Source organism: Trichomycterus rosablanca, chromosome 5 (assembly GCF_030014385.1).
Source record: "Trichomycterus rosablanca isolate fTriRos1 chromosome 5, fTriRos1.hap1, whole genome shotgun sequence".
Classification (NCBI taxonomy): Eukaryota; Metazoa; Chordata; class Actinopteri; order Siluriformes; family Trichomycteridae; genus Trichomycterus; species Trichomycterus rosablanca.
The window spans coordinates 34,763,276-34,824,223 of record NC_085992.1 but is presented as its reverse complement, the minus strand read 5'-3'; the positions used below and the strand labels follow the sequence as shown (position 1 = coordinate 34,824,223).

At 36.8% G+C, this 60,948-nt stretch overlaps 2 protein-coding genes across 2 annotated transcripts; both read right to left on the bottom strand.

Annotated features, from left to right (window-relative positions):
• Positions 1-3,976: 3,976 nt before the first annotated feature.
• emx1 (empty spiracles homeobox 1) lies at positions 3,977-7,570 on the bottom strand. Its single transcript, XM_062995091.1, has 3 exons — positions 7,228-7,570; positions 5,743-5,927; positions 3,977-4,144 (listed from the first exon to the last, which is right to left on the bottom strand). The coding sequence occupies exons 1-3, from the start codon at positions 7,568-7,570 to the stop codon at positions 3,977-3,979; spliced, it is 696 nt and encodes a 231-aa protein (XP_062851161.1).
• A 28,139-nt stretch (positions 7,571-35,709) lies between these two features.
• Positions 35,710-36,672, bottom strand: noto (notochord homeobox). The gene is made up of 3 exons (XM_062995089.1): positions 36,300-36,672; positions 36,010-36,197; positions 35,710-35,904 (listed from the first exon to the last, which is right to left on the bottom strand). The coding sequence occupies exons 1-3, from the start codon at positions 36,670-36,672 to the stop codon at positions 35,710-35,712; spliced, it is 756 nt and encodes a 251-aa protein (XP_062851159.1).
• Positions 36,673-60,948: the final 24,276 nt, after the last annotated feature.

Sequence of the window (60,948 nt, the reverse complement as noted above, 5' to 3'; positions counted from 1 at the left end):
TTTTCACCTGGTTGTCACAGTGGGCCATAGCAAGAGATGGTGGGGCATGAAGCTGCATGTAGAATCATTAACCATTTAGAACAGCTTTAAGGATGCTTTGACACACATGAGCAAACACACACACACAAACACACACACACACTTTAACCCATGGCACTGAGCTTATCTAAAACTTTACTCAGATTTATTAAAACAATCTGTTTTTATTTTGCCCATTTTAGTCCATCTGTTGCTCTGTACACTTTGGCACCCTGCTCTAAAACAAGTGGACCCTCATACTCTGCTACTAAAGAATCTCTCATAGGGCCCCTCTGACCACATATTATTTGGGTGGTGGATCTTTTTTAGCACTGCAATGACAATAACATGTTAGTATGTGTTGTTCTATGTTTCAGGTGCAGCAGAGCTGTTGTGATTTTTTATATGTCAATATCACTATAAGAAAGTGTACACCGTTTTTAATATAACCACCAACTGTTTGCCAATAAAGACCGCTTAAGGTAGGTTTGACATGAAGAGAGGAAGACTTATACAGAAAGAAACTTAATTTGAACTGTTTTTCTTTACATAATGGAAGCATTATTAGGAAATTTGGCATCATAAATCTACCTAATAATTATACCAAAAAACACCAAAAAGCTAAATTTTGCCTGGGGTGCAGGGTATTCCTGGGCCTGAGGCAGGAACACCCTGGATAGGGAGCTAATCCATTGCAGGGATTTGGCCAATTCCCCCTTAGACATAGCCAATCATGTCTCTGTAGAAAACCAGCAGGCCGATAGCACTGCAGAGATTCAAACCCAGATATCAGTGATGCAGGTTAGCATAATAGACCACTGCACCACCTGTTACTTTAAAAAAAAGTTTAACTTTATGACTTTCTACCTTCTCAAAACATTTCTGGGCAGAATTTTCTTTTCATCCCCAATACCCTTCTCAGGTGTTTGGCTGGTTCATTGCTGCTTATGCTTTCACAGAGACACGGGGTCAAATGGTTGGGTGAAAGGTTACCAGCATGTTCGTTTAACATAAATTCCTTCCTCTTTTTGACAGGAGAATAATGTGGTTAGAGAAGACAGGCACATCAGAAGTAGGTGTTTTCCTGTGAGTATAAGCGCAGTGGGGGAAAAAAGTGCTAAGCCACCTTAGTTTTTATTTAATCAACAGTTCTTCCTTGAAACTGTAATTGCCAACAACAGCTTTGCAACAGATTACCTAAGTTATTAATTTGTCATGTCTTAATCTTTCCCCCCATCAAACTGATTTTTACCCATGTTTGTTCATGTTGATACGTGTTCATATGTTTCCTTATATTTAAAAGTACAACTAAAAGACATTGAACTTGATATTTGCTCTTGTTTCTCCCAACTGTGGCTGGGAGTCCACAGTTTTTTTTAAGGACAAATGTATTGTATTCACTTAATTAAACTCATAGGCAATTCGGCGCAGTAGATTTACTGGCATAATTTTGGTAATATGAGAAAACCCATGCAGTCACGGAGATTATTTCTGACCCGAGTCAAGTTTTAAACCCAGGACCCTTGCTGTTTATGTAAGCTTATTAATTTTTTTTTCTATTTTATTTATGCATTTTCTCCCATTTTGTCCAAAATTAGCATAGTCAATTTGTTTTCCACTGCTGGGGGGTCCCTGATTGCAGTCGAGGTGGGTATACTGCTGCTCACACCTCCGACGACCTGCACGCAGCTCACTGCGGAACCCCCTTTCACCCATGCACTCTGCACAGACGCCTATCTGCCAATCAGGGTCCTTACACAGCGTTTGACCCCGCCCACATAGTCCGGGCATCCCGCTTTAGCTGAACCGTGTCTGCTGCAGGCACTGCCAATTATGCCCGCTAGATGGCGCCCAGCCGACTGGTGGCAACGGCAAGTTTCAAACCGAGGAGTTCAGAATCTCTGCGCTGGTGTGATAGCGGAATATCGACCTGGGCCACGTGGGCGCCTATGTAAGCTTAATTTAAGGAAAGCACGAAAAAACACATTGTTTCTGAAACGTTTATTAATTATGTATTTTTGAAAAAAAAATCTGTACATTATACAAACAATAAAATGTCAGTTGGCAAATCTTTAGCAGGATCAGATAAGTATAGAAACTGCCACAGTGTAACTTGCATCCATCAGCCTGCATTACCATTACTGAATGACAACAGCTTTTAACACACACACACACATAAACACTAGCTCTCATTCCTATACTGAGGGTAAATCATGTCTAAACTGGCCTGTAAAACGATTCCGTGTTTCACAATTAGTTTGTTTTGCTTTCATTGACAGCTGCTACAGAAAGCCGTAATTACAATAGAAAAGGTCTAACAACTGCATTAAGCCCTGAATGGAAATTGACTGCGTTTATAAGTAAAGATGTTATTGTTTTTACCCTATTAATGTATAATATACTGCTCAAAAAATTAAGGGAAAACTTAAATCACACATCAGATCTCAATGGACAAAAGATTTACGGTAACATATTTACTGAAAAAAAAAAAGTGTTGTTTTGTTGAGAACAAAATCAACCCATTGAGGCCTGGATTCAAAATCACACCGAAAATCTGATAGAAATCACTGGCTGATCCAATTTTCCTGATTTTCTCACAGCAACTTATAAAGTGACTCTAGTGTGTGTAAGGCCCCCATCTGCCTGTGTGCATTCCCAACAGTGTCTGGGCATGCTCCTGATGAGACGCAGAGGGTGTCTTAGGGTGATCTCCTCCCAGACCTGGATCAGGGCATCAGTAAGCTTCTGGACAGTCTGTGACATCGGAAGCACTGATACATAATACCCCAGGGGTTCTCAATTGGATTCAGGTCTGTGGAGTGTGTTGGCAGGTCAATGCCATGATTAAACCCACCACTGCACCAGCATAAGGTCTGGCAATGGTTCTAAGAATTTCATCCTGGTACCTAACAGCAGTCAGGGTACTGTTGGCCATCACGTTGAGGTTTGTGCGACCCTCCAATGAGCATCACTAACCCACTTCCAAAAATGGTCATTCTGGATGATGTGGCAGCGTAACCATGGCATCTGCAGACTCACATCTTTTACATGTGCTCAGTGTAAACCTGCTGTCATCTGTAAAGAGAACAAGACGCTCATGGCGGATTTGCCAACTCATGCACAGTTTTAGGGTTTTGGCAGTACTCCTCCTGTACATCCTCTTATAAAGGAGCATATACTGGTTCTGTTGCTGGGTTGATGCTCTTCTACAGCCCTGTCCAGCTCTCCTAATGTAACGGCCCAGGATATCTCCTGGTATCTCCTCCATGCTTTAAAGTGTGTGCTTGGAGACACAGCAAACCTTCTTCCGTTTTGGTGGTTGTCTTGCTGTTGCCTCTGCAGTGCATCTGTTGTCACTTTCATTTGCAGCAAAGCAGGTGAAATTGATTCACAATCGCTTGTGCTTACTTACCGAACAGATTGATACCCTGACGTTTAATTGACTTGTTGTTATGCTATGATAATGAAAAGGACCTTTAATTTTTTGAGCAGTGTATAAACATACCTTTTACATAAAACCTACCAATGCTCTCTAAAAATGCTCATTCTATACATTCAAAGCTGTCAATTTAGTATACAGTTTACCCCCATCTATTGTGACAGAGACCCTGATAAAAAAAGAAATGAAAAAAAGAGATTTGATAATTTACCTGTGTCATGCTAGACAGTAAAATAATCTGTTATGTTAGATTCAAGTGCTGACAGTGTTGTGGAGAAAGTGAGCAAAATCATGGCTCTTTGGAGTGTATAGTCCCTGTAGTTTCTGAAGAGACAGCTGGGCTGGTTCTAGATGCTGTCCAAATTTCCTTCATTATCACTCCCTCTTTCTGACACAAGCACACGTACACACGGCTCTCAGTAGCCAGGTTTAGACTCAGACATGAACATGCCTTAGAACATAAATAAATAAGGATATTTATGGCCTTGTCTCTAAGTTAAGGCCTGGTTTAAATGGGCACTAGACATCAGATGTAACATCTATGTCTTCAGATCCGGCCTGTTTGGTGGCAATCCTCCAGCGGTTTATGTGGTGGTTCCCCTTTTTTTTCTGTGTACACTCAGGTCCCTCTTCCTCCAGCTTCTGTCGTTTGTATTTTGTCCTACGGTTCTGGAACCATACCTTCACCTTTAGAGATGAGAAAGGCAAACACAGTAAGCTGAATGCACTACACGCCAACATATGATAATGGCCATTAAGTATTATGGAATTGAATATTTTTTTATGAGAATGTTATCACAGATAGTTGTAATTGGGGGACACAAATTTGCACGTGTAGATATAGACAAAAACAATAGCTTTAGTTGATTTTGTGATGAGTGCGACTTTTTGAGTCGAATAAAATAAACAAGTAAATAACACGACGAAAGCCCTTTGCTTCTATTCCCACATTGCACGTAATGTTTGGATAGCTTCTGGGCCTGTGTGAATAATTAATGAATTAAGTGTAATACCTTTAAAATCAAAAGTTAGAGCATCATCAGTTTTATTAATCATTACGATTTCATTTTAATGCAACCGTCATGCTGTAAGTGGCAAGGTTGTAAATGCAGAATTTTCAGTATTTTGTAAATGTGTTATTTATCAAACATTTTAATAACTGACTTTTGCATTTGTTCTTTATTTTATATGCTTTATTAAGCGGCAGTGAAGAAGCAAAATATTTTAGTGTCTTGTAAAACAATCTGATTGAACAGATGATGTTAATGAACCCTATATTTGTCTCGTAGCATTTTCTTACAAAAAAGATATCTGATTCAAAACTTAAGTGTATGGTTGTTTTCTAATAATTAGAAGTTGACAAACATCAACTATAAATACAACCATATTTTTAATATCGTAATGTCTAAAACGCTCAAAGTAAAATTCAATTCTTCTATTTTAACATGCCGAATAATGTAAATACATTTTTTAGTTATTTCGTAGTATAGTTGTGCGTGTTCCCTTCGGAAATTGATTTTATAAAAGATTAAAGGTAAGTATATATATATATATATTTTATATATACCTTTATCGCATTTATTGTTTAAATGCAAACCCTTCAAAGAAGAAAAAGAAAATGCTTAATGTCTGCCTTTACGGAACTTGACAGCAAATACTGTATAAATTTGGTAATTTGCCAAACTATTTCATTAAAAAAAAGTCCCTTTTACAAAATATAAATGGAGAACAATTGCTCATAAAAGTCCTTTATTTAAATCCGCGAATTTTTTTTAATTTTTTTTTAAATAATAATAATAATAATAATAATAATAATAATAATAATATGTCCAGGTTCCGGTAAATAAAAAATTGAATGAGTGAATCCATACATTTTTATAATGTGAATCCAGAATTCTTTTAAGACTATTTTTTAATGTAAATTTGTAAATATAGTTTTTTTTAAGGTGTAACAAAAGTTTTGTTTTATAGTGATACTATTGCGTGTTTCCACCAACATTCCATATTTACTACTACTACTACTAATAATAATAATAATAATAATAATAGTAATAAACTATTGTGATAGTAAATATTTTGAAGCTTTACTGGTGAGTGAATTTTAAATGTTTTTGTCCAACCATTAGCTTTTATTCTCATTTTTCTAGCTTGTGTAAGTTACGTATACGTGTACTGCGATATTGTGTTTTAACGCGATAGTTTTGGTAGTCTATTTGTAGTTATTTAGCTGTGTATAAAGCCTGGATGATGTAGTAGTATGAATGCTTGTGGTTTTGTATGTGTACCTGAGTCTCGGACAGACTGAGGCTGTTGGCGAGCTGTTTGCGCTCCGCTCCCACAACATAGTGGTTCTTATCGAAGGCGCGCTCCAGGCGCAGCAGCTGGGAGGGAGAGAAAGCGGTGCGGATCCGCTTCGGTTTCCGGGCGAAAGGTCCGTGCAGCAACAAAGAGTCATGCGAGACTTCGTTTCCTAAAAATGATCAAAGGAAGAGAGGGACACAAATAAGGAAAAGAAACAGAGGGAGACACAAATAAGGACAAGAAACATGAGTAAAAATGAAATCAAGTGCTAGTTTAAAATGTGTGTATGGGTTGTCAAAATATACAGTATAGGCTACATACCACTTACACTTTTTATTTTCTTCTAAATATTTGTGTGCTTAAATGTGTTCACCTATAACATGTAAACTGCAAAAATCTAAAACTTTAAATGATTTAGTTTTACCCGACTTGTGCAATGACATGGTTTATGTATGTCGAGTTAGCCTGTTTGCAGTGAGATATTTTAGTCTAATTTACATTATTTACATTTATTGGCCTCATGTCAGCTATGCGGGGTTGTTGTTTAAGAGTTAATTAAACGTTGTCATCAAAAGAGTGTAGAAACATCTAAATAACATGGCTACAGCAATTAATGCTTTAGCTGAAGCTTAAAAGTATAAAATGCATTATTGTTGTTATTATTGTTATTATTTGTTATTATTATTTTAATGTAACATTAACATTGTTTATATGTCTGTTATCTGTCTTAAATTAATTTATGGACTAAATATAGCCTACAACCACACATAGCCTATATATGACAAAATAACAAACATTATTGTACAGTAGGAACAAGTTCATCTCTCAACGGATAAATGTTAGCATTTCTGCAATGACTTACATCAGGGTGTTACATCAGTTTTTAATGAAACCTAATCATTTATAATTTATTTTATAATTTATAATTTATTATTAATTATTTAACGCGATGAATTCGGTTTATACCAGAAGCCTCGAGTCTGACATGCGTCGCTAATTCCAAATTCTGCAGTAAGTCCAGTAAGGCTGTATATCCTTTACTATATATCCTTATTTTTATATTATTAATTATTATTATTATATTATTATAGTTGTTAGTAATTAGAATAATAATAAATAAATAAAATAATAATAAATTACTTAATTCAAGAACACATGCATTTTGTATAAATGACTTAATTCATTAAGATACACGCATTTTAAAAATATTGAATACCACAATGCTTTTTACCAGCGTTATTTTACAATAAACTTAACAGTCATTATTTTTTAACAATACATGCCGACATTATTTATTTATTTATTTTTGTAGTGGAAATTAATTTTTAACTTAAATAGGGAAACAAATAATGTAAATACCATCTGTAACACTGATGTAAAGATTAATATAAATAAAGCGATTTACTCATGATTGACACAAGTATTTAAATAATTTGATACAAAGTGTTGCCTCAGCTTTAGGCATTTACCTTGAAACCGATGTCCAAAGAATCGGTTCCTTAAGACCCATGGGTAGAAATTGAGCGGCTCGCGGTGCTGAGTGCTGAAGAAGTGCGGGTGCTGAAGGTGCGCGCCCCCGAGCTGGTGCGGGTGCATGCTGACGGGTGCGTGCTGGACGGATTCTGGGAAGACTACCTCTGGGTTGGGATAGAGCGCGCGACCTGCTGGGTTCTGATACGCGTTTAGAAAACTGTCTGTAGTTGCTGTGTAGCTCAGTGCAGTGGGTCGGATCGGTTCTTCCCCCATTAACGGGCTTTCTTTAGCCACCAACGATTCAATAGTAAAGCCGCGCTTCCCTGCTACTGAGAACATCTTTCCTAAACTTTCCGTCGAAGACCAGTAGATAAAGAACGTGTTTAGTTGGCGGACCCTTTGCAGTGACCTGTTTTAGTCGGCTTTCTCTTACACGGACATTGTCAAATAAAATCTGTCAGAATTATAAGCAGTTTAGCGCATCAGTGTACAGTCCATAAATCCATGAGTCTGTCATTTACAGAAGTGAACCTATACAGGCTGCGGCTTATAGACTGAGAGCGCGGGGGCACAGAGCTGTGTCACGATTGGATTGCTCTAATTGGACAAAAGCTCCTGGTGCTCGGCGCTGATTGGTGGGCTACATTCTACATTTATTTGGGCTCCATAATGAATCATTAGTTTGAAAAATTAACTTGCTGCCTCCATAAAGGTTTTTCTTTCAACAACATTAAACTCTTACTCTTTCAACAACAAAAAAAAAAATATATATATATATATATTTATTAACTAAAATATTCCAGCCTTTAGTCCTAAAATCGATGTCTTCGCATCAATGGTAACTTCACAAATATGCAAGACACGCATGCAATAGGAACCACCATACCATGATAGTTGTTGGCTTTTACAGCATTCACTGATAACAATCTAGTTGGTCCTTTTCGTATTTGTCACGGAGAAATCATTGTTTTCCAGAAAACAAGCTGAAATGGGCACTCATTTGACCACAGTACACATTACCACTGTTTTCAGTCTATCTATAGTAGTTTGAACCAAGAGAAAGCCATGGTGTTTTTGCATAGAACTGATTTCTGGCCTATTTTTTTAAAATAATATAGTTTCAGGTTGCATTTTATGATACAGTGGTAGACTGTGTTAAGTGACAACCATTTTCTGACGCACTCCCAAGCCTATGCAGCTATATGTTTTACAGTAACATGACGGTTTCTTATGCAACGTCGTCTGAGGGCTCAGTAGCTGTTTCTATTCTTTCCCTACATACAGGATGTCCCTAAATCTGGACACATATGAAATATCACTAACTATAACTATATGTTTACTAAAATACACATATATACATATTACATCAAAAATAGTGGAAAACACATAGAAGATGTTATTGATTAATATTCTAATATAATACTGAAATATTGAAACTATGCATTTTGCCAGACTATGTATGTGTCCAGACTTTAGGGACACCCTGTAGACTGTGCTTTCTTCAGGTTCCCTAAATCTTTTTTAGTGTATTGTGTAATGTAGATGGTGAAAAACCTAAATTATGTGCAATCTTGCGAAAATGAGAAATGTTCCTTTTGAATGGATTGACAATTCTCTCATGAATCAACCCATTATTGCAGACTGAGCCTTTGGTGGATCCCTCCTTTATACTCAATCATGATTCATCACCTGTTACCAAGCCACCTGCTTGATGTAGAATGTTTCAAAACTCTGTACCTTTAATATTCAGTCAAATGGATTTTTGCTCCGTCCCATTTTTTGGAGTGTGTTGCAGGAATCAAATTCTGTACGTGTTTATATATTTGCAATGATCAGTGAAAACAATGGGAATTCTTTCTTTCCACTTGCTTTATTTACATGGCACAATGTCTCAACTGGAAGAGTGGAGGTCGCACAGCAACATTGTTTTAGGTTAATTTAATGCTTTTGGTCACTGTCTGTGAGGAGTTTCACATGTTCTTCCCGTGTCTGTGTGTGCTTCCCTGGGTACTCCGGTTTCTTGAATGATTAAATAAACGTGTGTGTCCTGATGTGGACTTCCACATCCATGTTGTTGCTCTGAGTTTTCCAGTGGCGCAGTATTTGCTACACTGGCCAGGATGGACAAGTTAGCAAAAACGTAAAAATGTATACTAATAATAATACTAGGACTACTACTACTACTACTACTAATAATAATAACAATAAATAATAATAATAATAACAATAAATAACAATAATAATAATAAATACTACTACTACTACTAATAATAAATAATAATAATAATAATAATAATCATGATAAATAATAATAATAATCATGATAAATGATAACAATAATAACAATAAATAATAATAATAATAATAATAATAATAATAATTATTATTATTATTATTATTATTATTATTCAGCAGGTAGCCTACTATTAACATAAAATAATTAAAACGTTTTAGTTCATATTTTTTGTATTATAAGGTTAAACAGAACATGATCGAGTGATTTTTTTTATTAACTACAGTAGAGGTTTGGTAATTTTCTTACGCAGCTCAGTCTTTAGTGTAAGTAAATGACCTGAAAAGAAACTTTCTTCATTGTTTCGAAGTATCTTGTTTGCCTTGAAATTATTTGTGGGAAAAAATTTTAAAAATGTAAAAAGACCTCCTGAATCAGTCCAGTAGATCTACATCTCTTTATGTGCCTAATAAAAAGATTTAGGTTTTTTTTACTGCCAAGAAAAACGAAAACAGCCGCACATGTAATTATTAACACATTTATAAATAATCACGTACGAGACTGGGCGGACTGGGTGTTCATGTAAAGTTATGATAGTAAATGTAGTCAACTATATACAACAGTAAAAACATCCAATGGTAAAATGAAATAAACGTGGTTAAGATAAATTAGGCTACATGTATTACATTTATAGGCAGCTTGATCATGTCTGTTTAACAATCTCTTATTTCTAGTTTCGACTTTAAGCCTAACCACATCCAGTGAGCCGTATCCATATACAGTAACGTATTAACTCGAAGTTTCCAGAGCTGCACATGGATAAGAATCTCCTGCCTCCACCTGTGTCACACACTGATCAGTCATTAAAGCTGTGGGCTACACAAATCTTACATGAATATGAACTGCACGAATGATTTTAGTGATTTCAAATATAAGGCTGAAATGTACACATCAGTCAATTAAGTACAGAGTTCAAGAACCCGTGCTCCTCTATTAATTTCCAGGTCATGTTGCTGTTACAGAGAGGTCATTCAATGTGCGTTTCATCTTGTGGTTTTAAAGCTAATGATTAGCCACTTCATAGGCTCGTTAGCTCCGGTACGCATTAGAAAATCATTAGAGCTGAGCATTAGTCTGCAGAACAACATGTTGAGCGCCTATTTAGAAAGCAAAGAGCCCGTGAACGCGCACACTCAGCATTCGCAATGGACCTCATTATACTGACTACCCACAGACACTGATGTCTTTAGAATCATGCGCTAATTAGCCGACTTCTTTTAAATAAGGCAATTCCGTCTATAATGCTTAAGATGACATTTTTATGCAACTGGTGGGTACATATCACTCATTCATGCATTAATTTATTGACTGTTTTACTACTGCTTTATCCTATACAGGGTCGCGGTGGGTCCGAATCACTAAGCGAAAGGAAACGACCAGGTTGCCAGTCTATTACATTACAGGTACATACAGTACGTTTTTGAGTGAAGCATAAGCCTTTAGCCCTAATTTATTAATGAAAACAAACACATGCATTTCTGTTTTAAATTATTTTTGAGGCCTATTTTTTAATGTGTATAATGCGTTGTTAAAGTAATTTGTTCAGATGCTGTTATTTTTCTTTTTAATGCATTTATTGCAAAATACAAAAAATATTTAAAAAAAAACATTTATTGCATTTATTGCAAAATACCAAAAAATAATAAAAAAAAAACATTTATTGCATTTATTGCAAAATACAAAAAAAATATATAAAAAATAATTTACAATATTAACAAATAAATATTAATTAATCATTATGTAACAACGTAGTAACCTTCAACAAACATATTAATAACAAGTATACTGTATTGTACTGTATGTAAATTAGATTACTATTTAGTATAATAATATAATGTCATAAATAATTTACACAGTTTTTTTACACTGTTTAATTTTTACTGTTTCCTTCATGCTCTTTAAAAATATTTAAATAATAATATTTTATTAATTTAAGGCTTTTAAAGCATCATTCTACTGCTTGTTCTACTACTACTGTTACTACTGCTACTTCTACTACTACTGTGGCTGTTGCTGTTGTTGCTTCTGATATCTCTAATAATTTTAACTACAATAATAATTAATAATACTAATGAGGTTTTAGGCATTATTTCATTATTCTTATTCTTAATGGAAAGTAATTCAGTGGCTCAGCAGTTACTGGACTATTGATTTAAGTGTTAGGGATTCAAGTAACCATTTTTGGGCAAGGCCCTTAACCTATAATTGCTTAGATTGTTTTCAATTCTTATGTCGCTTTAATTTTTTTCTTTTTAATGAAAATGTACATGAACTGGCATCGTCCAAGCGGTGAATATAATAAATAAATATAATATAAATATAAATATAAATAAATAAAGATTTTATCCCTGTGTTAATGTGCAGTGGGATGCTTCTGCACTAAGGAAAGAGGGAGAAAAGTGAGATTCAAATAGCACATACACTACTGCATCCAGATGTGATCACTGCATTTAGTCCTCAGTTTATTTTCTTGCACTCTAAGTGTACAAGTAAGAGATGCAGTTCCATGCAAGCATTCTTAAGTACACCCTGTGTACCACATCTCATAAGTAATGTTCTCCTAAGATCTTCTCTTAAAAGGGGGAGGGTGCAGGAGCAAGTCTCGCCCAATGTTTCTGTCTGCCGCTTTTCTCTCTCGTTTCGTAATTAAGGGCTCATGGAATCTGTAATGAATACTAATAGAGCAACCAGCCATCTGCACAAACACAGAATTAAAATCTACCATGCTGAGAGGGAGAGAAAGATTGTGAGAGAGAAAGAATGGGAGAGCAAGAAGGAGAGAGAGAGAGAGAGAGAGAGAGAGAGAGAGAGAGAGAGAGAGATAATTTTTTAGATTTACCATTGTAATGAGGAGATTTTAAAAGTTAAATGCTGCATACAAGCACTGGATTCAAAAAATATTCAGACCCTTGATTGCATATTTTATTGTGTTGCGGATTGAATTTTGAAAATTAATTAAAAATAAAGAAAACTGAAACCTCTAAATCACAATAGTATTCAGTTTTTTTTAAATACACTACATAGACTAAAGTATTGGAACAGCCACAGCAATTGCTAACAGGTGTAATAAAATGAAAATATACACTGATCAGCCATAACATTAAAACCACCTCTTTGTTTCTACACTCACTGTCTATTTTATCAGCTCCAATTACCATATAGAAGTACTTTGTAGTTCTACAATTACTGACTGTAGTCCATCTGTTTCTCTACATACTTTTTTTTAGTCTGCTTTTACCCTGTTCTTCAATGGTCAGGACCCCCACAGGACCACTTCAGAGTAGGTATTATTTAGGTGGTGGATCATTCTCAGCACTGCAGTGACACTGACATGGTGGTGGTGTGTTAGCGTGTGTTGTGCTGCATGCGGTGGTGGTGTGTTAGCGTGTGTTGTGCTGTTATCGTGTGTTGTGCTCATACCATGGTATGAGTGGATCAGACACAGCAGCGCTGCTGGAGTTTTTAGATACCGTGTCCACTCACTGTCCACTCTATTAGACACTCCTACCTAGTTGGTCCACCTTGTAGATGTAAAGTCAGAGATGATCGCTCATCTATTGCTGCTGTTTGAGTTGGTAATCTTCTAGACCTTCATCAGTGGTCACAGGACGCTGCCTACAGGGCGCTGTTGGCTGGAAATCTTTGGTTGGTGGGCTATTCTCAGTCCAGCAGTGACAGTGAGGTGTTTAAAAACTCCATCAGCATTTCTGTGTCTTATCCACTCATACCAGCACAACACACACTATCACACCACCACCATGTCAGTGTCACTGCAGTGCTGAGAATGATCCACTACCTAAATAATACCTACTCTGTAGTGGTCCTGTGGGGGTCCTGACCATTGAAGAACAGCATGAAAGGGGACTAACAAAGCATGTAGAGAAACCGATGGACTACAGTAAGTAATTGAACAAGTGCTTCTATATGGTAAGTGAAGCAGATAAATGTGAGTGTAGAAACAAGGAGGTCGTTTTAATGTTATGGCTGATATGTGTATGCTTCCAACTTTGCAGCAAGAGTTTAAGGAAGACCGTTTCCTAAGCCCTACTAAACAGCTTTGGAATGAACTGGACCATCAATTAGGGCTTTCTTGACCAACATTAGTTCCCAGCCACCCAAATGCTCTTTTGACTGAATGGGTACAAAATTCAACAGACATACTTCATAGTCTTGTGAGAAGCCTTCTCAGAGGACAGGCTGTTTTACCATTGGTTTTTAAAATAGGATGTCCATCAAGTTCAAGGTCAGGTGTCCAAATACTTTTGACCATATAGTGCACTTTGTAAAAGTCAGTTTGGCAATTACAATTGCAAGGTTTGTGAATATATCTCTACAAGTTCTGCACACCTGGATTTAAGCAGTTTATTCAATTTCTCATGACATCTTCTTAACCAAGCCATAGCCTAGTGGTTAAGGTACTAGAATAGTAGTCAGAAGGTCGCTGGTTCAAGCCCTGCCACTGCCAGGTTGCTGCTGTTGGGCCCTTGAGCAAGCCCCTTCACCCCCAATTGCTCAGACTGTATACTGTATCTGTAATGTAAGTCGCTTTGGATAAAGGTGTCTGCTAAATGCCGAAAATGTAAATGTAAATGTAAATCTTCTCAAGCTCCCTACTGGCTGGCTAGCATCTATGCACCTGCGTCTTCAGGTCTACAAATGTTAAATAGGGTTTATGTCGAGGCTTTGGTCAGGTCACTCAAGAACATTCAGATAGGTGTCCCAAAGCCACTCAAGTGTTGTCTTTGTTGTACGCGTTGATGGTCAGGAAGATGTAAAGTTAGGCCAAGCTTCTTCGATTTCAAGATTATTTGTGCCATTGTGGTCCCAGAGACACTCAAAAATTTAGATGTTATTTTATATTCTTGTCCTGATTTAGCCCTTGCCAAATTTTGATTGCAGAGATCCACAAACAGTTCCTTAAACTTAATGGCTTGGCTTTTGTCATAACATTCCTTTATTGATAAGATTCATGACACTGAGAAAACTGAGAATTCCATTTTCAATTTTTATTGAACTTATTTTAAAACATGTTTTCACTTAGTCATAATAGTGTAGATTGATAATAAAATAGCAGTTATATTCATTCAAACAATAAAATCAAATCAAAATAAATAAACTCAATTTATACAAAATTATACAAAGTTATTTCAAGGCAAATATGATGCATTACAGCTGATGGCTTAAAGAAAACATCATAAATGCAACATTTAGATTGTTCCTTAAATTCAGGCTTCAAAATGTAGCTGATTTCGTGCAATTAACTGAAGTATACTTAAAGATAGCAGTTGCTGCTTCGCTGATTTGTTTTAATGTGTGTTGCTAAGGAACTTTGGGTTATGGACCTGTACTCACTGACCTGTCTCTGTAACCCCATGTGGCTTAATTATTACCTGAGATGTAAACGCATTGGCAAAACAGCCTCCCTAAGTTGCTGGGCTGAGAATTGCTGAGTTCTAATGCAGTGGCCTGAAACGCTAGAAACGCGTTTAAATTATCACTGCCCCAAAATGAACTCTGTGCCCGGAAACTCTCCAACTGTCCACTGCTGCCCTCTTGTGGTGCATGGGTTTATTGCAACAGAAAATTTGCTCTTCCCCTTGTTAACTCATGTGCGTCTCGAATCGACGTTGCTTAAATGTTCAGGTGCCGCCGGACCAACCATGACCCTTAGCAGAATAAAGTGGTTAGTCAAAACTTTCCTGATCCTATAAAAGTACATGACATTTTAAAGGAAAACAGCAACATCTGCCTGTCATTAAGAATCAGAAAACATGCAATGCTATAGCAGAAAACTAACATTTTACATTTACGAATATTATTATTGTTTATTGGGATTTTTATTGGGAACGTAATGTTTTACACTTTAGTTACATTCATTACAGAAACGGTAGTTACTCATTACACAAGGTTCATCAGTTCACAAGGTTATATCAAACACAGTCCTGGACAATTTTGTATCTCCAATTCACCTCACTTGCATGTGTTTGGACTGTGGGAGGAAACCGGAGCGCCCGAAGGAAACCCACGCAGACCCGGACTGCCCCACCTGGGGATCGAACCCAGGACCCTCTTGCTGTAAGGCGACAGTGCTACCCACCTAGCCACCGTGCCGCCCTCTTCGAGTAATAAAAGGTAAAAAAAATATGTACGTTTTTGGTCGAGGTCTAAAATAAACATACCTATGTACATTGTGTATACAAATAAGCTTGCAAAAATGGACTGTAATTGAATAATTGAAATATAATGCGTCTTAAAAGCTGTGCTGCTTTGTTTACACTAAAACACGAAATCTGCTAGGGATTTGAATGCTTTTTGGTGTGGTTAGAAGGGCAAATTTGATAGGAAGAGATTTATTTATTATCGTGTGAACTATACGCATCAATCACTAAAACAAATCCATTGATCACTGGATTCCTTTTGAACCAATCAGGATAAAGAGATGTTTTAATTGCATATCAGTTAAGATTCAACGTGTATAAATGTATCTGGCGTGGCCAGAGTCAGCTTTCTTAAAAATCATCGATGTTTCTTTTAATGCCACTCACTGGCTATCTGCTTTTTAATTGGGACATTAATTAAGACAGATTGTTCACAGAACTAAATGAATGTACACATACATGTAAATAAATAAAAACAACTAAATAAGTAGTTAAAAAGTAAAAACGTACATTGTCTGTGGTAAATGGTAGGTGGTCGGTGCAGGCTTTATGTAACCTGCGGTCTAGACGTCAACCATAAGTGCTTTAGTGCCTTCATGTGGAGAACTTAAGCATTGCATATTATCAAAGCTTTATCTCGTTTTTTTATGAACGTGACGTTTTGAAGAGAAGATTCATTTTAATATATTTATAGTATATTCCATCAATTACATTCTTAAATAGAGAACGAAGTAGAGAAACCAACATTTTTAGTCTAGCAGGCTATCATGTGTATTTCTTAGTTTAGTCCTTAGTGTGTATTCATCAGTTAAATCATGATAATCACTCTAAGTGATTCTTACTCTTAGTTAACGTTAGATAAAACTCAAATTAAATAACCAACATAAGTAAACATAAGTACACATTAGTAAAGTAGCCAACATTTAAACATTTAAAAACAAAAAGTAAAAATATTTCCTGGACTAATTAGACAAATGTAACTTTAGGAAGAGCAGCAACCACTATTTTTGTTGAGAAACAGGCAAACACCTGGATAATAATGTCTTTAAGAAGAAATATGGTGGTGGCAGCATCATACTGGTAGACTTGAGGGATGGTGAATGCAGTCAAATATAGGAGCATCCGTCCCCCTTCAACACAACACGTACCTAAAGCATGCAACCAACTCACTGGAGTGGCTCACCATCCAATCTGACCGAGATCTGCCATGAAGAATGGAGTAAATTGCCCAAATCTTTGTGTGTAACACGTATTGAAGAAAACAAACATATTTTTTACTTTGTTTTTATGTGCGATTTGATGCAGATTAATGGGTGAACATGGTAAATATTCATTTCACAACAGTAAAATTTGCAAAAGTTTTTCTCCCTATGTTTATGTTAATTGTTTTTCATTAGTGTCAGCCTTATAACTGTAATTGACCTACTAATTGACCGAAATGTAATGCAAGAAATAATACAAAAATGAATGCAGTGAGCTATTATAACGATTAGGATAAAAGTCTAACATGTATAGAAAATATTATTAACACAGTTCATAATTTTGCCTGTTAAAAATATAAAAGGAATATAAAGAAAAAGCTTCATATTCTAAAAGTCTAAAACATTTATTTCAAGCTTCTCAACTGGATCAACATGTCGTGGCTGCAATGCTAATTTGAATTTACAGTTTACCGAGAGAGAGAGAGAGAGAGAGAGAGAGAATAGCTCTGTAAGCGACATGTATCAGACTGTTTACACGGAAGCTGGATAGAAGCAGAGTTAACGTGTTGTTGATTGACTTGTTATTCAGCACAGTAGTAAACCGACACGTTGCTAACAGCAGATAGAAAAAGAGAAGGAAATAGGATGCAGTAGATCAGCTGAAACCAGTTTAAAAAGTGTCGAGTTCACACTTTCATTCATTAATAACCTAATTGACTACATTGTTTCACATTAAGTCTGTGTGTTCAACTAATCTGTTCTGCTAGCTGAAAAATGTCACTCGCCCTGAACGAGCTGGGAAAATCGCTAACAGCTCAGCCACTGACACCTGCGTGTCAAATAAAGCCGTTTCCACCTGCGACCATCCTCCCCCACCTCTACACACACACACACACACACACACACACACAGTAGAGTAATGATGTATCTAAACGATTTCCTTTATGCATCTTACTTTGTTTTACCATTTCTCTCTAAAAGTGATTGAAAATCACACAATGCTCTGCTGTAGGGATTGGTCAGGATGCGATTTGACACACATAAGTCAGGTTTGTATCGGAACACATCCTATCCCCCCCCCCCCCCCCTCCTCTCTCCTCTCCTTGCTGTATTTAATACTTGGGAAAACAGAAACGGCTCAATTTCCTGCGAGTAAAAAGAGACTTCATTGAAATGTGCACGGGATGTACCATTAGCATAAAGTGCTCGTTAGAGCGGCCCTCTTCTTGTGCTCTTTTCAGCCGCCTTAGCCGCGCGTTAGAAGTCATTGTGTGTCTCATACGAAGCCCTTGACAAAGAGACAATGATCCTCTTCTACTTCAAACGTTGGTAATGAATGCTAATGACTGCCAGATTGAGTGGCAGGGCAGTGCTCTTCAAATAAAATGCAAACACCAGGATTTTACAATCACATACTAAGGTTATAATTTTTAAACAGCCAACCTTGGTTTTATGATGTATCTGACAGAGTTCCTAGCCTCTGGATGATATCAAATAACTAGCAGGTTAATAGGTAAAACAGAGTAATATCTGTTGTGCAGTATCTTTAGGCCTTACAAATATCTAAATGTATATCGACAATCTTTACAGAGCTATAGTGAAGACATTTAATACTTATGGCCAAGTCAAGAACAGGAATTTCTATGGGTCATAAGACATAACCAAGCCTATAATGCACAAGGCCAGAACTGAGACTGTAAACAAGTTATGTTAAGTCCTGAATGAACATTATTTTGCAAAGCGTTTATAATAATATAATGCTGGAGTTTGCAGATTAGGCTTTGCTTAAATTAGGTACTGATTATTTTTAAAACTAATATCTGGGTGTTGTTTCTGTGTATTAAGGCCATTGTACATAGATATTTCTTAAATTATATAAACATTTGTACAGATTAGGACTTTTTGTTGTGGTACTATAAGTAGTAAAATAAGTAGTACTTGACTTATACTGCATGATGACAATGAACTGTTTAAAAAGACGACTAGTAATACTTTCTACAGTTTGTGAATTTATTATAAACATTCTGAACTTTAAAGAGCTTGTTAGAATAATATTTACATCACTGCATGTGCACTAGTCTAGCACATATTTTTTAGCTGGCAGGACACCCTTTGTTAGCTTGGTCAGCTAACTACCAGTAAAACATCTATTAACAGCTCAAATAGAAATTATTGATGTTTAATGATATAAATATTTAATAATATTACATTTGTAAACCATATTACATTTTTGTCAGCACCGAAACTAACTAAAATAAGAGATAACCAAAGAGAATGATACTAAAAATCATAAAGGTAATTATAAAATTTCCTTTTTCAGAAAAGTTGAGACATTAAAAAGGCAAGCACAATAAAAAGACATTTGAATCTTTACCTAACTGCTAAAAGTAGAAAGAAAATATTTCCATGTTATAATTGATCACTTTATTGTATTTTGTAAATATAAACACATTAAGAATTTGATGTCTGCAACACACTTCAAAAAAGCTTGGACAGAGGCCTGTGTCCTGTGAGACCTTTTAATAGTTTGGAACTAAGTAATTGTTGCAGTTTTGCAAGTGGAATATTTGCCCATACCTAAGACTTAACAGTTTGTGATCACCATCATTTGATTCCCCTCTTCATGCACATTTTCAAAAGGAGACAGAAGCATGCGCCTTCTTCGTCTACAAAGCCATACTGTTGCGGCATACAAAACAAGGTCTGGCATTGTCTTGCCAAATATACATGTGCTTGTTTTCTGAGGTACTCCCAAGCCCATGTGGATATATATATATACAGTGTATCACAAAAGTGAGTACACCCCTCACATTTCTGCAGATATTTAAGTATATCTTTTCATGGGACAACACTGATAAAATGACACTTTGACACAATGAAAAGTACTCTGTGTGCAGCTTATATAACAGTGTAAATTTATTCTTCCCTCAAAATAACTCAATATACAGCCATTAATGTCTAAACCACCGGCAACAAAAGTGAGTACACCCCTAAGAGACTACACCCCTAAATGTCCAAATTGAGCACTGCTTGTCATTTTCCCTCCAAAATGTCATGTGATTTGTTAGTGTTACTAGGTCTCAGGTGTGCATAGGGAGCAGGTGTGTTCAATTTAGTAGTACAGCTCTCACACTCTCTCATACTGGTCACTGAAAGTTCCAACATGGCACCTCATGGCAAAGAACTCTCTGAGAATCTTAAAAGACGAATTGTTGCGCTACATGAAGATGGCCAAGGCTACAAGAAGATTGCCAACACCCTGAAACTGAGCTGCAGCACAGTGGCCAAGATCATCCAGCATTTTAAAAGAGCAGGGTCCACTCAGAACAGACCTCGCATTGGTCGTCCAAAGAAGCTGAGTGCACGTGCTCAGCGTCACATCCAACTGCTGTCTTTGAAAGATAGGCGCAGGAGTGCTGTCAGCATTGCTGCAGAGATTGAAAAGGTGGGGGGTCAGCCTGTCAGTGCTCAGACCATACGCCGCACACTACATCAAATTGGTCTGCATGGCTGTCACCCCAGAAGGAAGCCTCTTCTGAAGTCTCTACACAAGAAAGCCCGCAAACAGTTTGCTGAAGACATGTCAACAAAGGACATGGATTACTGGAACCATGTCCTATGGTCTGATGAGACCAAGATTAATTTGTTTGGTTCAGATGGTCTCAAGCATGTGTGGCGGCAATCAGGTGAGGAGTACAAAGATAAGTGTGTCATGCCTACAGTCAAGCATGGTGGTGGGAATGCCATGGCATGAGTGCAGCAGGTGTTGGGGAGTTACATTTCATTGAGGGACACATGAACTCCAATATGCACTGTGAAATACTGAAGCAGAGCATGATCCCCTCCCTCTGGAAACTGGGTCGCAGGGCAGTGTTCCAGCATGATAATGACCCCAAACACACCTCTAACACGACCACTGCTTTATTGAAGAGGCTGAGGGTAAAGGTGATGGACTGGCCAAGCATGTCTCCAGACCTAAACCCAATAGAACATCTTTGGGGCATCCTCAAGCGGAAGGTGGAGGAGCGCAAAGTCTCGAATATCCGCCAGCTCCGTGATGTCGTCATGGAGGAGTGGAAAAGCATTCCAGTGGCAACCTGTGAAGCTCTGGTAAACTCCATGCCCAGGAGAGTTAAGGCAGTTCTGGGAAATAATGGTGGCCACACAAAATATTGACACTTCAGGAACTTTCACTAAGGGGTGTACTCACTTTTGTTGCCGGTGGTTTAGACATTAATGGCTGTATATTGAGTTATTTTGAGGGAAGAATAAATTTACACTGTTATATAAGCTGCACACAGACTACTTTTCATTGTGTCAAAGTGTCATTTTGTCAGTGTTGTCCCATGAAAAGATATACTTAAATATCTGCAGAAATGTGAGGGGTGTACTCACTTTTGTGATACACTGTATATATATATATATATATATATATATATATATATATATCCAGTATATATATATATATATATATATATATATATATGGAGTGTGTTTCTGTTTACAAAATACAATGATCAGTGAAAACACTGAAAAACTACTCTTCTTAAAACAATGTTAACAAGGTTAAAACAATGCATTTTACAAAACATCCCAACTTTTTATTTCGGAAATGGGATTTGTAAATTAATTAATTGATTTTGGGGAAAAATTTTGATTTTTTTACATCCTGGTACTTGATGCATTCTGATATTGGCCAAAAAAACTGTTGGATTATGATCTTCTTACCCATGTATTGTGTAGTAAGGGCAAGTATGTGACATATTAACAGATATTGTGGAGATATTAACAGATTGTTTTACAGTGGAATCCCCATAGTGTGCCCAAGAAAAAAGTTGCATATGTTTTTAAAACTTGGATTGTCTAAAAGAGAACATTTTACAACACAGCCCTTTCTGAAAGTTTGTTCCTCTGAAAGGTGTTGCAGTGGGATGAAGTGATGACTCCCAGTGCTAATACTGCCCATAGGGGGTGCAGACTGGTGCACTTTGGGGGGAGCACAGGAAAATAAAGACTAATTGGAACGGTGAGCTCCACTCCCCTTTCTCCCTGTTCCTGTGGTTTTTCTCAGGGTCTCCCCCCTGCTGAATCTCCCAGTCTGTTGTGGGATTACACTAGATCACATCAGTGATGCTTTGTCCATACATAATCAAACACAAACACACACACTCACACACACACACACACACATACACACAAAGAGATGAGTTCAGCTGATCAAACTTGTTGAGAGAAATGAGGGTGTTTGGGAACACAACTTACAGGATATAAAAGTACAGACTTTTTCCAACTTCTGTTTACCTACATTTTACACAACATTCTCTTTTCTGTCCTATATTTCTTTGCAAGCTTTGAATAATATATCAATTGTCTTTTTAAAACAGTGTAGCAATATAAATATGTTAATATTAATAGTTTTTATATCTTTTTATATCTTTAATATTGAATAATGAATCCAGCAATGACCATAAAGAAGCCAAAAGAAATTACAGATCTATCAGACTTAATCGGTGTATGCCCAGACATAATTATTATCACTGATTTAAATGTGATGCACCAGGAAAATATTTTAATTTAAACATAGGATTAAGACAGATTAATCATTGAGGCTACGATACATCCAGTAATCATTATATACTGTAATTAAATTTTCATAGATTTAACTTGGAACTTTAATGTTGGTTAGATCACTAAATGCTTGGTTTTTTTTATTGTGCCTACATGAATATGTTGGTCTATTATTGTACTCTAGTGTATAAACTGACCTGTATACCAGGGTTTAAAAGGCTTTTTTATTAAGATTACTGTCGTAGTTGTTCTACCTTTAAATCTCCTTCATTGAGCTGGTCACTTGAGTATCTTTGTAATCTTACAGTTAAGGATTAACTGGATTAAGGAAGCAAAAAAGAAACATTGTGACAAGTGTGTTAACTAATAATGCTGTGTTCTTAGGAAGGATTACTTATCCAAACTAATCACTACCGTCAGGCCTTTGACTTCACAAAGCCACCATGCTAAAGGGCTTTAGCGTGCTTCAGTGTGCTATAAAGAAAACACAAGAGGCATAAAAGGCTCTGTCTCTGATGAGGAGACAGAGACTTTTTTTCCTGTCTAATATGAACCAACCTGCTTGGTGCCAGATAAGCGGTGTTCTTTTCTGGATATCACAGCTGTAACTCAGATTACTGCAAGTTTCGGCTCAGCACTTCAATTTAAGCACAGTGCAGGTCACATTCACATGACTTTTAACTGATGGACACATGAAACAGCTTCAGTCTGCATGTCTCTGTAATTACTGAGTTTTATCTTATTCAACTTACTTTATGTCTTTCTGATGAGCCAAATATTAAATCAATTAAAAAGAGAATTAGTGGATACTTAAACCACGCTCTCCATCACCCTGTGTGGCCACTACACTACCTGTACTGCATTCCAGCGTTTTTCTATATTTTCATGTATCTGAAATTATTACCCTGGACAATAACAGTCCTGATATTCTAAAACATTTTTGCAATATTAACAACTCATGGGAACACTGATGGATTCTTAAATTATGGATACATTAGTAAGTGGAATATCTTAATTTATAATCTTTACATCAGTATTCTGGGAAGGGGAATTTTGAGCATTTCTGAATATATGCCCCCACTATATATTGTAGATATGGCCTTACTTAAAATAAAAGTAGTTTCAAAACTGTTTCTTTTCACAAATAAACAAATGGTCTATAATGCTGAAAAAAAAACCCCAATTCATATTGGTTTGGCACTTAATTTTATTTATTTTAAACTATATTCATTTTTAACTATAACAAAAACAAAAACTTCTATCCTTCACCGTAATACATGTACTGCCTCCTTGATCTTTGGCAGATGAAGTGCCCCATATTTTTTGGCACTGTCACTGGGCTGTGGTTCAGTAGGCCTCTTTTTGTTGAAATGTACTCTTCATCATCGGTGCTCATCTTATTTTCATCACATATGCAACAGATCACATTATGACATCTTACTTTTGCCCTTTTAAGTGAATGTGAAGTAAATTTTTTCTGAGTCTGCTATACATCAACCACTGACAGGTGAAGTAAATAACACTGATTATCTCTTCATCCCGGCACCTGTTAGTGGATGGTATATATTAGGCAACAAGTTTACATTTTCAGCATTTAGCAGAGACTTTTATCCAAAGCGACTTACACAATGAGCTGAACATGATGAGCAATTGAGGGTTAAGGGCATTGCTCAGGGACCCAACAGTGGCAACTTGGTGGTGGTGGGGCTTGAACCGACAACCTTCTGTTTACTAGTCCAGTACCTTAACCACTGAGCTATCAATGCCCTAACATTTTATCTTCAAAGTTGATGTGTTAGAAGCAGGAATAATGGGCAAGCATAAGGATTTGAGCGAGTTTGACAAGGGACAAATTGTGATGGCTAGACGACTGGGTCTAAAGACTGCAGCTCTTGTGGGGTGTTCCGGTCTGCAGTGGCCAGTATCCATCAAAAGCGGTCCAAGAAAGAACAAGTGGTAAACCGGCGGCAGGGTCATGGGCGGCCAAGGCTCATTGATGCAGAAGTAAACGCTGGTTCTGATAGAAGTGTCAGAATACGCAGTGCATTGCAGTTGCGGGGCTGTTTTGGTAGCATCAATCTGTGTGTTTCTCGTCACACACTGTGGTAAGTTCCTTCTGTAGCAGTTGTAGATACATTGTACCAAAATTTTTACAAACAAATCTAAAAAATCTAAAGTAACATACACAGCTTCGTTTCTGATATATTTTACTGTTGTTCTTTGTTTCCTTTTTGTGTATGTAAGATAAGAAAGTATAGGTAAGTATGCGTAAGTGGATACAGATGATACGGAGACTGTTCGGTAGGCGCCACAAAACACATCCTCTTCCTGTGAGTAAAAGTTAATGTTAATTTTTTTTTTAAACTACCTACTGTATTTACTTTTACATAACTATTCGTTATGCCAACTATATGTTTTTAATGCTGCAAAAGAAGGAGAAGGTGGAAGAGAATCAGGCAGATTCACAGCTGGAGGAATTTGCTGATGAGAGTGAGGAACAGAAGGATTGGGGGGACAAGAGAACCTGCAGAGCACCTGCAGCCAGGAGATCCTGTTATCACTTCACAGGATTGTGGAAAAGCATGCAGAGTGCTCTGAGAATCTCTTAAACGGGATTACAAAATCGACAGCTATTATTGAGGTTTGCAAACACTTTAAAGAACATCATACAGTAATATAATGTTCATTCAACTCATACATTGAATATAAACATTATTATATGTCATTTTTGTTTTAGAGCACACAGAAATCAAGCAGTGCTGAGATGGAATCTACTGCTGCTCTAGCAGTCAGTCAGGACTTTACACCAGCTCAAAAGTCTTTCTCCTCAGCAACTTCTTCCTTTAGCTCAGCCAGGATCAAACTTCTTGCATTAAAAAAGCTCCAGCATTACTGTGCGGAAGCCAGCATGATTTCCAGTTCGCACACTGATGATCAAAAGCCATCAACATCAACTAATTTATCATTGGATGCCACAAGCTACAAGAACACTGAAGAGATCATGCTGACTGAAAACACTCATATGAATGATGTTGAGCTGCAAACTGTAGATGTGACATCCACAGAGGATGAAACAATTGGTCCTATGAATGACAAAATTCTAAACAAGCTACTTGACGAAACACACCATTTGGAGATGGAGTTTAATGCCAAGATAGCTGAATTGTCTGAGATTGAAAAGGAGGAGAAGGTGAAACTAAAGCTTGAGATTGACGAAGCCAAGCAGAGAAGACCAAATGAAATTGACGACCTGAAATTGAAAGTGAAATTTCTAAAAAATGAGGCCAAATGTGAAAAGCAGGAAGGGAAAAAGAAGCAAAAGGATCTAGAGAAGGAAATACAGAATGAAAAATCAAAGCTTCTCCTTGAGCTGAAAGAGCTAAAAAAGAAATTGAAGATGGAGAAAAAGGAGGAGTGTAACAGGAAGGAGATGGAAAAGCACACAAAGGTTGATGAGGAAGAGCATGAGGCAAAAGACAAACAGGCCTCAAAAAGCAAATTTAAACTAACCTTTAAATTCAGGGGTTAAAAAAGGGAGTATAGCATGTACAGTGTATCACAAAAGTGAGTACACCCCTCACATTTCTGCAGATATTTAAGTATATCTTTTCATGGGACAACACTGACAAAATGACACTTTGACACAATGAAAAGTAGTCTGTGTGCAGCTTATATAACAGTGTAAATTTATTCTTCCCTCAAAATAACTCGATATACAGCCATTAATGTCTAAACCACCGGCAACAAAAGTGAGTACACCCCTTAGTGAAAGTTCCTGAAGTGTCAATATTTTGTGTGGCCACAATTATTTCCCAGAACTGCCTTAACTTTCCTGGGCATGGAGTTTACCAGAGCTTCACAGGTTGCCACTGGAATGCTTTTCCACTCCTCCATGACGACATCACGGAGCTGGCGGATATTCGAGACTTTGCGCTCCTCCACCTTCCGCTTGAGGATGCCCCAAAGATGTTCTATTGGGTTTAGGTCTGGAGACATGCTTGGCCAGTCCATCACCTTTACCCTCAGCCTCTTCAATAAAGCAGTGGTCGTCTTAGAGGTGTGTTTGGGGTCATTATCATGCTGGAACACTGCCCTGCGACCCAGTTTCCGGAGGGAGGGGATCATGCTCTGCTTCAGTTTTTCACAGTACATATTGGAGTTCATGTGTCCCTCAATGAAATGTAACTCCCCAACACCTGCTGCACCCATGCAGCCCCAGACCATGGCATTCCCACCACCATGCTTGACTGTAGGCATGACACACTTATCTTTGTACTCCTCACCTGATTGCCGCCACACATGCTTGAGACCATCTGAACCAAACAAATTAATCTTGGTCTCATCAGACCATAGGACATGGTTCCAGTAATCCATGTCCTTTGTTGACATGTCTTCAGCAAACTGTTTGCGGGCTTTCTTGTGTAGAGACTTCAGAAGAGGCTTCCTTCTGGGGTGACAGCCATGCAGACGTAGTGTTTGATGTAGTGTGCGGCGTATGGTCTGAGCACTGACAGGCTGACCCCCCACCTTTTCAATCTCTGCAGCAATGCTGACAGCACTCCTGCGCCTATCTTTCAAAGACAGCAGTTGGATGTGACGCTGAGCACGTGCACTCAGCTTCTTTGGACGACCAACGCGAGGTCTGTTCTGAGTGGACCCTGCTCTTTTAAAACGCTGGATGATCTTGGCCACTGTGCTGCAGCTCAGTTTCAGGGTGTTGGCAATCTTCTTGTAGCCTTGGCCATCTTCATGTAGCGCAACAATTCGTCTTTTAAGATCCTCAGAGAGTTCTTTGCCATGAGGTGCCATGTTGGAACTTTCAGTGACCAGTATGAGAGAGTGTGAGAGCTGTACTACTAAATTGAACACACCTGCTCCCTATGCACACCTGAGACCTAGTAACACTAACAAATCACATGACATTTTGGAGGGAAAATGACAAGCAGTGCTCAATTTGGACATTTAGGGGTGTAGTCTCTTAGGGGTGTACTCACTTTTGTTGCCGGTGGTTTAGACATTAATGGCTGTATATTGAGTTATTTTGAGGGAAGAATAAATTTACACTGTTATATAAGCTGCACACAGACTACTTTTCATTGTGTCAAAGTGTCATTTTGTCAGTGTTGTCCCATGAAAAGATATACTTAAATATCTGCAGAAATGTGAGGGGTGTACTCACTTTTGTGATACACTGTAAGTTTAAGACATAAAACCATAACACTGATGAGCTGGTAAGTAAAAAATCTTTTCAACTGAGATTATATTTGCATAACATTGTACTAATAGTTATTTTTGTGTTTTATAGGAAAGGCCCTTGAGATCTATTATTGAGAGAAATATTTAACCAGACTGACATGCTCAGAAAATCCTCAATAAAAGCAATGCATAAAAATACTTAATTAATGTTGTTTTTCATTTACCACCTTTTTTAACCTTTGCACCACATATTGAACACAGGGTCTAAAATCAACTTGTAATTTATATCTAGCATTACATCTGGAAAAAATATACAAGGTAAAAGAAACATCTGAGGTAGCATTCTGATGAAAACAAAAAAATATACATGGATGAGTTTAGGGTATATGCACTCAAAAAACAAAGAATTGGCATTCGTTCTTGTTAAGCAAACAAATCAAATTGATATTAATTGATTTGACCCATTTTTAAAATGTACTTAAAATATCTGTGTTAATACAACGTAATTATCCTAATTGTTAAATTGACGTAAATTAATCAACTGAAATAAAAGAGAATAAATTGAGTTTATCCAACTCTCGCGAGGTTTTAAGTTCATTAAAGAAAAAATTTTACTTTTGATTAACTTAAAAAAGTTAAGTAATTGAACAGAAAACCCCTCCCATAAACGTGTAAGTCCGCCCCTTTTCAGCTGATTTTCTTGTCTTAGTGTAGCCATTTTTTCTTGTGTTCAGGTAGTCATTTGTTTTAACTTTTGTAACCTGCAAATTACTTTTTACTTTTAATTTAAGTCTTTTTGTAAAAGTAAACTTGTCTTTCTCGAATATCTTTTGAAAAGTAGAACCTTTGTTAAACTAAGTCGACGAACTTTATTCCCCCGACTGTGCTGTGTTTGAGTAGCATGTACACCAGTCTGACGGAGCTTTTTCCTCTTTCATCCGTTAACCCAACTCCAGTCTAATTTTGGTAAGTGTTGTACTTTACTTAACAATTTTGTTTAAAATAAATTATTTTAATGTTGACACTAAATAAATAATCAAACAGCGCTGCTTTATTTGCCGTATTTAGGCTACATGCTAGCATGCTAGCCTTTATACGAAGCAAAGAGTGTGCTGGCTTGTTTTATTGTAATCCTTATATGAACGCTATTAATGTTGATATTAATATTTTTGTTTCTTTGTTTTGTTTTAGAGAGCTGCAGCCAAACGTTAAGAAATCAGCTTGCCGTGTGAAACAGTACAGGTTCATGGTTACTGTAAAGAGCTGTTTGTGCTTTCATACAGTCTGTACAGTTTTTAATGTTTCCTTGACATGTTGTATTTTAAGTAAATACTTCTGAAGTGAAATAAAAAAGAGAAGAATTTTATGATTGTCTGTTTTTCTATAAATAAACATTTCTAATGTATATTTAAAATGTATTTAATAAACTATTTTAAACTATTTTTTTTTAAATTGAGCTCAAGATAAGTAGAATTATTGGGAAAAGCAGTTGGTATAAAAAAAAAAGAGTTTAATCAACTTGCCATTTATGTGTAATAACTTAATGTTTTAAAATCATAAGTTAAATCAACAAAATTAACTCAATTGTTACATCAATTTTAGTACAATTAGTAGAACCAACATAAGTAAAATAAGTTCAATCAACATGGTACATTAGGTTTGGAACAACTTAAATGAAATAAGTTGCATCAACTTAAGGAAAATAAGTTGGACTAGAAAATCTTGTCCAGATTACCTTAATGAGTTGAGTTAAACTTAACAGATCAAATTAAGTTTAGACTACTTAAATAAATTGTGTTGGATAAACAAAATTGCTTTATGTCCAAAGAAATAAATACAATTGTGTGGAAATACTTTCCATAATTCAATTAAGTTCAGCCAAATAATTGTTTTTTTGAGTGTGCTTTTCAAGAATAAATTAGGTCTTTGGTCCAATAAAATGAGGATTTATTTTACAAAAAAAAGGACTGCAAACAGAAGCGTTTGCTTTTTATGTATAGGAGAAATTAAAAAAAGAAAAAAAGCTGTACAATTGAGATATGTCTGAAACTATGTCTAAAAAGTATGGTTATGAATTGATTGGAGTTCAGAAAGGCACACATATGGGTCTATAATTTACACTGCAAAGCCACAACAAAAACAAGTCTTTAAGTTCAAGGAAATGTCTTTGAATCAGGGCAAGAGATAAAACAATACTTACTTACATTAAGCCCAAGGATTTTAAAAAAGAAGAAGTTGAAACCAAACCTTAACCTTACTAGACTTAAGCAAATTGGGCCTTGGTTGGGGAGGTATGAGAGAACTTTTTAGTTACTCTAAAAGCCAGATGGAAGCCACTGCTGAGTAAAAGGCAGACCACTTGGATTTTGCTTGGATTTGGCATGTAAAGGATGTATAGGATGCTGGCAACATGAGTAAAAAGATCCTCTGGTCTGATGCAAATTTAACTCTATGATCAAAACAGAACAGCAAGCTATAACATTTATCTGATGAAAATAGGCATTGCACATCACCTGGCTAATACCATCCAAACTGTGAAACATAGTGCAGCATTGTGATATGAGGATTATTTAAAAAATTGATGGACAGATATATGCAGCCAAATACAGAAAAATCATTAAACAAAACTTCTAAGAGCAAACAAGTAAAGACAGTTTAAAGCATACACTGTAAAAAGGACACTGTGAAATGTACAGTAACTTGCTGGCAGCAATTAGCCAGTAAGTTGCTGTAATAAATTTTACAGTACGCATACTGCAAATTTAATTACAGTAACTATAAAATACTGTAATATTTATTACAGTAATAATCACAGTACTGTAGCTCTTTTTACAGTAATTTCACATTACTGTAACCTATTACAGCAGTAATCACTTTACTGTAATTGTTCTCACAGTCTTTTAATTACAGCAAATATCAGACTACTTTAAAGGCATTACAGCATTTAACACTAAAATAATATTCGAAAAATAACTATACATTGTAAAGATTAAGACACTGCATTTGTAACAAAAAATCATTTATTGAATTTCAACATTTTAAAAATACATAGATAATTAAATAAATAAATTCATATTTTTATAAACACAGCTGTTCTGAACAAAAACAAAAATGTGCAAGTGCTTTGTTTTACATTTGCTGGAATCCACATCTTGGGCTGAAGTTTTCTTCCCTGGACTGTAAAGATAAAACAAGGAATTACTGTTACTGCTATAGAAATGTATATACAAGACTGGAGACTATGACAATTTAGTTAATTCCTAACCTCCCATTAAAGATATCACATTAATAAACACATTCTACTATTAAAAATGTGCTGTTTAAAATTCTTACCTGTTTTGGGGCTCTGTTTTGCTTTAGTCCACTTCAGTAGGCTACTTAGACATGCCTCACGGTAACTAGAAAAAACGAGTGACGAGTTTCACCACATGGAACATGGAGCTACAGCACACGAACACACGAACGTTACGAACAGTGTTGTTACTCCTACGTACATTCAACTTATGCCGTTATCAACTAAATATCACCAGATAACAAAATACCATGTACAAATAGCTTATTTTGGTAATGTTATGAACGCTGGCTCTCTATCACTTTTGGCTAGACCATTAGCTAGTTGTTTATCAACTGGCCGATTAGTTCTATGTTTAGCGAGCTAGCTCGCTCTCTGTCTTGATAGCGTTTTAAAAGAGTAGGTGACTATTATCAAGTAATTCTAATTTCTGTACCTGTTACTGATGATATAAAGACGTCTTTCTGTCTGAGTGATAAAAAAAAAACTAGTATTTGTGTTAGATATAATGCAATCTGTACTATTATCAAAGACGGATTATTGTTTAAACTGACAGAAAAAGAAAAATCCCGTTTAAACTTACCGTATTGTGATTCACAGCAGAAATATGCTTACTGTAGAATTTGCCCACCACTGAAACTTGACCATGATCCTTTGCAGATCTACAGTAAAATGCTGTGTACAGGTTCTACAGTAAGAATTTTATCATTCTACAGTAGTAATACTGTAAAAACTACAGAAATTTGTTACAGTGTACAGCTAAAACAACAATGGAGAAGCTTTTTGGTAAGTCACTGAATGCCCAGTCAAAGCCCTTAAGCTAAAAAAGACAAACCCCATTGAACAGAGAAATGAAGATGGCAGTTTTCGGCTGCTCACCAACAAATCTGACACAGCCTAAAATAATTTACTATAGTAAATTAAATAAATTGGCCAAATTCATGTGTGCAAAGCCTGTAAAGATGTATCCAAGAAGACTTCTGCCAAAGTGTTGACTAAAGAGTGAATGCTTTTGTAAATATGATTTTACAAAAGAATATTTTAAAAACGTTTTCATTTAATTACTTTATCATTATGGATGATATTAATGGATAAAATGGTAATCACATACATTCAAAATCAATCATTACAGAGCACAATACAATCTGCAAAAAAACAATGGGTTTAAACATTCTACAACAACTGTACTGTAAAAACTATTTTGCAGCCGGTTTCTGATAGTTAAACCCTAGATAGATAATAAAAGACCATGCAAGCAGCTTGAATAGATATTGTTTTACAGTTTACTTTCATGATGATGGCCAAGGTGACCCGTTCACTGGGTAAATTAAAGCTTAAATAATTAACATCTTAAGTCATCTGTCAGTTTGCCATTAAGCATAAAATTAAGTAAAGCCTTCACACTAACAATTTAATTCAGTCTTCATCAGCATTTTATTTTAGGTGCTAGCTGCTCCAATTAGGGTTGTCAACTTTCAGAACTGGAAATAAGGAACACCCTGGGCTGACGGGTTGGTGGAAGGCATAGGGTGGGGGGTGGTATGGCGGGTGTTTACCTGAGCGGGAGCGGGGAGTAGGCGGTTAGGGTTGCACCTATAAAAAATATAACGGGTCTTACACCGTCATGGGAACATTATTAAAATGTTTTATTTAGGCTGTTTAACATTTATTATTTTCATTCTTTATAATAATAAATCAGAACCATATTTTAGACAAAACAACATAAAGAACATCATGTAAAAAATTTTCTCAGTAGTGCAAACAATATTTTTACATAATCCATCTTCACACTGACATTCCTTCACAGGGAAGCCGTAGCCTAGTGGTTTAGGTACTGGACTATTAAACAGAAGGTCACTGGTTCGAGCCCCTCCACTGCCAGGTTGCTGCTGTTGGGCCCCTGAGCAAGGCCCTTAACCCTCAGTTGCTCAGAATGTATACTGTAACTGTAATGTAAGTCGCTTTGGATAAAGGCGTCTGCTAAATGGCGAAAATGTAAATGTAAATGCCACCCCGGTTCTGGACTGCGTTGCTTAGGGGGCAGTGAGAAAAGTGCCGGATCTGCTTGTGTTACTTTACTTTCGCCCTACACACGGCGTTACTAAAACTAAAAGTGAACACTACTTAAAATAATAACCAAACGCTTTCTAATTACCACAGTAGCAACAGTTTCCTTCTGTTTCATACATATCACCCTGTCTTAGTCTAATCTGCAGCATTTCTCTCCCATTGATAAAAATACGGAACATCACCTTTAGTTTCCAAATAAGGAACGATTACGTGTGACGCAGACACGTAAGTGCGTGCCCCTCCGGAAGTCATTCAAAATGCATTACAGTGCATTACACGAAAAAAATAAGCTTTATGAGAGTCTATGAGTACGGAGCCCCTTAGTACGGAGCCCCTTAGGGGTCACTAAGGAAAATAAATATGTGAAGACAAAATCCGTACCCTCAGTTGAGTAAACCGTACCCTCGGTTTAGTAATCCGTACCCTCAGTTTAGTAATCCGTACCATCAGTTTAGTAAACTGTACGCACGGATTTGTAAACTGTACTCTTAGTTTAAAGTCCGTCCGCAGTCACGCTAACTGCGCTACAAGTTTTACTGCGCGCCTAAAACCCGTTTTACGGTAATACAGTTGTGAAACATTGAAGAGGATAAAGCATCTTTTTTCAGCTTAATATACTATATATTAGATATAATAACACACACATACACACACACACACACACACATATATATATATATATACTGTATATATATATATATATATATATATATATATATATATATATATACTGTATATATGTGTGTGTGTGTGTGTTATATCTAATATATAGTATATTAAGCTGCAAAAAGATGCTTTATCCTCTTCAATGCTTCGCAACTATATATATATATATATATATACGCAACAAAAGACATACCATGGTAAAATTATGCAAATGTAAAATTTTAAAATTCCATTAAAACAAGTGGAATTGTTACAGACCAATTTGAAAGGTCTAAAATAAGCAAATCAAATTATTATCAAAGCACTCCACTTTTTTCTTTAAGAGCATTAACTCTCTTATTAATGGAATACATTTCAGACATCTTTACTGTAGTAATCTGGGGTGATGGGATAGCAAACTTATTAAAAAGTCAAATCAATAACAATAAATAAACAATAAATCAATAAATCAATAAATAACACTAGTACTCATCTTGTGATTTTGAGACTATTTTACCCTAGGAATTTAGAATAATAGGATTGCAAACCAACGTAAAGTAAAATGCAAATCAAATTATTATCAAATCACCCCATCAGACTCTTAAAGAATACTCCTACTTCTACTTACTGACTTTATGAATCTCAGACATTTATACTGTACATTTCACTTTACGTTGGTTTGCAATCCTATTATTCAAAATTCCTAAGGTAAAATACTCTCAAATCACAAGCTAAGTACTCGTGTTATTTATGATTGTGGGGTGGCATTTGATAAGATTTTGATTTGACTTTTTAATAAGTTTGCTATCCCATCACCGCAGCTGTAAAAAGATGCTTTATTCTCTTCAATGCTTCGCAACTGTATTACCGTAAAACGGGGTGTGGGCGCACAGTAAAACTTGTAGCGCAGACAATCCGTGCGTACGGTTTACTAAACTGAGGGTACGGATTACTAAACCGAGGGTACGGTTTACTAAACCGAGGGTACGGATTACTAAACCGAGGGTACGGATTACTAAACCGAGGGTACGAATTACTAAACCGAGGGTATACGTATTACGCTCTTCATATATATTTTTTTCCTTAGTGACCCCTAAGGGGCTCCGTACCGTACTAAGGGGCTCCGTACTAAGGGGCTCCGTATATGAGAGCGATCCGGGGCGAATTTCAGTTAGACTGCAGTTGCCCCAAAAGGGGCGGTACCGTACGGAACACAACTCGACGCTGATTGGACTACGATATTCCGAGGCAAGACAGACTCCAGAACAGTCACAGATAGTTTAACACTGGTTGAATGTGATAGAAAAATTTCTTCCCTTTCGCCCTTTGGTGGTGCGTCGCCCGATCGCCCTAATGAACGAGCCGCCCCTGTAACCTGGTCATATAGTATGTTTTGGTTTAAGTCTGGAGATGGTTAAAAATGAATTTAAATTAGGAAAAAGACATGCATACAGCCTTTGATCAGCTATCTTTGTATTTCTAATTTACTATAATCATATCTTTACTCCTGCAGTATTTTATTTTAATATTTACTTAAAGCACTGGTAATCCTATTTTATTTATTTTATCCTATTTTATAAATGTAATCCAAATCACTTTTTGTAAATAGTATATTTCAAGACTGAGCAAATTTCTGTTTTTTGTTTTACATTTCTTAGGATAAAGTTGGAATTAAGTTCAATTGTGTTGTTTTGTTTTATTCTTTCTATTTCACAAAAAGATGATTTTAGCTTCTCGTGGCTGAATAAAGTTACAGTTTCATGTAACTGATGTTAAACATTTTTCCCCAATTAGTTTATTAAAACTGGCCTACAAAATCCTGGTCCCTTGATGAAATAACTCTTTCTCTCGTTCATTTTTTAAAAAATATATATAATCCATTTATTTCATCCACACAAAGGTATACAAAAGAAGGAGCAATACTCTTATAAGAGCAATAATACAAAACGTTTTAAATATATAACTATTAATTAAATACTTGACAGTTTTTACACTGTACAAAAGACTCCAAATCGGCTATATACAAAAGCAATGCTGAATAGGGTTTTTGTTTCTTATGCGTGCAGAGAGTCATCAATGTCTACATCTGAATCCTCGCTGAAGTCGTTCTCCTCGTCTCCATCATCGTGACCCTGTGATCCTGGGCTTTTTGGTGGCACTGCCAGTCCCAGTTTGGCAAGTTTGGCCTGCTGCTGCTCCAGACTTTGTTTCCTCCACTTTATGCGTCTGTTCTGGAACCAAACTTTGACCTGAAGAAGAATGATTTGATTAGTTTTAAGTTTTAGGTAGGTATGTTTTTTTTAAAAGAAAAAAAGTTATGTGGTGTATTGGAAGAATTTGGGCAGTTTATTTACCTGTGCCTCGGTGAGCTGGAGTGCTGATGCTAGAAGAAAGCGCTCGGATCCCACCATGTACTGCTGGCGCGCAAACTCTTTCTCTAACCTGGACAGCTGCTCGTTGGTGAAACTGGTGCGCATCCTCTTCGATTTAGCGCCTTTGTGCTTATAGTGCGAGTGGACGCCTGGTTTACTCAAACCCGCATCTGTAGAAATGAGAAAATAATTAGTAATATGATCAGAAATTGACCATTTGATCTAGTAAATTAGCTACAGAATGTTAATTCATCTAAGGAAAAAATGCTTACCTTGCGAGTACATAGTTCCAGTGTATGCTGTCTGGTAACCGTAGGGCGGACAGTAGTATCCGGGGTAACTGGTTTGTGTGTGCATCACAGCTGGGTTGTACAGGTAGTGAGGAAGCGGAGGGCACATCTGTCCGGCATGTAGGTAGACGCCTAGTGGAGATGGTGCAGGGCTTACCGAGCCTTGATGTGGACTCGCCCTGGTTTTCTCGTTGTGATCAGGCTTGGCGAGCAAAGCATCTATGGTGAAGGATTTCCCTGGACTTGGTTTGGCAGCGGTTGCCAGGCACGCACTGCTGGCATAGTCCGGGTGAAGAGTAGCGTTTGGGCGCACTGAATATCCGTAGGGTCCAAGAGCTCTTGTAGGGATCTGCATGGTTTCCTCTTGTGTTATCAAGGGAAAAGTGAAAGCGAAGCAAATAAAAAAAGGATGTCCGCGGGCTTCTGTTCCTTGCTTGGAATGGATTGAAGTGAAATGATACTCGAGAGAGGCAGCGGCCCTTTATATACCCGCCCACAAGTGCGAGGTGTCAACGACCCCCTTTGGCGCTTTTGTCTTTCAAAGTAGCAGATGAGTCAAACGAGCGGCGCTACAAGGGATCCAATTAACTGATGGAGTTGTAACAAGCTGAGATTGTCAAATATCCTAATGGCCCTTTCCACTATATGCCCCGGAGGTAGCCCGGGAACATAGAAAGGGGGTCTTGAGCTGAGGAGCGGGGGTCCAGATTTACTACAAATTCCTGCATGGCGGTGCGAGCCAGAAGCTCCCGGTGCTGCTGAGAGGGGCCATTGATGTTCCCAAATCATCTTATTTCGGATCTCTGGAATCAAAGCACGCCGCCAAAAGCGCCACACAGCGGAACAAATACCCTCACATTCAGAGGTCAACACGAAGAAAAAACACTAGAAACTTCTAATCACATTTGAGTCCGTTCTGTATCTTAATTTAAGAACTATGAATCCAGTTAGGAAGAAGAATGCCTTTATTTGTCACATATACAAATGCACAAGTACAGTTTTGCACATCCCAGCTTGAAGCCATGATTCTTGCATGATTTGTTTGATTCATATGACATTATTTAATTCATTTATGTGGACACATTATTATTCCGAAACCTCAGTTATCCGAAAATTCAGTAACACTGTGTATTATCTTTAATCCCGGTTTCAGTCTTAAGGTGTCAAATGAAAGTCGGCGGTCTGTGGCTGGTCTACAGGTCTACGTGTAGTTCATCCAAACACACTAATCAGATCTCCTCCCTCGAAATCATGGCTGGTGAGAAACCTGAGTGAGGTGTGCAATTTTGCAGTTTTAGAATGGCCTCTTTCGGTAAGTTTGCTCGGGCGTCAGTTTCTTCACGCTGATTGCTCTGACGTTCCTGTTATTTGGATAAAGCCTGTGAAAGTCGTAATCTGGGATCTGATCACTTGATTGATATAAACATTTGATACACACAAATTACAATAAAGTATATAGTACGATTATTTGACACGGTTTCAATCTTTCGGTCATTGCTGGGATGCAAAGTCATTAAAATATGAGTGCTTAAATATACGGTTATTTAAAGTAACTTCACTGTTAAAAATATTCATTAAAATAATTAAAATCAAAATAACATGGCAATACATTTTACTTCAAATATATAACCCACTACCCACCAATTTAATAAATAATAGGCTATCAAATAAATTATTATTATTATTATTTGTTAATCGTGCTTAAATCGTGCCACATTACATCTGAATTATTTTAATAAGTGTCCAGCAAACTTTATTACAATTTAAAGATAGAATTTACATGTCCAGACACTTTTAATGCAGATTTTTCTAAACTGATCATTGGTGGGATGCAAAGTCATTAAAATATGAGTGAATAAATATACAGTTATTTAAAGTAACTTGACTGTTAAAAAATCATTAAAAATAATTAAAATTAAAATAATATGGCAATATATTTTTTGTTAAAGTAGATAGCCCACTACCCACCACTTTAAATAAATAATAGGCTATCAAATAAATTATTATTATTATTATTATTATTATTGTTAATATTATTATTGTTATTATTATTATTTGTTAAAACTTAAATCGTGCCACATTACATCTGAATTATTTTTATAAGTGTTAAGTAACCAGCAAACTTTATTACAATTTAAAGGTAAAATTTGCATGTGCAGACACTTTTTATGCAGCTTTTTCTAAACGAATCAGTTTAGCCAGCATGTCGAATGAATTGCAGTAAGAATTAAGAGTTAATTTTGCCTATACAGAATTAAAAACAGGATGTTTTAACATTAAACTGGCAGTCTACTCTGTGGCCCATATTACCCAGTTTTGCCCTGTACAATTCTTAAGATATTTTTGATGTAAACTTTTTTTTTGTATACAAATAATCAAGTTTTTATTATTTAAAGTTAAGAGATAAGAGTCTTTTTTATTGGGTTATCATAATGTGCATGTTATATCAGCCAGTTAAAATACCAATTTAAATAAACAATTATATTTTATGTGTATATTATGTGTATTAATTAAAGTTGTGTAATTGCCTGGGTAATGGAAAACAATATATTTTAGTCAGAAAAATACAAAAGTAAAATCCATTTTATTAAGCTTTTTCCATCACTGCAGTCAGAAGATGAAACGCCTGAGATGAAAAGCGGCGGTTTCACTGATGGAAGTGATTTGCTTTCTTACACCACTTTAGTACAAACAGTCTCTCTTTCAAACGCGGATTATAGCCAGCTCTGCAAACTCTCCAAGCTCATTGTCGTGAGCTAAAAGCGCTCGGTAGGACTCGCTAAATCGCGCTCAAACATGGCCGGACAGGCTGCGCCTTTGCTCTGTGCGCTTTCTAATTACAGCGCAGTAGCTGACACCAAAGCGTCTAATGAAGCAGGTAAACAGCAGCTACAGTGTGTCACTGTGCACCACCACCACCAGATCAGGGCTTCTGTCTTTGACAATGTTCTTTTAACCCGTGTAGTAGGAATCAAGCACTTTAACTTTTAACTTTATTTCCTCATCTACACAAGCTCCCCTTTAAACCAATGTTTTCTAAACATTTTATCAACTTGCCTGCAACAGTGATTGGAAGCAAGTTTCATGGGCCACTAATGTGCAGCATTCAGCTTTTAATGTAATGTGGCCTTATTCAATCTTATCCATGAAGAGTCAGTTGACATTCCTGATGCTTGGCAAACATACTCCAATTCTAGATGTCCACTGCCCTGAAGTAATATGAAGTAATATATAAGTTAATTAAATCAGGTGTGTTTGGAAAAAGGGAAGATCTTAAAGTTCTCAAGGACTAAAGTTGGCAAACCCTGGCCAACAGTCTAAAAGTGGAAGTCGCAGACTGCAGGTTGGAAGCTTCTGTTGTAGACTGTGTGTAACCAACACTACCTGTGGCTACTAATGTGTAGCCTAGTTTCACATTTTATGGTAGCTCACACTTTATAATAACAAAATGTATAATATTTCAGTAACTACTTGGATAGGTGACCAAGGACATATTGAACCAATGAGTCAAAATCAAGGTTTCAGTTTGTGTATTAGGACCAGACAATGAATACACTGAGGCCCTGGAGGTCAATGGAGTGTCCTTTCACAGTCGTGTTGGAGAACAGTAGCTTCCCCTCCTATAACATGACCGCCCTCTTGTAAATATCTGGAATTAACTTCCCAAAATGCGCATCATGGCTGGCCATTGATATAATGCCTTTCTTTTAAAAATCCTTTTAAAAGATTTAGCATTTTGAATGATCTACTATACGTCATGTTGTTACTTTATCAACAGTGCTTAGATAAACTATATTGCCAAAAGTAATGGACACTGCTCCTAATTTTGGAGTTCTGGCGTTTCAGCCACACATTTTGCAAATAATTTTCTAATAATGTAAAACATTTAAATGCTGTTTCTCTATGGTAGCAGTTTGTTCAAGCTTAACTGCCCCTGTGCACAAAACAAGGTCCATAAAGACATGATTTGACGAGTTTGGTGTGGAGGTATTTCAGTGGCCTGCGAAGAACGATAAACTTCACTAAAAGATTTCATATGGATCAACTTCATATTAACACCTATTTTTTGAACGAGATATGAATGAGTAAGCTCATGGCCAGGTTCCTACATAATTTGGCCTTTTAGTGTATGTCTCCATCTTAACACATCTAATTATATTGTGTGATCTTTCAGACTATTGAAAATAAATGAAAGTACAAAAGTACAAAATAGCACCAGCAGAAGCTTTTTCCACACATCAATACACTGCCATTATTTTTTTTACCTTGTGGTCAAGTTCATAAACATACTGATTATCATTATTGCTCATGTGAAAATGGACCATCATTCTCACATTCTCCAACCCATTTAACACACATCAAACTTTCTTTTTTCAGCTCCATTAATGTGGGATAAAAACAACCACTGTGTGAACGAACAGCCCATCTCATTTCAGGGGCTCATTCTTTTTGCTTCTGCAATGACATTCAGGGTCATCAGGGTGAAACAATAATGAGCCATTGGCCCCTTTCTTTTGCCTTGACTGTTAAGGGTGGTTGGGTGGATGCCATGGTAAACCACGTCTGGCTCCAATACACACCTGATCGTAGCAAACTACAGTAAAATTGTCTTGTATCTGTGGGGGTTTGTTTTGCATACATTTTGGAGTATGAAACTGACATAAATTATGGTAGTCTTAGGAAAGTTTATTTATTGTATTTATTTTACTTTCAATATACTAATACATTTCTATTATAATGAAGGAACAATATATTTAGTAAAAATCATTACAGTTTATTTTAATATATTTTGACACTGCTCAAAAAAGTTGAGAAAGAGGCATGTTTACCACTGTGCTACATTACATTTATTATAAATGTATTATGAAACGTGATGTCTGCTTATGTAGTTCTGCAGCTGACCCATGTTTAGGGTCATGTCCTTTGGCATTTTTGGCTGGCAGAGGGGGCACAGACACACACATGATTGATGCACCCCATGAGAATTAACTCACTCCAAGTTCTTTTATATAATCATGGTTTCTCCCTTACAGTTTCAGATGTTTTCTTGTTGGCTCACTTGCTTTGATTTTGGTCTTAATAGTGAGCCCAGCCAAGTTACAGAGAAGACTTGCAGTTTTGATGTCTGCTGCTTAACAGTCTGGGGTTGCCTTTTTCTTCCTTTCATGAGGCAACATACATTATTAGTAGAAGACAGGTCTGGAATGAAAGCAGACCAGTCAAGTGCATGCACTATTTGTCTATGAAGTCACATTGCTGCAGCATGTGCAGAATGAGCCCTGGTATTTCTATAATGAAATAATCCTCAACTCCAGAGGAAAATATGTAATTCTGATGGCAGCATATGTCTCTGTTAAATCCTAATATATGTGACCATGTCAATGATGCTTTTACACATGTGCAGGTTACCTAGACTGTGGGCACTGATGTTGGCTTTTGCATCTTTTGATAATCACTGTGTTAATGGTCCTTTTAATTTATGGCACAGAGAATTTGACATCCAGTTTTTTCTCATAAACAAGTTGAAATCTCAAGTTTGACTCCAGCACATGTTTCTACTGTATTTTGGTCCATTTGAGATGAGCTACAACCCAAGAAATATAGCAGCATTTTTGCACTGATTTTTGAATACAGCTTTGTCATTGCATAATAGAGTTTCAGGTTGCATTTCTTGAGTAATGGACTGTGTTAAGTGTCCAATGTTTTCCATTTTTCCATAATTCCATAATTTTCATGTAAAAACAATCTGAACTGTGTGTTTGTTATAAACAATGTTAGCATTTAGTCTGGCAAAGTCTACTTAAAATTCATATTAAAATATATTAACAAAAACATTTATTCAATTAACAAAATAATTTATAATTATATTTATGAATAAAATTGACTGATATAAATACTATACAAATTTTATGGGTTTTTTTTAAATAAAAATGATGTGTACAATTTTAATGATCGTGATTTAAATTTAGGCAGCAATACACTCATACGCTTTGTGATGAGTTTGATATGTTTGATATTTAAATGCATAGGTTTCTTCCAGATACTCTGGTTTCCCCCAAAAGCATGCAAAACCTTAAGGTTTCTTTCCTAGATTATTTTAGATAAGTATTACTCTTGGCACTTGCTGAGCTAATTTACATTATTTGGTTTGTTGCAATAATTTCAGATTTAGCCCTTGCATTTTGTGTATACATATTTGTGTAAACAAAAACAAATGCAATGTTTTGTTATATAGGCTATAGCTGGACCAACACTTATGTTCCTAACTCTTTAATCTCTCCAGGTTCATGTTTTTGCAGGTTATAGTGAAACTAAGCAGTGAAAGTATTGCTTAGAAGGGCCCAGGCTGTAAGAGTGTGTATTCAGGCCGTCTGACACACCTGGTCCTTCTTGATTGTCCAGCAGTGTAATGCTAGTGAAGAGTTTCTCCAGCAGCACTAAGCATCGTTTAGACTCCCTAAGTGCTTCTTGAGGACTGAAGGCTCTAAAACTATGCTCCACTCTCACACTCGTTGTGAAGGTGTGACTAATGCTTCATTACCCCACAGGCCAATTGTTCTGCTTACTGCAATCGTCATGTAGAACAATACAGCCTGAGTGGAACTTACATACTTCTGCACTTAATAGGCCACAATCTTTTGCTACTTTGAATCAGTAATGGCATTAAGACTCTGATAATCAGAGTTAAATTTCTGTTAAATGCTTATTATCAATAGTTTTTACTTAGTTTGTCATAAGTTTAGGTTTGAGTTGTTAAAACTAATATCTGCCCCTTAACAGATTCCATGTTAACAAACTATAGTTTTACCAAGTTACCATGGCAAGCAAATTTTCCACTTACCTAGAATTTCATTTACCTAAAATTTACCACATCAAAATTCCAGTGGGTCAGACGTTTACATACATCAAGTGCTTGGAAAATTCCAGAAAATGTCATGGATTTAGAAGCTTCTGAGGGGCAATTGACATCTTTTTAGTTAACTGGAGGTGTACCTGTGGCAATATTTAAGGCCTGTCTTTAAGGCCTACTTGCCTATTTGCTTGACATAATACAAATAAATAAAATGACCCAAGACATCAAAAAAGAATTACAGACTTCCACAAGTCTGGTACACCCTTGAAAGCAATTTCCAAACTTTTCATCTATTCAAATGATAATGTAAAATTATAAACACCATGGGACCACACAGCCTTCATGTAGTTCATTAAGGAGACACACTCTTTCTCCTTAAGATGAATGTACTTTGGTGGGAAAAAAATACAAATAAATCCAAAAACAACGATTAACAACAATGTGCAGATACTGGAGAAAATAGATACAAAAGTATCTATATCAACAGTTAAATGTGTCCTATATTGACCTGACCTTAAAGGCCACTCAGCAAAAAAAGAAGCCACTGCTCCAAAACCACCATAAAAAGTCAGGTTACAGTTTGCAACTGGGTAAATAGGGATTTTTTTTTAATAAATATTTTTTAGACTGATGAAACAAAAATGTAACTGTTTGGCCATAATTACCATTGTTATGTATGAAGGAAAAATCCCAATCCCAACACACCATCCCAATTGGGTGCTTTGTTGCGGGAGAGTCTGTGCACTTACCAAAATAGATGACATTATGAAGAAGAAAAATTATGTGGATATACTGAAGCAACACCTCAAGACATCAGCCAGGAGGTTAACACTTGGGAACACATAAATAGACAACCTCCCCAAGCATACTTTCAAAGTTGTAGCAAAATGGCCAAAGGCCAAAAAGTAAAGGTAATGGAGTGGCCATCCAAAAACCCTGACCCTGATTTCATAGACAATTTATGAGCAGAACTGAAAAAGTGTGTGTGAGTAAGGAGGATTACATTTGGCCCATTACCACTAAATGCAGAAAGAAATAATGGCTGAAGTAAATCATTGTCTTTAAAATAATTATGACATTTCACATTCTTAAAATATAGTATTAATCCTAACTAACCTAAGAGAGGGAATGTGTACTAGGATTAAATGTCAGAAATTTTAATTTAAATGAATGGGGCTAGGGTGTATGTAAATTTATGACTTCTGTAGTTATACCAACTTATAATTTAAAAAATAATAATTTAATTTATATGTTATGTATTTGATACTAGTTGTTTAAAATGACATTAATTATATTACACATCTCTTTATGTACATTTTAACCTTATTTTTGTAGCCATATCAAACTTTCTTTTCAAATTAGAAAGCCACGAGTTGTACACTAACCCCCCTAACATGTGCACAGTCCTTGACCATTTTTTCACTTGATGAAATCAGTTACAATTAAATTACTTACCTTAGTATTTTTAGACTGATAAAGTGTATAATTTTGTGTATTTTTAATCACCGTAATTTAAATTAACCAATCACAAATAGATGACTTTCTCAGCTTTGTGTTACACCGGTGCACATTCAGGGAAACTTAACAGTGCATTAAGCAAGTGTGAAAGTATCACTGTGAATGTGACAGAATCTGATGTTTGGTGTAATCTTACACAACCCATAATGGAATATGTATTGTGTGGCTCTAGTGCTCAAGTGCCACTGTGCAGGTGGTCCAAAGCAGAGGGGGGCATTATATAGGGGTGTTCCAGGGTCCTAGAGGTATTATAAGGGGTATTTGAGAAAGTTATGCATGGAGACACTCTTTAATGGAGGTGAGAAGTGGTGGGTTGGACTTTGACACTTCATCACTGTTTACACTTCCTGTCAGTTTACAGGCGCCTGAGAGAAAGGCTTGGAAAAAAGAAAATGCGAGAATGAGAGAGAGAAAAAGAGGGAAAGAAAGAAAGAGATTCATAAAACTTGAATTAAGTTTTTAACTGATTATAATGGACAGAAAAGCAGGCATGGCCACTATTTGTTGCTCAGTTAAAACTCAAGCACATGTAAAACTCATTTCATCTCATGTTATCTCATTTTTTAGCTATCAGATGGCCATGAAAAACAAACTTTCTAATAATTTCTATTAGATGGCTGTCCACACCACTATAGATTCCCTCCTTACTTTGCACTTGACGGCTGACATAAGTTGAAGACATTGTTTGTGTTTCTCCAAACAAACATAACTTTGACCACATGTAAGAATTTTGTGCACATAGGTGACTCATCAGACAATGTTACTTTATTTCATATCTTAAAAGCCCATGTTTTTTTTCCTGTTCACACCAATATACATGTGCTAGTGTGTGGGTCTTTGGTACAAAAAGTTTCCAATTTTTAATCAAATACCTGCAACACATAAAACCAAGTTGGAACAGTACAAAATAGAAGCAGAAAATGTATACAATATTCAAGTTACACTGTTTTGAAACATCCAACAAAAAGCAGATGGAAAAACTGGTGAGAGTGTCATGACTGATTTAAAAGGAGGATCCACTAGAACCTTAGTCTTTGCAAACAAAGATGGGTCGTAGCTCACCACTTTGTGCCAACATTTATATGAGAATTGTCAATCAGTTCAAAAACATTTCTTAATATGTGACTAAAGAAATCACAGACTCCTGTTGTTATTGCATTGTATGCCAACGTTTTCAGAAATGGGGTTTGTAAAACAATCAATCATTTTCCAGTTTCTGCAATTCATCCACCATTTAGTCTGCTTGGAACCTTGCTAAGCTGCTTAGTTTTTCCTATATTACATATTCAAGTGGTTATTGATGAGATCTTTTTTAAGTGCTACATGATATTAACTTACAAGCAGCCTCTTATATAGAATGGATTCAGAATAAATTCAGGCCCATTGACTATTTGTACATTTTATTGTGTTGTGAATTTGATTTTGAAAAAATAACATTGTTATTTTTACCATTTTTACCAACAGTCCACCCTGTGATGACAAAGACTCTTACTCACTAAAGTGTTCAAACTCTTTAATCAACACTTGGGCACCCATTACGGCAGCAAGTAATTGATTATTGGATATGTCTCTACAAGACTGTACACCTGGATTTGGGCTATTTATCCCATTCTTCATGGCAGATCAAACTTTGTCAGATTGAATGGTGATTGCTGTCATTTGCCGTTTACTCAACAGTGGCTTCTATCTTGTCACTCATTATGGAGTGATATGAAGATGATTGTCTGGGCAATAGATTCTTCCATTTTTGCCCAGGAATTTTAAAGCTCTTTTAAAGTTGCAGTTGGATTTTTGTCACCTCCCTGACCTTCTGTGGGGATGAGATCTTAGGAGTAATTTAAGCAAAATGGATATACCTGACCACAGTTTGTGCCACAGAGGTTTCAGCTTTTGATTTTAATTCATTTTAACATGTTTACATGTCCTCATTATAGATTTTATTTATGGGTAAAATGGCAATTATAACTATTAAAAATGCATATACTAGCATGCGCCTACAAATGACACTGCAAACAACACAAAGTATAAAATACAATGTGGACAACGCACACATCTGCAAATAAAAAACAAAAAAACAAAAACAGAATATAATGAAGGTGGTAGATTGATGTAGTGCAATAAATATATACACTCTATGGTCAAAGGTTTTTGTACATCCCTTATAGTTAAGAGGTCAGCTGTCTCAGCCATAGCCATAACTTAATCAAAATCAAACAAAATCTATAAACAATGAATGGTATGTTTACAACTTGTGCCAAGAGTTTGGGAAAGGCCCTTTCCTGTTCTACCATGACTGTATCTCTGTGTGCAAAGTAACATTCCTAAAGACATGTTTTGACAAGTTTGTTGTTTGACAAGGGGCAGTAGTAGCCTAGTGGTTAAGGTGCTATACTAGTAATCGAAAGGTCACTGGTTCAAGCCCCAACTCTGCCAGGTTGTCACTGTTGGGCCCTGCTAATTGCCAAAAATGTAAATGTTGTGGAGTGACCTGCACAGAAACCCAACTGAACAAGTTGTGAGCTAGATCTTCTTTGTCTTCTTCATACAGACACACTCCTGAATTTTGTAGAAAGCTATTCCAGAAAAAGGAGGCTTTTATTGCCACAAACCATTATTGGCCATGTCAGGTGTAATGGATAGTCAGGTGTCCACTACATTTGGCAGTATAATGTAAGTATAATAATTATATGCCATTACTAAACATTATATAATAAATTGAATTATGGCATTGACAATTGGAGGTCTACTGTATAAAGAGTGCACCTTATGCTACAGTTAAAAATAATGAATGTGTCTTTAAATAAGAAACATTTTGGGTAAACAATTATAATTTAACTATAAGCTGTGGATATTTAGTGTAATTATTCTTGAAGTTGAAGTTAGTAGTCTTTTTAATGCAAATTTGCTGTCTTGCTGCATCTGATTAGTACAAGTGAGTTTGGCCATTGTGCACTATGTTAAGGGTCAACAGTACCATTAGAACTGTGCTGTTTTCTCCTGGGCTCTTCCTCAAGAGAGCTACTTCAAAGACTTGCATCCATGGAGATCAGCCATATAAACACATACAGACCTGTGAGCAAAGTGTTTAAGTGCTTGTGCATATTGTCATTGCCATTAGGTTTAGTTACTGCAGACCCCACATACTAAGCTTTAATCTTTTGCCACTTTGGCTCAGTAATGACTTTAAGACATTAATAATCAGAATGAAACAATGCATTCTTATTATCAATAAGTTATAATGTTAAAAATTTTATTTTTAATATATGTTTTCATGAAATAAACATTCCTTTTTCCAAATTTAGTTAACAATGTCAATAAATGTTGGTTGTAAAAATCATATTCAGTTATACATTTAATATTATACATTTAAATTATAAGAATATTTCATCATAATATGTTTTGGTAATAACCTAATTGTATAACATAAAGCATGTTGGATAATCATTTTTATTGTGTTATTTGAAAAAGTAACCAAAACATTGATTATAAGCTATATTAATATATATATTTTTAATAGTCTTTGCAGTTTGGTAGTATTTTCACTTTATCTAATGGAAAATCCCAAAACAAAAGGCAAAAAACCATGCCAATGCTGGTATGCAGACCAGAATGATCTTCTGTGGCAAACACTACTTATACGGGAGAAGCCAAAAGAAAAAATGGAAGTTACAGTCCAGAGGCTTGAGTTATGGAGCAATGTGTTTGTGCTATAAGGTCGGGTTATTTCACACCCAGAGGTGGGAGATTTTTCAGACCCTTTCAGAAATGAAACCAGCGTTATTCTGATCGACTGTCCAGAAAGTTTGAGGCTAGTTAAGCCATTACAAAATACCCATATGTCCATGATTTAAAGTTTGAGATTTGTCTTGTATTGTATTTTTTTTACAATGTATTTAATTTATGCTTTGATTATCTATAATGCTCCATTACCATAAAACAACCCCATATTATGATGCTCTGACCTGTATTTCACTGTGTAGTGTTTTTCCTGCAACCCTCATTTCTCCAAACATGATTAGCTAAAATAGCACTTTGTTTCAAAAGTTTTACGATTTGTCTAAATGCTTGTGTTTAAATTTCAGACATTCATCTTGGTGCTTTTATGCATTTTGAGTTTTGTAAAAAGTGTAGGATAAGAAATATCTGCAGTTCTGTTAATTGCTTATTGTGTAACTGTTGTTCCTGCTGCTTTTGGTTACCCTACAACTATTTTAAGTGATTGATGCTTTTCTTTTGCTGTCTGTATCACTAATAATTATGTTATATTTCACCTTTTAAATGAAACAATCATTTAAATGAAAACTTGTTGCCCAGAAAATATATATACATGGCCTAATAGTGTCCCAGTGCTATTTTATAAAATATACGTTTATCATTAAAAAATATATGTTAAAATGAAGTATATAAAATACATATTTTACCTAATGCATACATTTATGAATATATATATTAATAAATATAAAATTGTTCTGCTTTACATATGGTTGTGAGAAATGCTGTTTTACAGAATATTTTAGAAATGTGTATGAAAATGATCACAAATCACAAAATTAACACTTTGTAAAAACAGACTAAAATGTTGAGGGCTAAAGTTTAACTTAATTCAGTGTTTAACTATATAGTCCTACGTTGCCAACTCAATGCAGACAATTACTTAACTATCGTGTAGTTAGTAGTACTTAATGACGGACTTGAAAAAACTGTTTAGGCATTGACGATCGTGGCAACGTGTTATTAGGAGCAACAGCGCTATCTGCTGGACAAACACCGTAATATGCTGCTTCAAAGAGCAACTGTATTATTGCTTTTTTTGGCACATGAAACTAATACGTTTTTCAGAATGTATAGTGTTTTAAAGACTGCTCGCAAAAACTTGAAATTAAAAGATCATATGAGATACAAAGTCTCCATTTAAAATCTGATTCCAAGTCAAAACTGTTTTTTGAAATAGTTTACAAGATAACCTGTTTAAAAAGACAAAAGTATGTTTTTTTTATTTACAGTTTTTTTTCATTAGTAATTTACTTGAATGAGAGAGAGCTGTTGTGGGAATTTACTTTATAGCACTTTCCAGTATCAGTGAGGTAAAACAGACAATGGTAATACCCCGAGATCTAGAGGCTAGGCAGTATAAATAAATGATACAAGATACCTAAATACACGGCTTTGTGTGGCAATAACAAAGTACTTGCGCTCTGCAAAAGAAGACAGACACATTATGGAATTAACAATTAAACTAAACAAAGAGGAGAAATAAAAGTAAAACGTTTCACTGCATTTAACAAATAACAAAGGAAAAAAGAATAATTGTATATACAATATTGATCAGGATAGAGTATCAGCACAATAAACTACAAACATCACATTCTGTTATTAAACAAACTTATCAAAATATGGGGGTAACACAGATACACACACTCAGATAAATAACAAGGAAAACCATTCAACCTTCATCAGAACCCTGCCCAAAATAACGTTCAAAGTAATCCATAAACCTAATGATTTTTTTATTTTGGGTAAGTTTTAAAGATTGTAGAAGATAATTAAATTCCAGTAAAAATAACAGACTAGTACATGAATAAGTGGATATGAGAACTGTGACGCCAAGGGGGAGACTGAAATCATGACAGCAATAATATATAGTAATTGTGGGCAATGCTGCCCTCTAATGGCCGGAAAGTGCAACAACAGGTGGAACAACATTGCAGGGCATTTGGTCGTTTATTTGCAATCCCGCCACAGGTAGTTACAAACAAAACAATATGAAAGTTATCTAAAACATGTGTCTTTTGGACGCAAGAGTCCCTATTATTTGCAACCCGGACTGTGGACCCCAATACATTTTAAAGCCTGTAATATACCATAACGTTATCTGCTCATTGGTTTCCTTTATGTAGTGGAACTCAATTTACTTTGCCTCCACTGCTGTGTGGATCTGGCTACTGTACAGCACTGGTTGATCCTCCCTCTGCACCTCTTGAGACAAAACAACTCCCAACTCCCTGTCCAACGTGTCTGTCTGTAACATAAAAGGGGGAGAAATCAGGTGGGTGAAGAATAGAGCCCCTTACAAAGAAAACTACCTTTAATAGTAAGTCAGTAACAGGCAAAACAGACAATGTTCATACACTGAGATCAAAAGCGAGACAGTATGGATAAACGATACAAGATGCCTACAAGATACCTAAACACAAGACTTTGTGCGACACAAGTAACTACACTCTGCAAACAAGACATCACATTAGGGAATCAACAAGAAGTTTAAACAAAAGTAAAACAAAACAGCCAAGCACATAAATAAAGTGACCATGGGAAATGTGACGCCATGGGAAGACAGTGAAATCAGCAATAATATACAGGTATAATCATTTTGAAAACAATTCAAGACAAGACTGCCCTCTAATGGCCGGGAAGTGCAACAACAGATGGAATAACGTAAACTTAAAGCCAGTGTAATACCCTGCCATGTTACACCACCTGTTGTTGCACTCCCTGGCTATTGGAGAACAGTCTTGCCCACAGTCTTTGGGTTTACTTTCTGCAATTACCCACACTTATTGAATTGAATAAACGTTTCCAGCAAAACTGACCACAGCCTCTTGTACAATTCCCACCTGATATTTTAGAAGACTTTATCAGCTTACAGCAGACTTTTGGAACAGTGAAATATGTTGGAAACACACTAAACAGCTGAAGAGTGTTAGGTGATGCCTTTACCAATTACTCCATACCATTATTTACCTCATTTGGAAGCTGGTGTCAGAGCATAGGGTCAGCAATTGTACAGCGCCCCTGGAGCCAAGAAGGTTAAGGGCCTTGCTCAAGAGCCCAACAGTGGCTCTTAACCTTTCGATTGACAACCCAAAGCTCTACCCAATAGACTATCACTGTCCAAATGGTACTTGGGGCCAGAATCAGTCCAGCGGTGAGTCCACTTCTGTGATTTCTCACCACCTTGTGGCAGATTGATTCCCTCTTAATTCATGAGTCTCCCTGTATGCAATACTGCTCTCCATGAGACCCTGTCTCTGGCAGGCAAAAGAGGAAGTGAAAGGGAGCCTTTTAAAGGGGTCGTGTGGCTTAGGGAGGGGGTCTGCAGCTGCTGAGGAAGTTACAGCTGGAAAATTGGAGTAATTTTATTGGAGTAAATAAAAGGTTCAAGAGAATTAAGAAATCACTTTATCACAAAATGTCTTAATTCTTTTTGGAAATTGAGCTTGTACACGTAGGCTACCTCAAGAGTTAATTTTAACCTTTACTGTAGCATTGCCAGTGTACAGTATTTCTACTCTGCTGCTGCAATGCCTAATGTAACCACCATGTGGTGCTGTGTGATATGTTTTTGTTTTATTTGGCGGTTTAAAGCGTCCTAAATGACTGTCGGCATAGTTCCAGCAGACTTTTGGGTCAGTGAAATATGTTGGAAACACACTAAACAGCTGAAGAGTGTTAAGTGCTGCCTGTACCAATTACTCCATACCCTTAATTCATGCCCCTCAACCTGGTGTGTCATGCTCTGTGTTAATGACCCACTTTGATTTAATTAATTTCCAGTTGTTTAAGCAATTAAATATTCCTGTGCCATATGATAGAAAAACACTTACCTCTAAATGATTTTAATTAGCTCTAGGTCCCAAGATTAATAACAGGGAGAATTTTTTGGAACAGTTTAAGCTGGTCAGTGAAAGACCTTGTGCCTTGGAAGTTTCACATCTCTTGGTGAAAACAGTTTTTTTTTTCTTATTGGGGTTTGAGGCACAAGAGTTCTGAGACTAATGCAAACGGGTGATTCAGTTTGCAGGGCAATAAAATAAATACTGAAGTACTAGAGCTGAACTGGAAGCTTGGCAACCAAGGCTCTGCCACATAAAAAGCTGTTGCTGGGATAATCCAGTAGCACAACAGCGCTGGAATTGGGAAAAGTGGGTGGGGTCTTCGACTTTGTTTAGTATCCCAAGACGCCTGTTCAGAAAGCGAAGATCAGTGTGTGGCTCTCTGCGAGCGAATCCTGGCCTCACGCACAAATTCACCGAATGTCTGGGCGAATAAGAAGTGGCCGTGGACTGTGCACGCGTCAGAGGGAGCGTGAGGCAGCCAGAAATACCCTCCTCGGACACAACCAGAGTCTCCAGCAGCAGAAGACCAATTGTCTATGCTAAATTGGGAGAAAAGGGGAAAAATGCATAAACAAAATAGCTATTCAGCAAACCCTGAGCTTATAATGCTGCCAAGAGGCCAGATGATGCTACAGGTGTTGCGGCACTTCCTGAAAGGACACCAGCCAGCTTCCTGATGGTGAGAAAGTTGACACCCTGGTCCCTGTTGGTGCTGAGGATGTTACTCCGCATTAAGCTGATGCTCAGACAGGGACTCCATGCCTTAATGGCACTGAGGCCCTTGGTCCACTTACTGCAGATGTTAAATTTATTGTAGTTGTCTCTAATTCGAATTCATTGTTGGTCCTTTGTTGCTATCCATTCACTCCTGTCATTCATCTCCATGAGCTCTCCAGTCTTGTTGTCTGTCCCACTGGACAAACTGTCCAGCTGTCCACCTTCATGTAATTCCTGTGTTGTTGCCTGCCCTCAAAGACTATTCAGAACATAATACTATAGTCATGCCCACAGAGACTGTAGTTAATTTATTGAATAAAATGCCGTTATTTGTCATATATACTGTACATTCTTTTCTGTAAATTATTTTTCCGCATTTCCCAGCTTGTTTGGAAGCTGGGTCAGAGCGTAGGGTCAGCAGTTGTACGGTGCCCCTGGAGCCAAGAGGGTTAAGGGCCTTGCTTAAGAGCCCAACAGTGGCTGATTCGAACTCTTAACCTTTCAATTGATAGCCCAAAGCTTTACCCAATAGACTATCTTTATTGGTTGAAACAGTTAGTATTGGGCAGCAGGGACTTCTGCACTTGGGGCCAGAATCAGTCCAGTGGTGAGTCCTCTTCAGTGATTTCTCACCACTATGTTGCAGATTGATTCACAGATATAAATTCATCATGTACACAATACTGCTCTCCATAAGACACTGTCTCTGGCAGGTGAAAGAGGAAGTGAAAGGGAGCCTATCAAAGGGGTCGTGTGATAGTCTGTGGCTCAGGGTGGGGGTCCGCAGCTGCTGAGGAAGTTACAGTTGGGAAATTGGAGTTCTTTCTGCATTTGACAGTAAATAAAAGGTTCATAAGAATTAAGAAATCACTTTATCACAAGATGTCTGAACTCTTTTTGGAAATGGAGTTTGTACACGTAGGCTACCTCAATAGTTAATTTTAACCTTAACTGTAGCATTGCCAGTGTATTTCTCTGCTGCTGCAATGCCTAATGTAACCACCATGTGGTGCTGTGTGAAATGTTTTTGTTTTATTAGGCGTCTTAAAGCGTCCTAAATAGCTGTCGGCCTTTGGTTTTTAATCAGAGCTGATTTGAATCAATCATCCTGAAATTTAGATAATGCAAGGAAACACCCTTTAACAGCCTGTAACAGTAATTACAATACCAAGCAAAGCAACCAAACTGAAGCAGCACATTTAGGTTATCAGGCTGTTAATAGCTTAAGCACGTGCTCTTGTTTTATTGCTTTGCTTGATGTTGTTCTTCCATTTCTTCTGTGCAGATAAGTCAATAAATAATTAACTTTTCCATCCCTCCAATCTTGTGTTTGAGTCATAAAGGACAGATGCACAGCTATAACTGCCACACGCACACACACACACACACACCCCTACACCTACTTTTAGCTACACTCTTTTTATCACTCCTTTCATAAATAAATCAGTTATATTTTAATTGCCTTTTCTGCAGTTGAGAGGCTAGGTGATACTGAGAACAGGACTAAGGCACAGTGGCAACCAGACTGTAAATTGACTTATGTTTATGTTATTGGAAATCAGATGTAACTCTTATTGACCTGTACAGTTATTATGTCTTTTTTTTCTATTTATTTATGCATTTTCTCCCCTTTTGTACCCAATCCCTGATTGCATTTGATGAGGGTATATTGCTGCTCACGCCTCCTCCGACCCGTGCGCAGTCCAAGTGGACCCCTTCTTTTGGCCCATCCTTTCTGCATCTCTATCTGCCAACCAGGGTCCTTACACAGCATTTGAAGACCTCACCCACTTAGTCCGGTCATCCCACCCAGCAGACACGGTGGCCAATTATTGTCTGCTGCAGGCACTGTCAATTGTGTCCGCTAGATGGCGCCCAGCTGACTGGTTGCAGAGCCAAAATTCAAACCGAGGTGTTCAGAATCTCAGCGCTTGTATGATGTCTTTTTAAAATTTGTTTTTAAATTTGGGATAGCCAATCCACCTACTGACAAAACTTTGAGCAGTAGGACAAGACCATATTATCCAGAAGAAACCCAGGCCAGCATAAGAAGATACCAACATTATTTTGCTAAATAAGAAATGACGTTAGAAGGCTAAAATTAAGGGCCTACAAATAGCACTCCAAAGCTAAAAAATATGTTTGAAAAAATATATATATAATATATGCTATGACTATGCTAATGACAGATAACCCCTCTACATGGCTGGATTACTGACCGGGCCAGTGGGGCCAGCGCCCAGGGGCCCTTGAGGTCAGGGGGCCCCGGGGGCTCCCTGGCCCAAAACATTTTGCGATGCCTATCAACATTTATGATACAATATATTTTTATTTCCGAGGGCCCTCCATTTTAAGGATCCTCTGACTATTAGGGACTTTGACCCCAGGCCCTAGCCATGCTTTTGGGGCCCCTAGACATGCTTTTGGGCCCTAGCCATGCTTTTGGGGGCCGTAGCCATGCTTTTGGGCCCTAGCCATGCTTTTGGGCCCCTTATGAAAATGGATGAGGCGTTGTGGCACTGCTCTGACTTCGACTTCTGGCTATTAGGGGTCCTAGGAAAGAGGGGGGCATATTTTTAGAGGACCCTGGTTATGAGAGCCCCTACCAGGGGGCCCTAGAGAAGAGCAGGGCATACCATTAGAGGGCCCTTGATCACGAGGGCCCCTGCTATGGGGCCCTTGACTTCCATAGAAGTTGTTTACCATGGCTCCTTGACTTTCTAGGGATCTACAAATTGCCAGGCAAGCTACCATATTTCATAACAGACGTTTTGTTGCAAATATGCGATTCAGGCCCTTACTTAATGTTTCTGAATTTGTATTGTTTCAAAATTATTATGTTCAATTTCTCTTAAGCGCAGAGACACAAATTAATTTAGCAATTTTGCAATTATTTAAATTTAAGACAAGCAATTTCAAGCAGTTTGAATGCATACACACACTTAACTGAGCTATTTGATGTTCTTTTCATGCCTGACAATATGTCCAACACTGAGCTCACTTTAAAGGCTAACTCACTCGCTGCAGCATATCCTTCAGATCTGAACATGAGCCTGGCAGATGAATTGACACAATACAAATCATTCATAACAGAAAAAGAAAAATGCCCAGGGGCCCAGACTATCCTTAATCCGTCCTTGCCCCTCAAGCATAACTTTGTTCTAATGTTAACCAAATAATTTTCTTCTGTGGAACAAAGTTAACATGTTGACTCTGTGCTGTTAGAGTTTGTGGACCAGGTGATGTGATTAATTTTCTTCTTCAGCAAAGATTGTCTTCTGGAATATTTACACACAGTATGAAACAGATTATGAATGACAAAGGAAAGTGGGATCAAGGAGGTCTTTTTCTGAAACACCTCATCAGATCCAGTCTCTGGACACACTTTGTTCACCACACAAGAGCCCTGTTCACATCAAAGGTATGCATTTGGCACATCAGACAGACATGCAAACACATAGCTGTCAATGCTTTCACTAATGGTCCTCCTCACACTCTGTGTGTTTAAAGTGAGGCAACAGACTACTCAAACCTGAGCACCTTACATTTACATTTATGGCATTTAGCAGTTGCTTTTATCCAACACGATTTATGGTTATGACCGAAAATCATGCAAGCAGTTAGGCATGAAGGGCCTGCGGTGGAATTTTAACCAGCAACATTCTGATTAGTCTGACTAGTCCAGTACCTTAACCACTGAACCATCACTCCATTATGTTTCCAAACTTGCGCTTCATTGTATGTGTACAAATGAGTATTAGCCAGATCATTTAATTTCATTTGAAATTGTAAGCATTTCTAAAATTGGGCCAATTCTAAAATGTAACCAATGGAAAGAAAATGGATTTGTGTGCGTCAGTGAATATTTATGCAGAGTGGTGTAAAAAGTACTGTTATGGGATTTTGGTCACACAAAGACATGATATTAGACCAGGGGACCTTTAATAATAATAATAATAATAAAACATTTTATTTTACACCCATAGTACACCTTGGTTACCCAATCAACCAATTAGCATTACATTTAAAAGTGAGTTTAGCTTATTTAATGCGGCAAAGCTTGATTCCAGCCAGCCATGAGGAATAAAAATCTCACATAATTTGAAATCATCAAAGCTCAGCTCAATGACTTTACCAATCCACAATGGGAGATTTTATGGGAGCCAATTAAAGGAAACATACAACACTGGGGAATATCAGTCAAAGGTTATTTGATAGGAAGAGTTTTATTTTTAAGTCAGACATAGCAGTGGTTGAGTGATGGTGCATGGGATCCTGTCATAACTGAGGAATTTATGAATATGTACGGTGTGTGTATATTGCTGTGTAATTGTGCAGTGGACCAATAGAATAGAATGCCTTTATTTATTATATATACATATACAGTTGTACAGTACAAAAAAATTCTTTCTTTGCCTATCCCAACTTGTTTGGAAGCTGGGGTCAGAGCACAGGGTCAGCCATTGTACAGCACCCCTGGAGCAGAGAGGGTTAAGGGCCTTGCTCAAGGGCCCAACAGAGGCTGCATGGCAGAGCTGGGATTCAAACTCTTAACTTTTCAGTTGATAGACCAAAGCCTTACCCACTGTCCCCATTTGTAATTCAACATACAAATGTTTACATCAAAATAGTTCAAAATAAACAGAAGTTTGTTACATATAAAATATCGGTTTACACAATTCATTGCGTCTCAGGTTAAGTCTGTAATAATGAAGGGGGCAATTACTTTTTTACACAAGTGTAGATGCATGTTTAAGTAGCATGTAGGTTCCACAGACAGATTAAAAGTGAGACTGGCTCTGACTTTGTTTTTGGGTTATTCCTTATACATTAATTTATTACTAACAACCTCATTCCGGTCAGGATCAAAGTAAATGTTTCTAATCATTCATTGCTTTTAAATGTGAAACTATATATGAATGTTGACATTTTTGTTAAATGACTTGATACATACTGTACTTAATGTTACTGTAATTGTCTACCATACTGATTAAATATGAATTGTTATGGTTTGATTAATTTTGAGATCCAACACTTTAATTAACATTACAGTTAATCATATATATTAATGTTTTTTTATTCCACTAGAGCTGTCTTTAAATACTCCTGCTTCCTCCTCATTTTCTTTCCATATGTCTCTGTTTCTCTGATCTCCCCTCAGTCTCAGCTTTTTAAGTCTCGTTTCCACCCTCTTCACAAATCTCTTTTTCTTCAAACCTCTCTTGCTTTTGTCTCTGTCATTCATGTTTTCCCTCCAGAATTTGGCCCAGGGCAGAGTTATTCTCTCACCGCCAGTCCATCTGGCCCTGGGGCCTCTTTGGACAGCTGTTCGTCCCACTCCCATTCTCTTTTTTTCCCTCTCTGACCTTTACACACTGGTCAGAAATGGGCACCCTCCTCCTTAATGATCAGATCATGTGCCGGCATTTAGCCACTGAAATAATTTTCTAGAATTTTTATAAGAAGCTTCAGGTAAATTACTTGAATTCATAATGAATTCACAGGTACTAGACTAGTAACCGGAATAGTGCTGGTTCAAACCAACTACAGCAAGTTCACCACTGTTAGGCTCTTAAGCTAAACCTGTGACCCTCAATTGTGTTGTGGGTTGTATTCTATTACAAATTTAAGTTGCTTTGCATAAAAATGTCTGCTAAAACACTAACTGTTAAATGTAAATAATATATTTAAATTTTGTTTTATATTACAACACAAGCATTACTTACACAAGTTAAAGGGCTAAATGTTTTCAAAATGTATCAAACAATAATCAATTATTATCAAATAATTGTATGTGGGCCCTGAAGTCACAATTCAACACATATTTCCTCAGATTTACCATTTTAAAGGTTCATAATTTCATTGTATGATGTTGTTCATGTTTTTTTTTTATTAGGAAAAACACATTCATACAAACAGACATACAGTTTTAGGGCTAAGTAACCAATGTGACATTAATTTTTAACAAGGATGATATACATGTTGGTGACATACAGTATATGCAATAGCAAATGTAGTGGGAAAAAAGCATTTATTTTAGGGTCATGCTTTGTGTATAAGGCCCAGAAGTATTCTGTTTCTGTTTTGTTGGGTTCAGCTTAATGCATGTGTGAATGATTTTACCCTTAGACTCACCCTGGGCTGAGGGCGAAGGATACAACTAATGCAGGTTTGATAGTAGATACCATTAACTTCACAAAAATACATTTCCTTAATGTGCTCACAAATACATTCTAACTGTAGAACACATCAACACAATGTCAAGAGTCATAAAATAATAGTTGTGTTCTGTTTTATTATGAGGTTAAGCAAAAGTTTATTGGTAGTTTGCTAATAAATAAGCCATATATGAATACATACTGCCAGATTTGTATAAAAGCCATTATTCTGCCTTTCTGTACACTCAGCTGTATGCCAACATTGCTTGGCCCTAACTGAAATAAGCATTTTAGTATGGCTGATATCATCTTTGCTGAGTGTGTTTTTCTCAGGTAGATGGGGGAGACGCAGACTGAGCTTGGGTGCCATAGATTTAAGATATACTGCTGTTTTACTACTGCTTAGTTTGGATGGGGGATTGTTCTTTTAAATTCCCACTTTACACCCCAGTCAGGAAGATCATTATGCTTTACAGACACTCCTAATGGGTCAATGCACATACATCATGCATTCATAAGCTATTAGGCTGGGACCACCCCAGAATACATACACTTAAAAGTCCTACATTTTAATCCAAAAATGCAAAACATTATAATCTGCTTTGAATTAGGTTTACAGTGTTTAAGTTACTTGTTTAGGTTAAAATAATCATTGCAGAATAATAAACAATTCTAATTTAGAATACACTTATACAGTTCTACAATGGAACAGTTGGAATGAGGCAGTTTTTAATAGGTCAGTAACTATACCAGTCAATCATCAAAATTAAATCATTTTATCAGATTTTTAAAGCAACTTACAGTTGAAACTAAATACAAATAATGGTTAAGGGCTTTGCTCATAAGGCCCAACAGTGGTAATTTGGCAGCAATGATGCTTAAACCTGCAACTTTCCGGTAACTAATGTTACTAGGCCAGTACCTGAACCACTGAGCTACCACATCCTTATTTTATTTTGAGGACCATAATTGCCCTGTGTATTAAATAATGACAAGTCCAACAGCCCATCCACCAATACTAAAAAGTAACATTGTACATTTGTTGTATATTAACAGCAATAGGTTTAAGTCAGGACTTTGACTACATCCCTTCAAAACCTTATTTTTGTTACTTTTGAGCTATTTACACTTTTGCTTTGGATTGTAGTCTTATTACTAAAATGCACTTTGGACAACAGACTACACATTCCCCTTAAGGATTTTCAGGTAAATTCAGGTGGAATTTGTGGTTCTGACAAATATGGCAAACCACGCAGGTCCTGAAACAGTAAAACCAACCTTAAACCATTATGCTACCATTAACATGTTGGAATGTTGTAAAAAAATGCATTATCTTAACACCAAATGTAACAGAACCCATGTCTTCCAGTCTGTTTGTAACAAAGAAACCAAGAATATTAGTCCTATATGAGGTGCGCAAGGCCTAAAGGCATTTTAGAGGCCTTTATATTTTCTAGATATTAAAAATAGAAAAAATTCTGTTGATTTTTATTTGCTTAATATTGTTAACTGCTCTGTTTTATTGCTGTAGTTCTACTGTTGTACAAATACTGTGCCTGTTGTTTGTGTATACGTCTTTACTTTGTAGGCTAGCCCAGCTGATAACTGATAATGTTTGTGTGTGTGTGTGTGTGTGTGTGTGTGTCTGCGTGCGTGCCTGGGAGGTTCTCCCTGTTCAACAAGCGTTTAGGAACAAAATAGGTTTGAAAAGTCACACACCCTGACCAACCCCACCAGCTGTGTGTGAACCCTCATGGCACGTTTTTGCA

Excerpts from the sequence above, each read along its gene's own strand:
- emx1 (XM_062995091.1), bottom strand. The coding sequence starts at position 7,570 with ATGTTCTCAGTAGCAGGGAAGCGCGGCTTTACTATTGAATCGTTGGTG. Across the intron at positions 5,928-7,227 it reads CTTTGGACATCGGTTTCAAG|GAAACGAAGTCTCGCATGAC; the intron begins GTAAATGCCTAA and ends GATCATTTTTAG. Across the intron at positions 4,145-5,742 it reads TCAGTCTGTCCGAGACTCAG|GTGAAGGTATGGTTCCAGAA; the intron begins GTACACATACAA and ends TCATCTCTAAAG.
- noto (XM_062995089.1), bottom strand. The coding sequence starts at position 36,672 with ATGCAGATCCCTACAAGAGCTCTTGGACCCTACGGATATTCAGTGCGC. Across the intron at positions 36,198-36,299 it reads TGGAACTATGTACTCGCAAG|ATGCGGGTTTGAGTAAACCA; the intron begins GTAAGCATTTTT and ends TCATTTCTACAG. Across the intron at positions 35,905-36,009 it reads TCCAGCTCACCGAGGCACAG|GTCAAAGTTTGGTTCCAGAA; the intron begins GTAAATAAACTG and ends ATTCTTCTTCAG.